This window comes from Diceros bicornis, chromosome 25 (genome assembly GCF_020826845.1).
Source record: "Diceros bicornis minor isolate mBicDic1 chromosome 25, mDicBic1.mat.cur, whole genome shotgun sequence".
NCBI lineage: Eukaryota > Metazoa > Chordata > Mammalia > Perissodactyla > Rhinocerotidae > Diceros > Diceros bicornis.
In genome coordinates, this window is record NC_080764.1 from 20,205,605 (window position 1) to 20,277,693 (window position 72,089).

The following is a 72,089-nucleotide window of genomic DNA, read 5'->3' on the forward strand; positions in this document are numbered from 1 at the left end:
AATGTATGTACATCAGATTTTATAACATGGAACAGAGGTTAGGGGAAAGTTGTAAAAGTGGGAGAAAATGAGCACGTTGTGAAGATTTAAGTGAAGGTTTTAAAGGTTATGATACAGATTCTTGGTTTTTAAGAGACGAGAATTTGTCTTTAATGATTGGGTTTCCTTTCACGTGGAATGACATTTGTCCCTTTCTCAACAGAAGGTTCTGTTTTTCTTTTTGTCATTGGAGAATACATTTCTTGGTTTCACAATTACCTATCTGAAAATAATACCAGACCTGAAAGATAAAGGATGCTGCCCTACACATCCTGAAGATGGGGTTTGCTTTGTGTAGCACCCCAGCCCTCCATCCACGATTACTGCTTCTGAGGACCCTCTTCCGTGATGAGCTTCAACCCTTCATACCTGACTGAAGCTCCATCAGGTGCTGCTCACAGTCTCAGAGGCCGTTGCTCCTGTGTGACAGACACACACAGATGTCTGAGTTCAGAAATGTATAACAAATAGCGACATATTGTGGGGGGAGGAAGAGGTGACACGTTGTTGGTTATGTGTGGAAAGCGTTTCTTACAATAGACCAGTTTGAAATTGTTGCTCCACTTTTCCTTTTTCTTTTGATCAAGTTTCAGTTCGAAGGCTTCACATCTGGAGAAAAAATTTTTACTCATTTCTGTAAAATTTGGCCCAAAGTCTTGGGCTTGTCTTAGCATTAACAATGATGAGACCATCTTACAAAATGTAAATTTCCTCCCCATTTTCTGTTCGATGTTCAAGGAAATAAATTCTCGATGAGCCTAGGTTGGGGAAGAGGTGCCTAAAACCTCCTGGGCTTATTGGAAAGTACAATACTTAGGAGTCTAAATGCTTGGAAGGAAAATATATTGTTTTTGACAGAGTGAAGGTAATTGCTTATCAATTACAAATGATGCTGGTCACATACAGTCAACTGTTTGCTTGTTAAATAAATGGAGTTATTCCTTTCCCATTTGCTGGTATACATTAATAATCCCAAATTTAAGAATGGTAGAAATATAGTAAGACTTCACCCATTGCTAGCATGGAGTAATAGAACATTCCCAAGGTGTGCTCCATGGGCACATGTGAGTTAATAAATGTTAAATGTAAAAATGTAAAGTGTTAAATGTAAAAATGTCAATGTTAAATGTAGAAAAAGGTTCTGTGGTCAAAGTTTGGGAACTTTGGCTAAGCCAGTGTACTTTGCAACTCACCAAGAAGGAAGCTGCAGTGTGTGGTGAGTGCTACACTGATTTGGCCTCATGGCCGAAGACCGCACTCTTTATTTGACATGGAGTCAGACAGATCTGAGTTTGAATCCTGTAGCACTCTGGGCAAATCACATAACCTCTTTGAGCTCCATTTCATCTGCAAAATGGGTCTAACAGCACAGACTTCATGGTTGTGTGGTGAGGATCAAATGAGATAATGCATATAAAACAAGCAAGGTGATTATATAAGAATAAACGATAATTTAAAATTTATGCCTTCATCTCTAATTTTGGAGTTAGGGGTCTAAAGTGAAATACCCGTGTGCACCAGACTAGATGTTAAGAAGCAGCTCCTGCCTCTTCCTGCCTGAGCAACCTTGGCAAACCTCTTAACCAAGAGAATTGGGTTCCCAATGTCCTCACCCTAAAACGACAACATCTGCCCTCTTTTATAGAGCATTTATGAGAATCAAGTTAGTTTTAAAATTATTATGGAAATTCTCAAACATCATGCCATTTTATCCACAAGTTCTTCAGTATGCATCATTCATTGATAAGGTTACCTATATCCATACCTAAATTTACATCTCTCAAAATCTTACATACTGACTATGCAATTGTTCTACCTAGCAAGATTAACAGTAATTCATCAACACAATTTAATGTTAGTCCACATTTCTTTTTCCCAGATTATCTCAAAAAATGTCATTTTTACATTTGGTAGGATTGAATCAAGATTAAAACAAATTGCATGTTCTGCATATGTTGTTGTAGCTCTTAAGTTCACCCTCATTTTGTGACACTCTCCCTTTCTTCTTCCCTCCAATCTGTACCACTGTTTTGTTAGAGAAGATGATGGGTCATTTCTTTGTAAAATGTTCCACATTGTAGATTTTGCTGGTAGCTTCACTGATGTGCCTTTTAACTTGTTCTTCTATCCCCTATATTTTTGCAAACAAATAGTTAGATGTAGAGGTACAATTAGACATTGCTATAGTTTTCTCGTTTTTGTGAGGAAGATCGGCCTTGAGCTAACATCTGCCAATCCTCTTTTTTTTTTTTGCTGAGGAAGACTGGCCCTGGGCTAACACCCATGCCCATCTTCCTCCACTTTATATGGGGCGCCTGCCACAGCATGGCCTGACAAATGGTAGGTCGGTGTGTGCCCGGGATCTGAACCGGCGAACCCCGGGCTGCCGCAGCTGAGCGTGTGCACTTAACAACTTGCGCCACCCGGCCGGCCCCATTGCTATAGTTTTTTGAGGGAAGATACTTCAGAGATGGTGCTATGTCCTTCTTGTTGCATCACAGCATGAGGCACGTAATATCTAGTCACCCCCTCTCTAGATATCTTAAGATTCATCAAGGAACACAGGTGGTATCAACACGATCATTTCATTGTAATTTCCCCATCAACCATTCACTAATAACTTTAGCACCCATTTTTAATCATTGACTAGATCCATTTTTGCATTAAGAGTTACAAGATGGCCATTGCCTAATTCTATCATTGCTACTGCATTTATTAGCTATAATATTTCTATAAAGAAGAACTTTCTTTCATCAGCTATTTGGTTACCCTGAAACACAGGAAAGGAAGGCTAAAGCATTTCTCATGGTTTTATCTATTTAATGAATATCTATTGTGTGCCAGGAACTGTGCTACGTGTTGGGGACAGAAGAGCAACCCCATCTACACCCTACTGTTAGGAAGCTTATGCTCTAGGTAATACACATGAGTAAATGAACAATTACCATATCGTGTGAGATATTATAAAGAAAGTACATAGTTCTATTGGAGTCCTTCTGGGCTTGGGGTTATTTGTTCCTTTATTATTGTTTTTAGTCTGTTATTGTATAGTGTTTTAATTTGCTTAGGGCTGCCATAAGAAAATGCCACAGACTGGGTGGCTTAAACAGCAGACATTTATTTTCTCACAGTTCTGGAAGGTAGAAGTCCAAGATCAAGGTGTCAGCAGGGTTGGTTTCTTCTGAGACCTCTATCCTTGGCTTGCAGATGGCCACTTGGTTGCTGTGTCCTCACTTGGTCTTCCCTCTGTGTGTGTGTGGTGTCCTCATCTCCTCTTCATATAAGGACAACAATCAGATTGGATTAGGACCCACCCATATGACCTCAGTTAACCTTAATTATCTCTTTAAAGGCTCCCCTCCACATACAGTCATATTCTGAGGTACTGGGGGTTAGGACTTCACCATGAATTTTGAGGGACACAGTTAAGCCCATAACATATAGTAAGGCTAAGTATTTACGTATTTTCTCCCTCATGAGCTGCAAGCCTCTTTAGGGAGCAGGAACTTTTTATTATACATCGTGAATTCCTAACACAGTTCTAGTAACTATCTAGTAAGAGGTTTCTAAAAAGTCAAATCATAATAGAAAACATTCTTTGAAAGCTTGTGTGAAGGAGAGAATAATACAGCTATTGTTTCTTGGGCAATTTACTATGGACCAGGTTAAGTAGTTTATATATGTTATCTTATTTCATCTTCAAAACGACTCCTAAATTTGGCTGTTATTACTGTCATTACCACATTCCCTTTTAAGGGAGAGGAACTTGAGGGGTAATAGAGGTTAACTTGTCTGCCATAACAAGGAAGTGTAGGATGCAGGGTTTGAATCCAGAGCTCATGGTCTTAATTATGCTGCCCATGATATTCAGGAAAGTGTTTTATAAATGGTAGATCTCCATAAAACGTTAGATGTTAATGTGGTTTGGTGGAAATAGCATGGACTTTGGAGTCAAAATGGCTTTTATTTAATTTTCAACTCCATCACTCCTAGCTGTGTGCTCTTGGGTTCCTCATTCCTCTGAGCCACAGTTTCTCAATCTACAAGATGGAAATAATGATATCTGACTTGATGGATTATTGTGAGCATCTGAGAGACTGAATATGGAGACCCTGGCATAATGTCTGAAGGATTAGATTCTAGATAAATGATTACTATTTCAGTCTCCTTACAGTTACTTTTCATGTTTTTATACCAAATGATGTTTCTCATTCAATGCTGTGTAGTTACCACAAAGGAATGAAGACAAAGGGGCAGTAGCAACAGATTACATTATTACAGCTGACCTCAGAGATACAGATTGAGTTTGTAGACTCATTTATTAGCTCATCCACACAATATTTATTGTGTGTCCACAGTGTGTGAACAATTGGGCGAGGCAGAGTGTGCAGGGCAAGCAGGGGTCACATGTGGAGCCCCGTCCTTAAAGGACTTCCCTTCTGTGTGGTGATTGGCGTAGATGTGGTTCTAGTAATTAAGTCGCAATGCTTTCCACCTACCCATTTGCCAAAGTGGCCTGAATGTCATACCATACATGAAATTATCACAAAAACAAACCAAACAAACCACCAGTGTCATGCACTTCCTTTTAAATCCATCTTCTGTTAATAGAGTTCAGTGAATTTTTATATTAAGAAATTTCATGATGGATATATACATATATATATATATTTCAGTAGAATATATGTATATATTTCAGTAGAATTATCCAGGAATATAATTTTCAACTTGTTATCTTTAAAGGGGATGCTGAGAGCTTTGACTTTGTTTGGAATGTTCATTTGCCATAATTCTTTTTTTGAAACTCATTAAATTTTAACTAGATGCACACTCTGCTCAACTTGGGGGAAAAACATATTTTAAATATCTGTCAAGTCCGTCATCACGGCTCCTAGAAAGGTGCCTAATTGTAAGCCTCAAGAGGCTGATCTGCTCGGAGGAACGCCACTAATGTCACCCTGCGAACGCGCAGTGGAAGCATATGTGCAAATAGTGGAGCACAAAATCTTCCCAGAAGTTTCCTGGTGCATTAATACTGGAAGGCTTGATTTGGAAATTTCACATTCAACCCTACTAAAGAGTTGGGGTGGAGGAGGGAGAGAAAACCCGGTTATCTTAAAGATTCATGATGCAGGCGCCTGATAGAATCTGCAGTTTCCATAGCACTGGGCCCTAGATTCCCCTTTAATGTAATTAAGCCTCGAGATTTATGAATACAACAGGCCAGAACTTGATCCGTGTTCATTTTCAATTACTGCAGTGAAAGAGCTCTATCCAGATGTCTCTATTTACAGCATTCAGGCAGGCCGGACCAGGGGCTGAGGGGGGAGGGCCCGCAAATTGTCACACTTGTTAATTCTTCACAGAGGATACTCAGCCGAGGTCCTGGCTTTGACCCTGTGACAAAAGGCTGGAGGCCCCCGGGGCAAGGGCATCAATGCTTCCAGGGACAACACGGTGACCCCCGGGGGTCACTCCCTCTGCTTTGTAGGTATTTGTGTAATAATGGGGTCCATTCCTGATTTTTATTTCTGTTACAGTTCTGGGAGCATCCAAGGGAAAGGACGGGTCTGATGTGAAAGACAAACATATATAATGAGAGCATCAAGTGTCCCCTGGCAACAGTAACCACGATAAAATGCTACAGGGGAAATACACAGTATGCAGTGACCCACATAATCGGGCCTATTTTGGGAGCATTGTTTTATTTTTCTTTTGAAGGGTGTTGTGTTTTTTTTTAATGTTCCCAGGTCTGCAATTTAGTTTTGTTGAGATTATCGGAACACGAATGTCTTTCTTTTGCTACAGTTACAGTTCTGCTTGTTTTAGAGCAGGTTTTTCAACCACCAAATACCCACCTGCTAGGGCAGCCTAAAATAATTCATTTTATTCCCTTTATTTTTGCTTTAAAAAATTTCTGTGCTTTCCATGACCATTCTACAGGTTTCTTAGGCGTGTGCTAAGTGTTTTCTTACACTAATGTGGACGTTTGCATTGAGGTATCATTTTAAAAGGAAAATCCCGGACAAAAGGCTTAGAAATAAGAGCCCAGCAGGAGACTCGGAACGTCTAATGAAATGTACTGCATCTAGTAAAAAGCCCCAAATCCCACCCCTCACTTTCCCTCTGTGGCGTGTGTCTAGCCCATCATTTTATTTTCTCGACTCACAGACCACAGTCGTTACCTAGTGAAAAAGAATGAATTGGGATATTGCTTTTGTTGAACAATAATTGGCTGTTATATTAACATGTGGCTCAGTAAAATGGAATTGTTGGCCAATTCTCTTCCATTTCAGAAGGTTGTTCTTGAAAGTACTGCAAATCTCCTCCTTGATTAGCCCCTTTAAATCAATTTTGGGTTTTTCTCTTTTGAGTCATGACCTTTACAGGACTCAAATTCATTTCAGTGAATTTAAAGAGATTTGAAAAGAACAAGGGATTGTTCAAAAAATAGAGCGTTCACTCAGATTTATTCCATTTTTACCCTTCAGAACAACATCTCTTTTTTCTTTATTTAAGAAATGATTTAATAATTCAATACCAAATCTAATCAGGTTCGACACTTCATTCTACGTAAATTTATCCCTCTGGCTCCAATGAATATATTTCAGATACAAATGGCATAATTGCTGACCATCTCATTCTCTTTTTTGGAAGGTGAATGTACCAGATACATAGGAGAACAGGACTCAAGCATTTTGCGGTTAGTCATTCCTTCTGGAAAGCTGTTAACTTGGCTTTTTTTTTTTTTCCACTGAGGAAGATTCACCTTGAGCTAACATCTATTGCCAATCTCCCTCTTTTTCTATGTGGGTTGCTGCCACAGCATGGCAGATGACAGACCAGTGTTGTAGGTCTGCGCCCGGGAACTGAGCCTGGGCTGCCGAAGTGGAGCGCGCTGAACTTAACCACTCGGAGCTGACCCTAACTTGGCAATTTTGGCAATTCATTTGTACCTTTCCCAGAAACGCTTGTGTAGACTTTAGGGAGTACTGCAGCCTTCCGTTATTAGAGGGAATTATAGCCCAATGGTATGTACTGGGACAGTTTTTTGGAGCAGTGTTGAGACAATGCGACTATATTGGAATATTGATTTTATCAAGTTTTATTTATTTAGTTCTTTTTCTACTTATGGTTGATATATCATGATGATATCAGTACATTTTGTTTTCTAAAGTATTTTTTTTTTAATTTTTATTCATTTATTTTTTTTTTGTGAGGAAGATCAGCCCTGAGCTAACATCCACGCTAATCCTCCTCTTTTTGCTGAGGAAGACCGGCTCTGCGCTAACATCTATTGCCAATCCTCCTCCTTTTTCTCCCCAAAGCCCCAGCAGATAGTTGTATGTCATAGCTGCACATCCTGCTATTTGCTGTATGTGGGACGCGGCCTCAGCATGGCCGGAGAAGTGGTGTGTCGGTGTGCGCCTGGGATCCGAACCCAGGCCACCAGTAGCGGAGCATGCGCACTTAACTACTAAGCCACGGGGCCGGCCTCTCTAAAGTATTTTTAAGTTTACTTTTATTTGGTCTTACTCTTCTTGTTTCCTCTTTACTTCTCTTCTACATTCCCCTCCTCCCTTCTCTCTTCTTCTCATTTCTCATTAGTCTCTGTAGATTTTTCCCCCTGTGCCTCAACATTTATGGTGATAAAAACCATGTAAAATGTGTGCATATGAAGGACAGTGCAACTTTTTCCCTTTCTAATGTTTCCTTTGGTTTTTAAAAATGCAATTTTATATGAAATATATATGTATACAATTTTGTACAATTCCTAATAATTATGGAAATTTTTGTTCCAGAAAACTCTCTGGACAAGTTCAGTTTTGTGGCAGGAAACTCTCTGAATAACACTCCTTCTCAGGGGACACTGGAGGGAATTGATATCAGATTTGGGATCTAGGAGGCAGAGCTACGGCCATGTATCCCCAGAAGGGGCCGGGAATGGATACAACCAAAGGGTGATTCTTGGCTAAGTTTCTCTGAAAATGCAAAGGTCAAGCTGGAGAAGTCAAGTTCAGTTAAAGGAGTAGACACAAACTGGTCTGAAGGACTGGCATGTGCACCGAGCAGAACGGAGAATTTGGGAGTCCATCCTGGAGGACTCTGGACAGGGGCCATTCGGAGAGTTGGGGTCACTGAGATCCTTACAGTCGTCAGTGGCATGGTCCCGTATGTCCTCACTCTGCCTCTAGTCTACTTTATCCCATACAACCGCACACTGGGGCCAAGGTGACCTTTCTAAAATATATCTTTGCTTGAAAAGTCACACCTTGGCTTAAAACCTTCTAATGCCTTCCCATTGCCTCCAGAATAAATTCCAAACTCCTCTAGAAATTTATCAAGTCCTTTGCTATCTCAACCCTGCTTCCTCTCCAGCTTTTATCTGCCATTAAACTCCCTTTCTTCTCTTTGCTGCCATCTCTCTGAACTACTCATGGTTCTCCGAATGCGCCATCATCTTTCTGTCTGTTGTATGTGTTGCCTTCCTGCTCAGCCTTCACTGGGGGGTAAGTTTGGATGGCGCTTTCTTTAGGAAGCCTTCCATGACATCCCAGGACTGGGTCAGGTGAGTCTCCTCCAGTGTAGCTTTTTGGGACTCAGCTGTTGAATTCTCTGTTTCACTGGTAGGCTCAGAGCAGCAGAAGCTCATGTGGAAAGAACTCCAGACTTTTGTCAGCAGTAGAGAGAATATAAGTAAGCTGTGTAAAATGGCTACCAAAAAAAGCCCGAAAACTTAATGAATATTGCATACAGAAATGAACTTCTTTTAAAACAGTTTTTCTGTGCCCTGCTTAGCAGTTGGCTATAAATTGTTGGTTTTTTACTGCAATAAATGCACTGGTCTGTGCCGACCCTTTTGCTGTATCCGACTCGCTACTTGAATCTGCTGCTTGTTGATCAGAGTCTCTTGGTAGCACTGTTTGTTACATAAGAGTTTACAGGCTTTAAATGAAGGCTATATGCTCCTGTCTAAGAAGGGCACATGTTTGCTGGTATCAGGTTTTTACCATTTTTTTTTTTTTGAATCTTAGAGACCTATGCCTAAATGTTGATGGTTCCAGAAACCTGAATTTTTCAGGCGTGAAGATTATTGTATTGAGAAAACAAAATATTTTCCCCATCTGTGAAAGGAGGATTTGGTTAGGTAGTACTTTAGAAATAGATCTGGGTTGAGATTCATTTAATACCCCATTCGCATGCTAGCTATAGAAATAAACAGCTATTCTAAAGAGTTCTTGCCTAGCACAGGATAGAGTAGCAAAGTTATCTTTTAAAAATGTCTTTGTGAACAAAGTTGGATTAGACCAGAATCAGAATTCAATTGATGTTCTTTACCAGAAGTTTTTTGGTGTCAACTGACTTTATTAGATGTTATTTCTCTTACTCGAATCTCATGTGATAAGATATATTTCATTAGCTCATTTTTCCAACCATTGACCCATCCATCCATTCATCCACTTATCTATTCATTCATCATCCTTCCACCCACCCATCAATCCAACCATTTCTTCTCCTATCCATCTCTGCATCCATCCATTTAGCTATCCAGTAAATCTCGTGGAAGCATCTATCCGGTATAAGGCATTCTTAGTTACTGAGGGGATTCAAAAATAAGCAAGACAGCCTCTATTCTCAAAGTGCTTAAAGGTTACTAACGGTCTCTTAGATTAAGATTGGGACCTGGATACAGATAAGGTGAGAAGAGTGTCAAGGCAGAAGAGACAGGGTATGAATGCTGCCGTGCTGGGGAAGTGTGAACATGGTGGGAACAGTGAGGTGTGTGAAAGCAGGAGCTGAGAGTGTGTCCAGGGGAGAAGGGTGGCCATTGCTGGAAAGATGGTTTGGATAAAGGGGCAGAAGGTCGTAAATGCCAAACAAAGGAGTGTGGAGAACGTTTGGTGATTTCTGAGCAGGGAAAATAACATGAAGGTTAACTATTCTTCAGGAAGATCAATCCAGGTCAATTTGTGAGATGGATTGGAGGAAAGGGATAAGAGAGAGATAAGAGGCAGAGAGACTGGTTAGTGCTTCAAGATAATTAGGTTTACCCTGATTTGGGTCACCTACAACACATGGACTGTGACACAGTTAAGTCAGGGGAATTTCCCATTAAAACTACTCAGGCATTGGTCATATTTCAGGGATAGAGAGAGAAGTTATGTTTATGTCATTCTTTTTGGTTTATATCCAACGTTGACTTTCTCCTGATTATTGAAGAAGGTGATTTGTATATTCAAAGGTACTGTTCTTGAACTGGAACATTCAGGTAGCTTTTGTTGTAGTGACATATGAAGGTTTAGGGAGAAGACACAATTATCAAAGTCCAAGTTTGAGAGTGGGGGAAGGAGAGGCCCTTTCTCTTAGTAAAATAACATTAGAAACCAATCCTTTGTCCTTGCACATACTAGTTGTGTTATCTTTTGTGTAACTACCGTGAAAACAAATATTTGACTCAGTGGTTATGTAGGTTGCTTTGAAACCCAAGGCTCAGGGTATGGAAGGCTAAAACAGAGGTGAAGAATTCTAATTCAATTCTCAAGCTCACCAATTTGAAAGAAAACAAAATCAGAATCATGCAAAGTATGCAACAGTAGATTCTCTTTACACTAGATAAAGTGTTTGCAAAGTTGTTACTTCAGGGCAAAAATATCTTTGCTCTCTCTGAAGCAAACTGTTTTAACTGTCTGTATATAGTCATAAACATAGCACATCTATGAATAAACTCACTCCTTTTTTGGGAGTGGGCTGCCTTAATGCTGTCTTCAGTCTCAAGAGAACGTCTTGCCCCCACAAATTGATCATTCCTGCATATCCTTGTTGAAAATAACCAACCTAAAACCAAATTGCAGAAATGCTCTCTGGCTACCACTGGATTTCCAACCTCCCAAGAAAATGTGCCCATTTTCCCCATATGTTGACCTCTGCCCAGTACTACATGCTGCCCACTCGTCTCCATCTCCTTTTGGTTCATAGAATGTTTTCTCAGATTTAGAGGGCCTCACCAACTCTTCAGATCAACTGAAAAACTCTGGGAGTCAAAACCCTTTTTTTCCACATTGCTTTTATATCAACTTCCAGTATTATTTTATATAAATGTGTACGCCCTTATTGAATAACATACATTTTAATTATAATAAAAACCAGCAACCAAAATGACACCCCACCACACAGAGGCACACACACTCAGTTGCAAAAAGACCAATAAGAAACACTTTGAAAGGAAGACAAAGTTACCTCAGTCATCACTGCTAAATCATGTGGACTCATCTGAGAAGAATGAGGAGACCTACAGAAGAAGGCAGAGGGGTTTTCTCTTCCTGGAAACAGGGGGAAAAAAATGAATAAAATTTGGCACTTTCTCAGTGTAGCAGCTGTGCCTGTCTCCACAAGAAAACACCATCAAGCAATTTGTGAATTCATGTTAAATAGTTGTTCTTCACGTAAGGTGACTATTGTGTTCTGTCCTTCATGATGATTATCTTGCAGGCTGATTTTCAGCATATTTAATCCTGTTCAAAACCAAATTAAACTCTGAAAGCATATGTTACTGTAAAGTATGAGTCACAGATTGTCATGATATTTCGCAGAAGATTATTCAGCAGCTGTCTTAAAAATAAAAAAGCAAAGAGCTACATCTATTAAATGCTTATTATGTGCCAGAGGCTATATTAACTGATTTATGGGCCAGCATTGGGGGAGTGATGTGGGAGAGGCATGAGCTTTGCATTCAAGGGTCCGGGATTAGAATCCATGGCATCATCTCTTACCAGATATGAGAGCTGACTGGACGGAGGACCTGCCTCATTGTAGAAAATGCAGGCAATAGTCCCTGTGGCTCTCCCCCTCCTCTGGGCGGGCCCCACGTTCCTGGGTGTTGCTGGGAGAAGGGGTCGCCATCAAGAACAGGCTGCCTAATGGCTCTGGTGTCTCAGTCCATGACTTTCTTCCAGTAGCAGGGTTGAGTGGTTTGGGCGACATGTGAATGGGTGGTTATATAATATATTAATTTCATTGACTTGACCAGAATCCATAAGAAAAGAATGGGGTCTCTGATACCCAGGAATTTTCAGACATGCATGCTTGAATTTACAATTTAAACAAATTACTCTCCTCTAGCTGTTTATTTTCTTTACTGCTTCTTTTGATTCCCACAAGGTGATTTTGCATTGGGGAGGCCTGTACCACACTCAGGGGGTCTCAGAGGCTGCCTACCTCTTTGACCAAAAAAGGTATATTCATCACCACCTTTATAACCATGTCATCCTGGTGCCCAAGGCCGTCTTCAATGCTGGCCATGCAGTCCTGTCTTGCCTGTAACCAAGTACATACAACTCTATTATGCTTCTGTGGTGGATATCATGCCACAATCGTTCGCTTAATTCCATTACATCTCATAGACCCATTTGGTGTTAAACTAACATTCATAGGTTTCCGCTGTCCTCATATATTTGGTTCTCATGCTTGGTGAAGGCTAACGTTTCCTCAGATTGTTAAAAAGGTTTATTTCTAAAATAGAACTTTAACTTGATCATATTTGTATATATCATTGTAAGTTTTACTCACCGCTTGAATTCTCTAATATCTACCTCATCAGACTGTGACTAAAAGAGCTAACCTATGTAAGATGCCTGGCACAGTGTAGGTGTTTGAAGACGGTTGCTTTTGTTATTATTTACTGGAGGTCACAGAACTAAAAGGAGGAAGAGACACGTGCAGACTGTCAGACTCCAGAGCCCATGTTTTCCTTCCTCGCACATGGCACATCCTCCGATGTGAAAAGGAATGCCAAGCTCGCTCTTGGATATGGGAGATGAGTCTCTCTCAAATTTTATTCCAATTTATCTGATAAACACCATAGCATATGTTTGTACTACCATACTATTTATTTGATTATTACTGTTTAGTTGAGGTAAGATCTTCTTAGTGTTTAGTTGAAAGGCTGTTCAATAAAAAGGGCTTGGTGTTCAATGCATGGTTCTGAAATATGACATTTCCCTTGTGCCGATTCAAAGGTTAAACACTTGGATCCAGTTAAAATGTCAGTTAGCAGAAGGGGTTCCAGAACATGTGCTTTGTGCTGGGTTATCAGATGGTGTTCTGCTGCCATGGTAACAGGTCCAGATGTGGCACCTGTGTTTATGCGTAGTCTCCTTAATTAGGGTCCACAAACTCAGAGCACTGTAGTTAGTTGCAAGCGCTCATTGCATTGGTCACTCAGCTCGTTACCAGGGGAAACAATATTGGGTTCCTATATGACTTATATTTAGAATGGGAGTGGGTACGAAATTCAAATAGTTTTATGTCTCTCTCTCTTTCTCTGCCTCTCTCTCTCTCTAATTGTCCATATCACAAATTTACTTTCTGTGATTTTACTTTTGGGTAATAACTGTATTTTATGGTACCTGATGATACTATATCAAATGGAAGAAAAATAAAGGATTCTGGAAAGAATATATTGCTACAATTTTGCATAATAAAATTGGCACTAAGTCCTCCTTTGATCATTACTTCTTTTAAAACATTTGCATATTGAGAAAGATTAATAGGGTTAAATATATAACCCTATTAGAATAGCGCTATTACTATAAAAGATTGATGGTTTTTTAGATATGTAGCAAATTAATTAGTTGTACAGTAGCTTCATATAGTGGATAAAGCTGGCAAATGAGTCTGCAGGTGTGCAATGCACTATAACGGACAGCAGAGGATGGAAACAATTGCAGCATAGTCTTTTTCTGGATTTCTGTCTTGAAGAGAATTAAAACAATAGTGGAAGTTATTGGAGTATATTTGGAGGCATTTTGGGAACCAGTCTTAATTCAAATCCCCCTTGTTTAGTAATTGAGTATTCTTGGGACTGTCATCCAATCAGTGTTCTCATCTGAATAGAGACGATAAGACCTACTCTACAGGGTGGTTGAGATGTGCTCAGTAACTACTGAACTCTCTTCCTCCTTTACCTCGTGCTTGACTTTCAAGAGAGTGAATAAACCTAAACTTAGGGTCTTCTATTGTTAACCCAATTTGCGGATCTGAGAGTACAGAGGTCAGGCTGTTCTGATCCCCAAGACTAGAAACTCTGGAAATAACCCCTATGTTCTCACCTGCCCTGATCTCCCAGCTAGCCTCGCTGGCACAAAGTTATATTCCCAAATGTCCCTCTTATAGCTCTTTTCTATGCATTACCAAGAGCAAAGGAGGTAAGTATGGGCTTATGTTTCCATCCACCTGGGACTTGCTTGTGTCCCTGATAATCATGTCAGTCAGTCATGGTGCCCTTTCCCATGAAACCTGGAAGGTCTCAATGTCCTTCTTAATGTAGCTCTTCAGGTAGCTACTATCAATTGATCTGAGTTGTTGTTCAAGTTGAAGACGATTGGCTGTCCTGACCTAATAGCCCTACAGGAAAAATTTACAGCACACAAATTTGAACACAAGAATCTTGACCCAGAGATGATCACACAAATATTTTTACCTTCTTTCTTACATAAGCAAAGAGAGGTTAAATGAGTTACTTGAGATCCTAAATTAGTTGCAAAACTAGGACTAAAATTTGGGGCTCTTGACCACAAAATTAAGGCTCTTTCTAGTCTAGTTTTCAATTTTTGCTTATGAAAGGATTGTCTCTCTGGAAATGAGTGGCTGCAGGAAACAGTGAATTTGAGGTCTTTGTAGGTTTATCCAACTACAGACTGGATGACAGTGGGGTGGGAGTGTTATGATTAGGATTCAAACATCTGCTAGGATGTTGGATTAAATAATCTTTAAAATGTCTTTTGGGCCCCAGATTCTAAGATTCTCCTTACAGGTCACTTAAGAATGCAATTTCCTAAACATGAAATGTCTCAGGAAGTAAGTTCCATGTCTGGGGCTCATTTGTAATTAGACATTCAAGACTCTAAATAACATTTGGGTTAATTAACTTTTGTCTGGTTTCATGAAACACATTTAGTGCTTCTGACCATGTCAATACATTTGCTTATTATAAGATTGTTATTAGACTTGTGAAAATTATGAAATTTGGAAAATAAGGATTGCTGCATATATACTTAATATTTTAAAGCCAAGGAGCTCCTAAATGCATGACCAGATATATCTTTTTTTTCTGTAGGGAAGAAATCTCATTCATCAAAATATCCTTTTTAAAAAGGATCTATAAGAAAGTTGACAATTTAAGATAATTCTAGAATACAAAATTTCAAAAGTGCACATCTGTCCATTTCTGACAACAATGAACGTTAAGTAGATTTTTGAGTTTTTTTTATGGGTATCAAAGTTATGTTCTTATTGAATCTTAAAAGCCATAGTGAGCCTCTCTTGTCTCCTACTTTCCCCTTGCAGCATTGTAAATCTAACTTCTGCCTGTCTTATTGTGCAGAAAAAAGCAGCCATATTGTGCTGATCGCTATTAAATTAAAGCAGAAAGGGAAAGACACAAATGTGGAAGCCCGTCTTACCAGCAGGGACACCACTATCTTTTATTTTGTATTTTGGGCGGGTCAGAAAGTCAGGACAGGCTTCTGACCTCTGATAACCTCTTTGGTGCTTCTGTGTGCAGTTTTTTGGGGAAGAACTTAATTAAATACAATTGAATTTCCCTGCTAACATTGCGGCTGAAAAGACTCCTTTTAGATGGCTTGGTGTTTGCTGGTGAGGAACAAACAAAGATGCTTCTTTTGTTCCTCAAAGAATAGACAGCATACGTTAGTTAAGGATTTGTGATTTCTTTTGACTAAGACTGGCGGGTTTCTAAAAATTCAAGGAGTCTTCTGAAATGGTAACCACAATAAAAGATGAAACCTGTGTCTAACTAAAACCCTAACTCTTCTTATTCCTGACAATTATTGTTAAGGCTAATATTTTTAAGAGTTTACTATGTTTATTTATACTCAAATAAAAATTATGATCGTAGTTTTATAATGAAGTTGTTAATCTTTGGCCACACAAAATATAACTTGTCCGTATTCTGGATTCTCCAGTTACCAGAGGAAGAGAAGAACTACCAGCAGATGTATTTTCAGTACTATATGCTAGGAAACTGTTACAACAAGGGTTGACAAAGAATATACAGGTTTGGGTTATAAACAGTTTATTATGCATATTAATTATTGAATAAGAAGCTTGTCTGTAAGTTACACTTTAGTAAAAAGCAATAATTACATAAATATGTGGATTAGAAATCCATTTTCCCATTGTTATTCTTGGACTTCTGAAATCAGTGGCTGACCATTAGAAATTGAGGAATCAGTTTTATAATCACGACATACAGAAAGAATAGATTACTTTATTCAAATTTGAGTCTTCGTGCTAATTTTAGGAGGAATTAGGTTTACCTCTTCTTAGATTCAAAGAATCTTTTAATCCTAGACAATTTTGTTTTCCTTAAAGCAGGATTAGAATTAAGGAACTGATGCTTTTGAATTTGATGTTGTCTATTGTGTGTGTTAATCTTGCTTCCTCACCTCCATACCCGCTTCCTCTGTTTCTAAACTTTCCCAGGTCTCTCTCATTATTCAGGAGGGGAAAAAAGTCAACACTTGACCCCGCTGCCCTATGTAGCTTCTGTCGCATCTCTTGTTTTCTGTTTGTGGTTAAACTCCTAAAAGTAGTGTGTACTATACCCACAGCTTTTATTTCCCTTCACTGTCTTTCCAGAATCTAGTTTCTATGTTCACTCCTGTGCCATGTACTATGTACCCCAGCTGAATTCACCAACATCAGGGCCACCATGTAAAGTGGGAAGGGTGTACCTTCAAGAGAGTTCAACAGTGGCTCCAGGCCGAGGGAATAACTGGAGGCAGAAATCTATGTGTATTTGTTGGCCAAACCAAGTCCTGTCTTGGGGCTGTATCTGTCCAGAGGGGGCAGCTATTTTTTCTTTTTTTTTTTTGTACTTTGCTTAAAGACTTCCTAGGGCTAGCTGTGGCTTTGTCAACAATTCCCTTGGTCCAATCTCCAATCTCAGCCTTTGCTGTCTGATCTTATTCTTCAAAATCTAGATCTTTTAAAAGATTGTAAGTAAGCATGTGATCAAGAGTGAAACTGTTAACTTTTTAAGAGTCCAAAATTCTTTGTAAACCGGAGTCTGCCCAAGGTTGTGAAAATCTTAAATCACCAGGAGATTGAGATGAACTATTTTTTCTGTTTATTTAGCAAAATACCAGCTGAGGGAAGGAAAAATCAAGGCTGGAATCCTCATGGGAAATGCAATGTTAATCCCTTATCAGATCATTCACTGCCTCACATCCCACAGCCCAGTCATGCTGAAGTACTCACGGGAGACCCCAGAACACAGGGAAAGCATACAGGCTTTACAAGTAGGCAGATTCATGTTGGAATCTCAACACCACCACTTACTTAGTGATATTGCTTTGGGTTGTCATTAAATTCTCTGGGCTTCAGATTTCTCATCTACAAAAGAATGATAAAAATAGTCCCCTCTCAATAGTCCTTTGGTGGAGGATTTGATGGAGAATTAATTAAGGATTGCAGTGGCACATCTACTATTTTGCCTGGAGTCAGAATGTTCTCCCAGTCTAGACGTTTTCCTAAGCTGATCCTCTGCTAACGACTCTTATTTCCTTTTCTTCAACTAGATATTTTTTGCTCAAGCTTCAAGATTCAACATGTCTTCCAGGAAGTGTTTCCTGATATTTCTAACTTGTCTAAACATTCTTCTCCTTAGCTCTGGGTTAGGAGCTCCCCTGGTACCCTTTGCCTCCTTTCATCACAGATTTTATCCTGCTGTGTTGTCATTGTACTGGAGGAGCATTAGGGGGATTACACCTCATTTATTTTTACATCTTCTGTGCTGAACCTAGCGCATGGCATGTCAGTAATTATTTGGTAAACTGAATTGTCTGGATTTCAACAACTGTGGAAGTGGCTGAAAAGCTATGGCAGCTGGGAAGCACATATTAAGGGGTGGTGGTGACTAAACCATTTCCTTGTATATTTCATTTCTAATGGGTATTCATTCCTCTGTTGCTTAATTTCTGGTCCATTAATTTCTTCTTGGGGAGGAACTGATCTATTTCCGAGGCTTCAGTAACCTCTGGTCCTGATCTTACCACCTTTCTAAAGCAACTACCTACTACAAGGATCCGTAGATCAGTACCTTGCTGAATGGAAATCGACTCGCCTGGGAGCTTGTTATAAAAGCAGAATCTCAGGGCCAACCCTAGACCTCCTGAATCAGAATCTGCATTTTAACTAGTTTCCCAAGTGATCCGAATGCACTATAAAATGGAAGAAGCAAGGGATTAGTAGCAGGTGCCTTCGAGAATGGCGTATTCCCTGAATCTCCTGTTATTTACGTATTTGTCTATGAAGACACAGGAAAAGGTATTGAGACTGTTGCAAAGAGAATGAAGTAGTACACTGGTATATTGATGAGGTCTTGGTCAAAATCAGGAAGTAATATTCTGACCAAGAAAACTTCCGATGAAGCGCTCCGTATTAAATTAGAACGAGGTAGACGATCTAAATCTTTAAAATGGTTTCAAACAAGTGAGAAATGAGTTTTTCAGCTTAATGTCTTGATCCTCTGCTTGGAAATAAAATGTTAATCTTTGTAAAGGAAGACTACATCTCTCGGAAGAAAGGCACACACCCTATCACTGCAAACACATTTTTTATCTGGTAGCAGTTAAATGACCTAAGGGAGGATTTCAAAAGCTAGCTCCTGGTTTCCGTTTTCCATTGCAATTCTCAGGCAAAGCAAGTATTTGCTTTTTAGCATAGTTGATATCCAAGCACTTTGGCAGTGTTTCCACAGAGCCAGCTGCCCTTTATAGATCCCCCTGGGAACCTTTTCTTTTGGTAACTAACTCGCGAGTGCCTACAACCCCTATTTGCAAAGGTATTTGTCATATAGGAAGGGCTCGTGAATCTTCAGATGTTTTTGAGGAGGATGCTCAAGACTCCAGTTTGGAAAACTTCGTCCCTTGGCTCAGACCTTTGGGCTCATCTGAAGATGGGCTCCTCTGGCGCAGCCACCCTCTTGTTGCCCCAGGAAAGAAAAAAGTAAGCAAAAAAGCCAAACAGCCCCTCTGTAGTATTTATTGGCTAACTATTGTAGGCTTGAAAATTCTGAGAAAATAAACCCGCCATCTTGAAAGCTTCATTGGATTTTGAACGTAGTTTTGGAGCAAAGTTTCTGTTTATGAAGGTTGTAGCCACATGAAATTTTGTGTTTACTTCCTTTGCTCCTTCGCCAGTTCAGTAACGAGTTTTTCCTGGGGGTCTCCCTCTTTTTATCTACCACCACACCACACTCTTCCTCCTTTTTGAAAAAGGAGTTCCTGAATGCGCTTAATGACAGACTTTTAATGCCATGGGCTAAATGGAATAAAAGGCTGTATAGTCAAGCACTCCTTTGGAGAGTCAAGTCACAAAATTGTCAGCGACGGAGATTTGGTAACTACTGAGATGGAGCGGCTGTCCAAGGACCTGATTGTGGATCCAGTTTTTACTCTTCACACGTCTAATAGGTAGTTCAAGTGTATACACTCCGTGTGTGCCTGTGTACATGTGCATGCCCGTGTGTGTGTGCAAACAGAACAAAAACTTGAACTCTCCAGTATATACCACCTGTTTTCACATCATTGTTGTTAACAAAGGGTTTTTTTCTTTCTTTCTTTTTAATTAGCTGAGTTGTCCCATTTTTCAGTAACTTGCCTCTTCTCTAACATATGGGCTGTAACCGTATTTCTTTTCATTAGACCTGGGCCTTATTGTCATTTATAGCATACTTTCCCTTTCTCTTTCATTTTGAAAGAAAGAGACGTTTCTCTATTATTTTAGAGCAAAGCACCTCTGGTTTATGTGGCGACTCTTGTGGCTTTCTAAATGCACTTGATTTAGCTTTCAATGTGTAATTACTGCCAAACAAGTTAATTGCTTTATAAGTGTCCAAAATTCCCTGGTTTAATTTTGCTTTCATTTACCAACCTTCATTATACATCCACTGTTCAACATAAACACAAATGATTGTTAATGAATGCCTAATGCCATATTCATTAGAAAATCAGGTTAATGACTGGCAATGAATATCTCAGCTACTTTATTCTTTCAAGCCTTTTTTTTTTTTCTTTTTTGCTTGTTGATTACAATAGCTTTTTTGTTTACAAAGAAATCCTACCTGCATTCTAGGCTTGCTTAAAAGTTCAAGATAAAACTTTTCTAAGGAATCAGATAACTCCAGTCCCTGATTCTTCTTTCCTCTTCCAGGTGACTTTACCCTTTAGAAAGAGTCTCCTATGAACATGAAACAGTCAGAATGCAAATGATTTCCTTGGACTATTGGCTACCACGAAGCCTTATTGTCTGGAGAGCAGAAATATTAGGACTGCTGTGTACAGATGTTCAAGTGGTGCACTGAACAACCTTAGGAGCCACTGTTTGCACTACTCTCTGAAACACACTATCCAGTTGTGCCATCCACAACCTGCGTAGCTTTGAGAAATCTCCACTGAAATAACAAACATGTTTGGGCAGTTTGGGCAGCAGTGTGGTCTGGGACAGCATTCTGTGCTTGGTGCTGACCACGTTGGGCAAGGGTTCTCTACTCAGAAGACATCCAAATGTGTGAGGGCACATGGTTGGAGTGATGGCAGGAAGTTCACTGAGGAGGAGGACTGGGATGCATGTGATGGAGATGAACCTGACTCTCCACTTGGTATTCTTGCTTGTAAATGAGGTCCCTTCCCTTCCCCGCAGACATGGGGTTGCCTTCCCAATCAAACCTGACAGCTGGGTGTTGAAGATTGTGTGTGCTGATGACTGTACAGAGGATGGAACATGGAGTCCAGACTCTGAAATTTGATCACTGGCTTGTCCCTACATGCTTGTGTGGTCTTGAGCAGTTTCCTTCTCTATCAAATGAGGATGTTGGTGATTTAGTATTCCTTCCTGTTCTTGTACTCTGTCAATACTTTTGGGATCATGGGAGAATCTGCCAGCATTCTTTAAAGCCATTGATTGGATGCTTACCGTGTTCCCGGCACAGAGTTGATGTCAGGGGTACTGTGTAAAAGACACATTTCCTGACTGCATGGGAAGACGCGTAAGTGTGGCCCACATGCCCCCAGCTGTACCTGCCAGGCAGCACTAGTGAGGCACATTTATACTACCACTCAGTTTCAGTGCTCTGAAATCTTTTTATGCTCCTCAATAGTTTCCTCCAGATGCCAGTAATTTTACCTTTCTTCTTCTATCTGGAATCTTCTTCTGCTTCTCTTGTCATATTCCTTCAGTCTTGATACTTTGATCTCAAGAGACATCAATGTCTCTTCCAGTTTTGTCTCTTTTTGGGGTTCTCCTATCCATCAGCCAATCTATTCTCCTTGGTTCCACCTACGGCTATACCCAACGTGTCTCTCCTTCATCACATTTAGTATCATTGAAATTTTGCTTTTATTTGTGTGGTTCTTTGGTTACTACTCTTGCTTTAGACTCTAACCGCCTTGAGGAAAGGAAGTGGTAGACTGATCATTGCTTTTCTGGTATCTAGACATCTGGTCGTATCCTGGTCATAGGCCTACTGGGGTCTCTCCTTCATGATACCAGGCTCCCCAGGCCAATAAAAGGCTGAGGCACGATTTAGCAAATATTGACCAACAAAAAGTCAAGGACTCTGAGGATTGTGACTAACCAAACAAATAAAAAGCATCAAATTGAAAAGCAGAAGTATGAAAATAAATCCTGACATTATCTTTTTGAGGTTTGATATTTTAAGTAAAATTACAAGGTTCCCTACCATTGTCACATCTCAGGGGTGTCTTTTCTGACCTCCCTGAATGGACCTATTGTATGTATTGTATATTTGTATCAGTCAGGTTCCTGTTATGATAATTCTGCATAACAAACAACTCCAAAATCAGTGGCTTTCAACGAACAGCATTTGTTTCTTATTCATATTCCCTGGTCTGTGTGTTGGCTATGGCTCAGCTGGGCTGTGGGTTAGATTCAAGTCTATTACATTTGTCTCCTTGGTCTGGGACCGTTCTGGAGCATGTTTTTTCCTTGCTAAGACAGAAACACAAGAGGCCAAGCCGTACCCTGCATGTACATTTAAGCCTCTGCTCATGTCATGTGCGCGACCATGTTATTGACGGAAGCAAGTCACGGGGCCTAGCTCAGCATCAATGGGACAAAGAAATATACTCCATCTACTCAACTGGGAGGTACTTCAAAGCCACATGGCAAAGGGTTTAAATGTTTAATTCTATTTCATCCTAAGATATCACAATCTTTTAAAAATACTTTGTCTCTCTCATTCATAATGTTTGTCAAAGTTGAAATTTCACATTTGGTTTCTTAGTTACTACCTGTGTCTTCTTCTGGACTCTTGACGGTAGGGATTGTATCTGTCTGGTCTCACCATTATTCCCCTAACACCTAAGACAGTGTTCTGGACAATATCAGGTACTCAGTGAATTAACAGACATTGTTTGAATGAATTAGCTTCTGAGCTGGCTAAAAATCATCCCAGGAATGGAAATATATCTTTTTGAGAATTATAGATGTGATACTAAATGCCTTATTTCAAATCTTTCAGAAATCCCCTTGCTATATTTCCATTGTGACAAGTGCAACCCTGTGGGAGAGAAGCGTATCTCATGCAAATGTGAGTAAGCGGAGTGTTATTGTGTAGGACTGTGTCCATAGCGTCATCTTTTTGGGTTCAGTTGCTTGAAACATAAGAAGATTTGTTCCTTTGTATTTTTTTTACTTTATAACTGGTGACAGATTTATTTTTTAAATTTCAAAATTAGAAGAATGTTAAAAGACATTTCCCATAGAACTTTGGATCTCTGCTTGAGATTCATACTACCCTTTTATCCCTTATACACAGATATGTGTACTGAGAAAAAAATGTATCATTCATTTGAAGAACAACGGAAATTACATTACATTAGGTGTCTTTGCAGTGCTTGTATGTGGCACAGCATGTAGAAAGTAGGACAATAATTTCATCTCAGTATAATCAATAAAAGTAAACAACTGAGTTCACTCAGTGAAAGGCTGACCTGTTAATAATGTTCTCCCCACATCCCACCTTCTCCTCACTGGTTGCTAATGATCTCCCCTTGCTAATGATGTCAGCCAAAGAGAATGTTTGTCGCTACAATGTACATATGCATGTTTATAAACGACTGGGATGTGAGCATGGAGATGGTCGCCATGGCTGGCTTGTCCAGTTGTCATGGAGCTGTGGTAGCTTCCCAGGTTTAGCCCCAGCAAAGCTTTGTTTACAAAAGCAGGATTGGGAGAAAAAAAGCCCTTCAGCCAACACTGAAATTTACATCCTAAGGGCTCTAATTACCTTCATTTCCTTCCTGTTTACCGTGAAGGGAACAGCAATGTCCTTTAGAGAGGACCACAGAGCTCAGAGACACTGACGATATCAGAAAGTCTCAATCACATGGGGAGGGGTGTGATTCTAGTTTTGTCTTCTATAGTCTCTACTTTCCAAAACTTGTGAGCAGGATTGCTCCAAATTACTGCTTGCTGAAAAGTAGCATATGGTGACTGGAAATAGAATTCAAGAGTGGAAATCAAGAGATGTGGAAAATCACATCCTAAGATTAAAGAAAAAGGCCAACCGTGGGAGGAAGAAAAACATGACCTAGTTGAAAAACATGACCTGATTTTCTAACTGTTCTCATACCACCAAAGCCCGGGAATATACCTAAATAAGGCATCTGCAATATGCTGCTTCTTTAGTTATTTTTCCATTTGGACTTCAAGTAATTGACCTCTTAAGAATCCTTCCAACTAAAGGACTCCATGACTCCCAGCAGGGACTGTGTTGAGGAGGAAACAGACCCAACAGAGTCCCCTTATCGCTGCCATTCCACCATTAGTACATGAAGGGCCTGAGAAGGCAAAGCTTCGTGGTAGAGGACCACAGGCCCATTCACTTGGCAAGGAGTGACACAGGGGACAGTGAGAACTGCATGTTGCTAATTAGCTCACACTTCAGCCATATAATGCCTCTCAAGATTACAGACAAGTGCCACCAGGGTGTCGGCCACTCCTTTCCTCTGGTAGCTGAAATGAGGACTGGGAAGCAGGTGCAGTCCTATGTGAGATCAGGGGCTTGGCATCAGCTGGGTCCTCTTTCAAACTGTTTCATCCTCTCCTTTTTCTCGTCTCCCCTTTCTTCATTTCTTTCTCTTTCTGTGTCTGTGTGACTTTGGAGGAATTATAGACTAGGACTAAAAATTTTAAGATGTATATTTTTAAGAGATTTTCATGTTGTCATTGTTTATAGTATATTGACTATTACATACTTTATTACATATTATATATTGTATATTATGTCTTGTCCATCATATATTATATAGAACATATTTCATATAATGTTAGACATCATAAATAATATATTACCGTGTATTATATATCAAATGACCCATATCATGTATGTGTGTATTCCAATATTATACATTATATATTGTATTTATTGGCCACCTATGGTGGTCAGGGGGCTGTTCTAAAAGCAATAGTAAAGAAAAAAATCTTTGCCTTCTAGAAGCCTATCACATAGTAAGGAACACAAATAATGGAAAATAAGCAAAAAAATAAATAAGGTAATTGCAAGTAATGAAAACTGCAGTGTATGAAAAAGGTAAATTGGGGTAACGAGGTCAAGGGTGATGTGAGGTGGCAGGGAGTTTGCTGCTTTAGCTAGACTAGGGTGGTCTGGGAAGGCCTTTCTGAAGTGGTGATATTTGAGCCTAGTCCAGAACTATGTGAAGGAGACAACCAGGTAAAGTTCTGGTTGACAGAAAGTTCTTGAAGGCAGACTGTTCCAAGCAGAAAGAACAACCTGAGACAGACTAGGCTTAGCATATTTAAGAGTGGACAGAACATCAATGCAGCTGGAAGTGGAGAGCAAAGGAGTGCATAGAGCAGTGGGAAGAGTCCAGATCACACAGGGCCTTGCGGCCAATGAAAGGACGGCAAGCCAGAAGCCGTAATGAGCGTTTATTTTATAGCATGGGATGAAATGATCTGATTTACTCTATAAGGGGTTCACTGGATGCTGTATGCAGGATGAATTTTTGGGAAATAAGGGACCTTGTGTTTCATTAGGAAGTTATTAGAATATTCCACTGAGGGGAGATGGTGGCTAGGACTAGGTACATAGCAGTTGAGTGAGTGGGAGGTGGTCAGATTTTAGATAAATTTTGGAGGTAGAGCTGATAGGACATCATAATGGATTGGATGGGGGGTGTGAAGAAAAGAGTAATTGAGAAGGACTTTTGGGTTTTTGGCCCAAAAAACCAGGGTGGATGGTGGTGGAGGTGTGGGGATCTTGAGAATAGATTTTTGGTGGAGATCATCAGTAGCTGTGTTTGGAGAATGTTAAGTTTGAGATGCTTAGTGCTTAATATCTCATTAGTCAAAACTTAGTCTCATGGTCAGACCTAGCTGCAAGAGAGACTGGAAAATGTCCATTAACTGGGCACATTGTGACCTTAGACTAGGGTTCTATTACAAAAGATGGGAAAAGAATGGATGTTGGGGTAAGTGACTAACAGTATCTGCCACAGGAATCAATAATAAAAACATTACCCAAAATATGGTTGCCAAAAAACTTACTTCAAAATGACTCGTGTGTCAAAGAAGAAATAATGATGAAAAGGAGAAAAATACTCAGAACTGAATGATGATAATAATAAAAAAAATGTGGGATGTTGCTAAAGTGGTTCTTAGAGGTGGAGTTATGCCTTAAATCTTATATTAGAGAAAAATAAAGGTTGAAAATTAAAGAACTAAAAACATTCAACTTACAGATGAGTTATTCAAACAACATAACAAATTCAAAGGAAGCAAAAAGAAAGAACTAATCAAAGTAAGAGAAGAAATCACCAAAATAGGAAACAAAAATGCAGTTAGAGATAATCAACAAAGCCAAAAATTTGTTATTGGAGAAAGTAAGTAAAATAGACAAGCTTAGCAACACTGACCAAGAAAGAAAAAAAGGAGAAACAATACTATGAATGAAAGGGGAAATGTAAGTACAAATACAACGGAGACTTAGAAGATCAAGAGTCAATACTTTGAATAACTTACATCGACAAATTAAAAACACTATTGAATCAATATTCAGAAATTTCCATTCCCTCAAAAATAGCATGCCAAGAGAGTTTTGTATCTGAGTTTTATTAAAATGTCAAACGTCAGATAATTCTTATATAAAAAGGAAAAGCCATTTAGTTATTTTTCGTAGTTAGTAAAATATTGAAAATAAAATTGGATAAACTATGGCTCAATCTCATTTATGTAAACATTAAGTACTAGCAAAATGAAACTCAGCAATGTATACAATAAATGCCTCATAACCAAGTAGGATTTATTCTAGGGATGCAAGAATAGTTTTACATCAAAAAATTGATTCATGAAATATACATTAGTAGATTAAGGGAGTAAAATCATATAATCATCCCAATGGACACCTCAACATTAATTCATGGGAGGAAAAAAATGTTTTAGAAAACTGGGAATAGAAAGAAACTTCCTTAACCTGAAAAATATGTATAAAAAGTCTACAAGAAAAGCAATTAGATTTAATAGTGAGCCTTTGGAAGCATTTCCATTAAAATAAGGAAAAATAAGAATGTTTACTATTAATACTTCTACTCAGCAATGTCCTGGAGGCCCAAAGTAATGAAATATAAGAAAAAAAAGAGATAAAGAATCGGGGAAAGGAGAACAATATTGATTATATACCTTAAAAATTATCTCCAAGTTATTAAAACTTGTCAATTATTAAAACCAAAACTATAAATTAGTTTGGAATAAATCTAACAAAATATTTGCCAGACACATATATGGAGAAAAGTAGAGAATATTACTTAAGGATATAGAGGAGGGTCTGAATAAAGGAAAAGATACTATGCTAATGAATGAGAAGACAATTGTCATAGTTTGAAGTTAAAGAGCTGATCCTACAAGTTATATGGAAGATAAAGGACTATGAGTACATAGAAGAGTTACCAAGAACAAAATGTGTGAACTTGTCCTACCCGATATCAAAACTTTCTAATAAAGCTATAGTAATAAGACAGTGAGCCCTTGGCTCAAGAATAGACCAATGGAACAGAATAGAATGTATAATTCTGATATGTGAAAGAAGGGACGCTAGCTACTGACGGGGAGAGGAAGGACTATCTAATAAACAGTGCTTGGACAATTGGCTATCCCTGCAGAGAAAAGGTGAAATTAGATGCCTCCTTCACGCCACATAGAAAAGTCAATTTGGGGTGAGTTTAAGACCTAAATGTGAAAGGAATAATTTTTAGAAGGAAATAAAAGATATTTTTATGACCTCAAACTCTTAGGAAGGATTTCTTAAACAAGGCATATAAATCACAAACTTTAAAAGCATGTTGATAAATTTTACTACATTAAAATTAAAAAGTTGTATTCACCAAGGTTTATAACAAAAGCAAAAAGACAAGTTGCAAGTTAACAATAAATATTTGGAAATCAAATAGCAACAAGGGATTGGTATCTGGAATTTACAGAGAATTTCTACCAGTTGGTAAGAGACAGATAGGTAACTGGGTAGAAAAATGAGCGAAGGAATGAGTTGACAATTCACAAAGAGGAAACCTGAACATGCAATAAATGTGTAAATAGATGTTTAGGCTTACTAGTGCTGAGGGAAGTACAGATAAAAACCACAATGAGGGACCATTTCATATTCATCAGTTGACGTAAATCAAATAGTCCGATGATACGTGTTGGCAGAGGTGTAGAGAAATGAGAAGTCTTGTACACACGACTGCAGAATCACTTTGGAGAGCGTTTTCATAATCTAACCTAGTTGTAGAATGCAAACACCTTTGACTCAACCATTTCCCCCCAAGTATGAATTAGAGACTATATGTACTCAAGGAGACACATAGAAGAATGTTTCTGTTGCATTGATTTTTCTTTAACTTTTTTTTTTTTTTTTTTGCTGAGGAAGATTAGCCCTGAGCTAACGTCTGTGCCAACCTTCCTCCGCTTTATGTGTGGGTCGCTGCCACAACATGGCTGACGGGTGGTATATGTCCGTGCCTGGGATCTGAACCCGTGAATCCAGGCCATCGAAGTGGAGCGTGCTGAAATTAACCACTACACCACGGGGCCAGCCCCCTGTTGCATTGATTTTTGATAATGGAAAGTCAAATGACATACATGTCCATTAATGAGAGAATGGATAAATACATTGTGGTATATTTATACAGTGGACTATTGCAAGTAGTTTAATGGAATGAATTAAAGCTACATATACCATAAAGGATAAATCTCAATAATCTGATGCTGAGTGGAAAAATAAAGTTACAGAATTAATTATGTGTTTAGTGTGATAGATATTGTCATTTAGGGATACATTGATATGCCTTTGCTCTCCCTTCTCAGTTTAGAGTCATTTGAGACTCAGGCACACAACTCAGACAGATGGTGGTAAAAATACATTCCAGGTCAGAGCTGGATTGAAGAGCTTAGTAATGTTTCCAAAAATATAAACAGATCATGTCATTCTTCTGCTTACAAACCTCCGATAGGCTTCGATTTCACTCCCAATAAAATCCAAAGACTTTATTATGGCTCCCAGATCCTATACTATCTGGACTCCACCACCTTCCTGGTCTCATCATTCATCACTTTCTCTCCAGCCTCTCCCTGCTCCAGCCTCCAAGCACACTTCCCTCCTAGGTCCTTTGCGCTTTCTGTTCTGTCTACCTGGAATGCACTGTGCTCCCTCCCTTCTTTCAAGTCTCAGCCTCACTTGCCTCAGAACTAGTAGAACCTGGTCTGGTGGGACATCCAGGATTGGAGCTCTCCCAAGGAAATCAATTTGCAATTAATCACCAGCTAGTCTGTGCCCAAGGCTCTAAAACAATGGTGCCCAAATTTTAATTGCAAACTCCTAGCAATGAAAAGAAAATGAGTGCCTATCTTCAATCATACTTATATTTATTTATGTATAGATACTACTCCATTCATTAGAATGCTATAAACTATATTACAATGCATTTATAAATTATAAATATGTTATGAGATACATATCCCATCAAATTTAAAAATAAATGAGACAAAGTAGGAGTGAATATTTTTTTGTGTTTAATCATGATGTTTTCATACTATTTTAATTAATATGTCAAGAAACATTATATGCAAGAGTTATTGTTATTAATAGTGGATATAAAGTCTTTATATATGTAATCTTTATAAAATCATTAGTAAGTCTTTTTACTAAATTTCAAAATCTTGGCCAACTTCCTGACAACTCATTTGAGATCATTCTTTTTTACCTTGTAATGTGGCAGGTGAAGATATTATACTAGAAAAAAGAGAAGAACCAACTCAAGCATTTGCTTCAATGGATCAATTGAACAAATATTGATTCAGGGCCTGCTATGTGCTAGAATGTAGGGCCCACAAAGGCAGGGCCTAGGCTGCTTGTCTTTTTGTTTGTATCCCCAGCTCCCTGCAGGATGTCCCAATGCATGGTAGATGCTCTCTTGGTATTTATTGAATAAATGGATGCATGAGCTGGGCACTCTGCCGGTGCTGGAGGTATCCTGGTGAGCCTCTGTTGCTGCTTTTCTATTGCTGTGTTTAGCTGTTGTTCCTAGAATGACCTTGCTCTGCTCCGGAGGCTCCCACATCTGTACCACTGCTCCCACAGGTCTTGTTTCCCAGCACGTGGCCCCACACTGGATAGGACTTGCTCGGCCATGATTAGGAGCCGGCCTCAGTAGTTGGGCCCCTCCTCGAGGCATGGGGATGGAAAGGGCATTCCATCTGTACCTTGCAATGAGCTCCACACTAACGCCATCCCTCCAGTGCGTGCTTTCCCTTTGCTCTGCTAGAGCCTTTCCTGATAGCATTGTTGGGAAACAATTGTTAGCATTTGTGGAAAAAAATACATTGCTTTCTGGAAAGTATGCTTTCAAGTGGTTCCACATTTCACATACATAGCCAAATCAGTGATTGTACATTAAACATGTATTTTAAAGTTATGTACCATTCAAGGCTTGTATACAAGCTGTGGTAATTTAACATGGGGGAAATACAAGGTGGTTAACCTTGGAATGCACCCTTTCCACAGCATGTGTTAAGATGGGCATTTGAAAGAGTGACCCAGAAGGCAGCTGTGCCGTGGATGATCTGTGGGCTGTAAGAAGTAAGGTAAGTGTAGGGCAGGTCGTGAAACTTGTGGCCTAGAAAAGAACATTGTTTTCTCGGCAGGTATAAGTGAGTTTGATTTGGGCAGGAAGGCATTTTCAGATCTCTTATGAGTGAGTCATTTGAGAAGTGGAGTGTGTTCATCTCAGCAGGCCATGGTAGCGAGATCATTCTCCATCTCCTATGTGAATCCTCAGGGGATTAATCCTGCTGAGATGGTCTGGGGACACATTTTATATTCAACTAAGTGCTTCTGCAGACGTTTAAGTATGGCGTCTGAAAGATTTTAGAAATGCTTGGCTTTTCTAATATCTACTGTGAAAGTCTAAAAGAAAAAGAGGGGAATATCCATTCACCTTGGCCTCAAGCTAATAATAATTGGCCCAGATGATAACCGGCAGGTCAGTGTCCTACAGAAATGATACAAGGGGCATATGTGCATATGTGGAGGAGGTCCCACTAGGGACTCTGCTGATCTCCAGGAAACTTGCTCTGCCTAGAATTATAAAGCATAGAGCTGGAAAGGGTTGTATTTCAGAGGTGGAATCATAGGCATAAAGCTGTGAATAAACATCACAGGTTTTGCTTTTTAACAGACCTCGGTTGTCATCAGGGTTAAATGAATTAACAAGTGTTAGATGTTTCGTTCATTCAACAAATTGTATTTAGAGACATGTATACCAAGCATTGTTTCAGGCATAGAGCAGTGAACAAAATAAAAGACCTTGACCTCAGGGAGACTACATTCCAGTGTGAGAGCCAGACAATAAGCAGATAGATCAGATAGTGGAAATTCCTGTAGAGAAAAAGTAGGATAAGAGAACGGGGGCATGTGCCATTGTTGATAGTGTATCATATAGGGTTCTTATTTGCAAACAACAGAAGCTGACTCCATTGATTGGTCAGAAAAGGGACTGAGCAAAATAAAATTGGGTGGTTCACAGGATCATCAGAAGGGCTAGGGGACCAGACCCAAGGGTAGACTTCCCGGAACAGTGACTCAAAGGACACTACAGAACTGATCTGATACCCGCCACCACCTCCACCACGGCGAGTGAGATGCCACAGCTTGCACTGCTGTCACTTTTGTGCCAGAGATTTGAACTTGCAGCTTCTTCTACTGGCAGAAAGAGCAAGAGCTTCCTGCTCTTCCCTCGCGTGTTACTAGTTCACGAGTTTGGCTGCTGATGCCAGTGTCTGGGCATTAACAGCATCCACTTCATGGATTTATTTCAAGATTAAATGAGTTAGAGCTAATAAACAAATTGAGCAAAGTTGTAGGATACAAAATCAACACACAAAAATCAGCTGTATTTCTATACACTAGCAATGAATAATCTGAAAAGGAAATGAAGAGAACAATTCTATTTACAATAGCATAAAAAAGAACAAAATACTTAGGAATAAATTTAACCAAGCAAGCAAAAGATTTGTACATTGAAAACTATAAAACAATGCTGAAAGAAGTTAAAGACCTAAATAAATGGAAAGATATTTTGTGTTCATAGATTGGAAGACTTGGCATTATTAATACGATAATACTACCAAAAGTGATCTACAAATTCAATGCGATCCCTATCAAAATCCCAAGTTTTTTTAAAGAAATAGAAACATCCATCCTAAATTCATATGAAATCTCAAGGAACCCCAAATCTTGAAAAAGAAGTACAAGTTTGGAGGGCTCATACTTCCTGGTTTCAAAACTTACTGCAAAGCTACAGTAATCTAAACAGTGTGGTACTATCATAAGGATAGGCATATAGATCAATGGAATAGAGCTGAGACCCCAGAAGTAGACCCTCGCACATATGGTCAATCGATTTTTGACAAGGGTGCTGAGACCATTCAATGGGGAAAGAACAGTCTTTTCAGTAAATTGTGCTGGGAGAACTGGATATTCACTTGTGAAAGAAGGAAATTGGACCTTACGCAATATACAAAAATTAACTCAGCGTGGATCAAAGACCTGAATGTAAGAGCTAAAACTATAAAACTCTTAGAGTTTTATCGGGAGAGTGAAAAGGCAACCCACAGAATGTGAGAACATATTTGCAAATCATATCTCATAAGAGGTTAATATTCAGAGTATATAAAGAACTCCTACAACTCAACAACAACAACAAAAATACTCCGATTAAAAAACAGGCAAAGGGCTTGAATAGACATTTGTCTGAAGAACATACACAAATGGCCAATAGCATATGAAAAGATACTCAACACCCTTAGTCATTAGGGAAATGCAAATCAAAACCACAATAAGATACTACTTCAGACCCATTAAAATTGCTATTACTAAAAAACCAGAAAATAACAAGTGTTGGCAAGGGTATGGAGAAATTGGAACCCTTATGCATTACTGGTAGAAATGTAAAATGATGTAACCACCATTTTGGTATATTCTCAAAAGAATTGAAAACAGAGACTCAAACAGATACAAGTATGCCAATATTCATAGCAGCTCTATCCACAATAGCCAAAAGGTAGAAACAACCCAGTGTCATCAATAGATGAATGGATAAATGTAATGTGGTACATATATACATACAATGGAATATTATTCAGCCATAAAAAGGAATGAAGTTTTGATACATGCTTACAACATAGATGAACTTTGAAAACATTATGTTAAGTGAAAAAAATTGTATAATTACACTTATATGCAGTATCTAGCATAGGCAAATTCATAGAGACAGAAAGTAGAATAGTAGTTGGCAGGGGCTGGAGGAAGGGGGTAATGGGGAGTCATGGGGTAATGGGTACAGATTTTCCATTTGGGATGATGAAAAAATTCCAGAAATAGGTAACCATTACCCAATATGGTGGATGTACTTAATGCCACTGAATTATATATTCAAAAATAGTACATTTTGTGTTTTGTATGTTTTACCACAATAAGAAATAAAGATTAAATACTGTAAAGCACTTAGAACAGTGCCTGGACATGGTAAGTGCTTTGTAAGTGGTAGCTACTATTGTTTTATGCCAGATATTGGGGATGCAATAGTGACTAAGAGAGCAGAGAGAAAAGACTGATCTCATGTATTATGTACAGAGGAATGAAAATCAGACCGACAGTGGAATTTTCAGCAGCAATGACGGAGGCCAGAAGACGGTGGAATAACATCTTTAATACGTTGAGAGTAAACAGCAATCTAGTATCGTGTATCTAGCAAAATGATCTTTCAAGGATGGGAATGAAATAAAGATATTTTAAGATAAGGAAAAACTGAGAGATTTCACCATCAATAGACCATAATGAAAGGAATTTCTCAAGAATGTGTTTCAAGAAGGAGCACTAGGGGCCAGCCCCGTGGCATAGCAGTTAAATTCGCGTGTTCCACTTCAGTGGCCCAGGGTTCCCCACTTCGGATCCTGGGTGTGGACCTACGCACCACTCATCAAGCCGTGGTGAGGTGGCATCCCATGTAGAAGAAATAGAAGGACCCACAACTAGGATATACAACTATGTACTAGGGGCTTTGGGGAGAAAAAAGAAAAAAAGAGGAAGACTGGTAACAGATGTTAGCTCAGGGCCAATCTTCCTCAACAAAAAAAAAAAAGAAAAAAAGAAAAAGAAGGAGGGGCAAGCCCCGTTGCATACTGGTTAAGTTTGCACACTCTGCTTCAGTAGCCCAGGGTTCGTGGGTTTGGATGCCGGGTGCAGACCTACTCACCACTCGTCAAGCCATGCTGTGGCAGTTGTCCCGTACACAAAATAGAAGAAGATGGGCACAGATGTTAGCTCAGGGCTGATCTTCCTCAGCAAAAAGAGGAGGATTGGCAATGGATGTTAGCTCACAGCTAGTCTTCCTCACAAAAAAAAAAAAAAGAAAGAAAGAGCAGTATGGTCCCGGAGAGATCTGAGAAGATAGTAAAATAGAGCAACTGGGAGTGTAGCTGAGATCGACACATGCTGCCCAACTTCAGACAGCCTCATGACGTCTCTGGGCCCCATATCTTCCTTGACAGTGGATTCCTTGGCAAATTCCCTGCCTCTATGCCCTCTTACCCTGAGTAGAACCTCTTCTATGGCCCCAAGGTCAGAAACTAATTGGATGGCTTATTGAATGAAGACATGAACATTGGGTAGAAAGAAGAAAGGCACTCAAAGGAAGTTCCATGTTTTTCATTCATTGAAAGAGAAAGGATGGAACTGGTAAATAGGTCCTTGGACAGTCAAGTTAAGAAAGTCATGAGATATAGAGGAAGTGTGTTTCAGGCAGAGAGAACAGCAAGTGCAAAGGTCCTGAGACAACAACAGGCTGAGATATTGAAGGAATAGCAAAGGGGCTGTGGTAGAGTGAGCAAAGGGCAGAGTAGTAAATGAAGTAAGAGAGGTAATAGGGACACCTCTATTTGCCTGAGACAGTCCAGGTTTATACTTGTTGTTTCAGAATACTTAATTAAGAGGCTTCCTTTTCACACTTAAAAATATCCCGAATTGGTCAAAGCAGTGGTGGGGGTTCCAGATCCTGTTCAGTCTAGTAGGAAGCCAATGGGGATTGTTCTCGGAGTGAGATGAGGGGCCACTGGAGGGCTGTGAGTGCAGGATGTGGCTTAGGTTTAACAGGTTTGGGCTGACTCCCCGGAGGTGGCAGAAGAGCTGGCAGGTGTGGATTCCCCCAGGAGATCGGAGTTCTGCAGGAAGGGTGCCCGGGCAGCTGGCCTGATTCTCAAGATGCCCTCCCAGGTCTAACACCTGGAACCTCAGTCAACACTCCAGGGTGCCTGTGGGTGTTCAGCCCGCTTCAAAGCTGCTTCACTTCATGACGCCTGCAGCAAAAACAGCTGGGGAGAGGGAGTGTGACTTTGGCTTGCTCTGCGTCTTTTAAACAACACCACGAAGCAGGAGCATTGCTGTATCTTGGATCGTGTTAACCCTCTTCTGTAATAAACTTTATGCCTGTGGACCAAAGGCTCACATTAACAACGAGTTCAGGAAGACTGTGAGCGGCAGAGGACTTGGAGCACTTAACCAGGGTTCCAGTAGCCTGCTTTACTCATGGTGGATGTGACATTGATCAGATGAATTTGAGGGCTTAGAGTGTCGAAAAAGGAGGAACAAGTCCACACAATAAGCCACAGATAAGCTGGGGTCAGGATAAGATGGATTTCCAAAAGGCCAGTTCAAGAGCAGAGTTTGGAATTACCACCGAGCTCCTGACTGTACTCCAGCTTACTCAGAAATGTGATGCTGAGGTTGCTGGTACCTGCTTTCAGATGGCTATCGCTTGAGTGGGTGGCAAACTGGATAAATGGTTAAGGATAGTGATTATGCAGCCAAACCCTGGGCTCAGATGGACTGAGTTCAAATCCTGGCTTTGCTGCTTTCTGCCCTGTGACTTTGGGAGATATGGCTCATCTTTCTATGCCTCAGGTTCCCCATCTGCAAGATGGGATAATAATAGCACCAATCTCAGAAGGCTGTTATGGGAATTAAGTGAGTTCAATGTAAAATGCTAGAACTGTGCCTGGCACACGAGGAAAACCTGCCATGTGTGTTAGCTTTTACTATCTCTTCTAAACCAAGAGACACAAATATAAAGTGCATTATATTTGTGTCTCTTGTTTTCACGAGGCTCGTCCTTTTTTTTTTATGAAACTGTCATCCATCTGACTCATATACGTGAACTAATATTGAATCTTATAGACTAATACATTGAAGGCTGTTTTTTTGAGGCTGTTCCTTTTTGATCACAATGATTGGCATGCTGTTGACTTTGTGTTTAGGGAAGTAGGTGAATTATTTCCTCTGAGGTTCTCTCTAAATCCATCAGCAAATGTTGTTGGTTTTAAATAAAGTCAAGCTTAGCATTTATCTCAAGTCTTCATTTTCATTTCAAATATGAGTCAAACTAAACTTGGTCAAATTTCAAAGTGAAACTTCTTTTTGATTTAAATCTGATTAGGCAAGTGAAATTTAGATCTTGGTAAACAAAAACGATGAAATCAATCATCGTTGGAAAAATAAGGTGAGAATTCTCTAATAAAGAAGATGACATCATTGCAGTTTATTATGATCATTTAAAAACTTTATTGAGTATTATATGGATGTATTTATGAGTCCTGTTTTACCTGAGTAGCTTTCACATTCTATTAATGGGTTACTTATAACACAAGAATGAGTACATCTCAAGGAAGAATATATTTGTATTCATTACTCATCAGAAATGTAATTATTGTTTAACAATATTATGAAGGGCTGATGATGACATGCAGGTGTTTAAACATGCAGTGCCAATAGATTGGACACGGTATTCAGTTCTAGGTGTATGCATTTTTAAAGGCTTCTATTCACTAGGGGGGACAATAAAACCCCAGACAATGGTAAGTGTGTTTGCTAAAAACATAAAGTCACTGGTTAATTTTTAGTCTTCAGATTTTAAAATGGATTTTTTTTTGCATTGATATGTTTCTTAACTAGCTAGTCTCTACATTATACTTTAGAGTAAAAAATCAAACAGAGCTATATTGATGAAGTCCACCCATCTGGGTCTTTAAATCATCTCTGGAAGGTGATGGAAGATTGAAGGAAACTCTATGCAGGTCGATTTCAGACTGGGAAAATGAACTATGAAGTGGTGGCCTGAGCTTTGACAAGTATTTTTACCTGGAATTATTGGTACCTTAGGAAGCTCAACCTTCCAGCTTCCCAGATGAAGAGACTGGGACTGGATAAAATTATAATTTGTCTAAGAAAACATGGCTGGGGGACCAGAATTTCTAGACTCGAGCCTGAGTCGCCTAATTTTTGTGACTGAACTCTTCCCAGTGTGCTATATTGCCTTCTATCAAATGTGAGACTCTAATTATTTAAAATCTTGATTAATATGTTCAGTCAATAGACATTTTTGAGTATCTACTATGTGTCTGTTCTAGGCCTCAAGGTCTCTGAAATTCCCTGACTTAACTTTGACATAACTATTCTGCTCTTTCTTCTCCTCTGGGTTAATGCTTTCTTCGTTAAGTTCTATGAGTGTGTTAATATGTTTTTAGCTTGTCTTAAATCTTATCCATTAGTCAGGAGGAGTGGGAAGAAACCACCGTTTACTGAATATTGCCGTGCACGTTACATGTTACCTTCATGAAAAGTTTATGAAGTTGGCATTGTACCCTAGACAAAGAGAAGCTAAACCATTTGCTAAGGTTTTTTAAGTATCTTTTAAGTGACAATGCGGGCAATTTGTGCACCCACAGCTTAACGTAGTGCCTGGCATTCAGACCACTTAAGTTGTGCTGAATAAATAAATGAATGAATGAATGAATGAATGCTGGGCTTTAAACTCAGGTCTATGTGGCTCCAAAGATCTTTCCACTATATTTAGTTGCTTTTTTTGTATCTCCTAGGGTCAGGAACGCACTGGCTTTCTTTGAATATTACCTAGCATGTAAACGATTGTTTAGTAAATACTTTTTGCTTATGATGGTGTAAAAATTCCCCAAGGTTTAGCACGCTTATGTAGCTATCATGGTAGATTTTCTTAAGAACAAGAAAGTATGTACCTGCAAAATTAATTTTTGAAGTTGTCATTGGAAGATCAAGGCAAATAACAATGCCCACAATCGTGCTATGAATATTGTCCAAAATAGTGGAGGCATGAAGATGCCCTCCAGGGTTTGAGATAGCTCTTTCTGCGTTGTGGCTTTCCAACACTGCTGGGGATTTTCCTTGTCCACAAAACATTCACAGCACCCAGACTCCGCTTATTTAAACGATTGACACGGATGCATGATTTTAGTTCAATAAAAGCTCATATCGCCCTGGGTCAGGCAATTTTTGATATTATCTCATCTAATCCTTCAATGGTTTTTGGAAATATTTCCCCATGTTGCAGGTGAGGAAAGTTGAATTCAACAGTGGCTAAGTAGAGGTTAAATCCTGTAACACAGGCCCAACTGTTACATCATTTACCTTGGTTATGGTTTATCATCACACTCTCAGTTATTTGCTAACTTATTCATTCATTCACTGATTTAAAGAACAACAAAGAATTAGTTGTTATTATATTATATGAAGCTAAGCCAGAAAGACACAAACCAATGGTTGCCAAGAGCACATCTATCCTTCCTCATTTATAATAAGATACGTATACAAGGTTTATTCATTGCAGCATTCCTTGCGAGAGCAAAAAACCGGAAACAATCTATATATTTATCAGCAGAAACTGGTTAAATGCATTCTTAATATTATGGAATACTATGTCCTTTTAAAAAGAATGAATCAGAATGCTATGTGCTGATGAGCAAATATGCCCGTGATGAATTTACAAGTAGAAGAAGCAAATCGTAGACAGCGAGTAGCATCTTGTGGCAAGGACAAGATGCATGTGTGTCTTCATAATTGACCTCTCCACTGGCCTTGGAAGAGGAAAAGGCCTTTGTTTCTTTGGCCTGCCGGCCATTTCTGACCTTTTGTTGGGTTAATGCAGTGATGGGTACAGAGAACTGAAAGACTCCTAGGAAGACTAATCATTTTGGAATGGAAAGAAGCTATTAAGGGATAAAGGATTACACAGGCGAGGCAGGAGGAAGGGGGAAGACTAGAGCTAGCATGGATTGAATTTTGAGATGTTTCTTTGGTAGGGAGGAGAAAGGGAGTGAGAGGACGGGAACGGAGAGAGGGAGAGGGAGAGAGAGAGAGAAAGAGAAAGCTATCATGCCGTGAAGAGCAGGACTTTCAGGAGAAAGGCGAAGAGGTAGAAGGAATTTCAGAACACACTGGTGTTTGCAATGCAAGGCAATACTTCATCTATTTTTTTTGAATGACTGACATAAAGATCTTGGTTACTTTCCAACTAGCTTTTGGATGTAGGGCTTGGGCTGGCTTTCTCTTGCATGTGGCACTCATACTGAAGTGGACCAGGAGGAAACAGCTCTCTCTGGGTTACCCTGTGAACTTGTTTGGACAAAAAAATGTGTATGTGTATAATGGCACTATATATGCATCAAAACTTTCTGAAAGCAACCCAAGAACATTTTTGTAACGTTAATTACCTCTTGAAAGCGGTGAAATCAGCGTACTCTTCTATACTGTTTAAGATTTTTAGAGTGAGCATTTATTACTTTTCTAATTTAAAAAATAGATATATTTTAGTGATATAGTTTGTATTTCTCATAAATGGAATGGCAATATTTCTCTTAAGTGAAAGAGCTGTTCCAGGAAGCAGTTATGTTTCTTGCCTCAAAAGGCTTTCAAAATGTAAGATTGTGGAGAAAACTACTTCTAATGCCTAACTTAAGTTTAAATAATCCCACTAAGACTCTTGGAAGGGGAATGGCGCACAGACGAAAGGGAAGATTCAGCTAGATCACTGAGTGGTTAATTCCTCACAATAGCTCTAGGGAGTGTACTTGGGAGGACATTTCCATTTTTGAACTGCAGGAAGGATACCAGGGTTTCATAGCATCTGTGTGAGTCAAGAGGGCTGAGCTTGGAAAACAGCATCTAAGGCACCTCTATAGGTTAAGAAACAAAGACATTTGCCTGATGACAAGGGTTAAGATGATGGAGGGTCTGCCCCTTCAATTTCTGCTGGGTGCTGCCTCCCAATGGAGAATTTCCTTCTCTCATAGAAAAGAATTGATTTGATGTTGAATAGGCCAGAAATCAAAACAAACAAAAAAACCCAGACAAATGTTCATATCAAGTAAGTCACTCCACACCCAGATGTTGACGAGAAGGCAGGAGTGATTTGGAGGCAAGGTTTTGTCTCCAGAACAAAACTAGAGAGTATTTTTACTAAAGAAAGTGAGAGTTTCTAGGAGGAGGACCAGGACTCTTAGTATAGGAATTGGTGCCTTACAATGAAGCCCTCTCATTCCGGCATTTGGAAGAGCCCCAGCCAGCCCACTCACACCTGAAGCGAATCCAGACAGTTCACATGCCTTGACCACCTCTACCAAGCTCATGGTCATGAAGAGAAGCCCTGAATTCTCTAATAAGAGAATCACATCTGGGGGCCAGCCCGGTGGTGCAAGCGGTTAAGTGCGCGCACTCTGCTGTGGCGGCCTGGGGTTCAGGGGTTCGGCGGTTCGGATCCCGGGCATGCACCGATGCACCGCTTGTCAAGCCATGTTGTGGCAGCGTCCCATATAAAGTGGAGGAAGATGGGCATGGATGTTAGCCCAGGGCCAGTCTTCCTCAGCAAAAAGAGGAGGATTGGCAGATGTTAGCTCAGGGCCGGTCTTCCTCACACACAAAAAAAAGAGAATCACATCTGCACAAAGAGAGAGGAAACTCATCAACTAGGCTTTTGTTCATAATACCAAGGACTGGCAGAATTTAAGGAAAATCGATTCCACAAAAAAGAAGAACCAAGAAGATCCAATAGAAAAACTGGCATGAGAAGAAACAGACATAATTCTGAAACCAGAAGAAAATATTTACTCTAAAAAGACGTTTAATTAGTGTCCTCTGGGGAATTCTGAGAAAATCCATAAAATAAGAACCACTGTGTCCTCGAAAAAGAAAAATCAGCAAACAAAAAGAGATCATGGAATCAAATATATACTTGCTAAAGGTAGATAATTTAATAGAAGATTGCAAGAAAAAAGTTGTGGAAAATCTCCCAGAACGTAAAGCAAAAAGATAGAAATAAGAAAAATGCAAGAGGGAAGTTAAGTTATGGAGAATCAATCAAAAAGTAATCAAGGCAAACATAGAAGATAGGAAGAGAACTACAGGGTGAATTTGGTCCGGAGCCCTGATGCCTCCTTACTGGGGGTGCATGAGAGAAGCCTCAAGCAGGAGTGTGTCAGGGCTGCCATGCCCAGGCACAGATCGTGGCCCTCTGCTTCTTCCATCATCAAATTCTGTGTCACTCTCTCTTCTATTTATCTATCCCACACATACCCATGGGATCTGTTTTGGACAGTTCACTTTTTCCCTCCTGTAGTAGCTTTTATTTATTCATTTTTAAATTGTTAGTTGTGGTAAAACATACATAACACACAATTTACCATCTTAACCATTTTTGAGAGTACTTGTGTACCAGATTTGGAGAAGTTATTCATCTTGCAAAAGTGAAACTCTGTATTCATTAAACAACAACTCCCCACTTCACCTTCTCCCCAGCTCCTGGTAACCACCATTCCACTTTCTCTTTCTATGAATTTGACTACTTTATAGACCCCATGTAAGTGGAATCATACAGTATTTTGTCTTTTTGTGACTGGTTTATTTCACTTAGCATAATATTTTCAAGATTCATCCATGTTGTAGCATGTGACAAGATTTCCTTCTTTTTAAAGGCTGAATAATATTCCATTGTATATATATTCTGCATTTTGTTTATCAATTCACCTGTTGATGGACATTTGGGTTGCTTCCACCTCTTAGCTATTATGAATAGTGCTGCTATGAACATGGGTGTGCAAATATCTCTTTAAGACCTTGCTTTCAATTCTTTTGGACATATATCCAGAAGTGGGATTGCTGGATCATAGGGTAGTTCTATTTTTAATTTTTTTGAGGAACTTTGTAGTGTTTTCCATAGCAGTTGCACCATTTTACAATCCCACCAACAGTGCACAGGGTTCCAATCTCTCCACATCCTCACCAACACTTGTTTTCTGTTTTTTTAGTTAGTAGCCATCCTAATGGGTGCGATGTGATATTTCTTTGTGGTTTTGATTTACATTTCTCTAATGATTAATGATGTTGAGCATCTACTAATATGCATGTTGGCCATTTGCATATCCCCTTTAAAGAAATGTCTATACAAGTTTTTTGCCCATTGTTAAAATTGGGGTTTTTTTTGTTTTACTGTTGAGTTGTAAGAGTTCTTTATATATTCTGGATATTAACCTCTTATCAGATATATGATTTGCAAATATTTTCTACCATTTTGTAGGGTTCCTTTTCATTCTGTTGATTATGTCCTTTGATGCACAGAAGTTTTTAAGTTTAATGTAGTCCCATTTGTCTATTTTTGCTTTTGTTGCCTGTGCTTTTGGTGTCATACCTAAGAAATCATTTTCAAATCCAATGTCATGAAGTTTTCCCCCTATGTTTTCTTCTAGGTGTGTTATAGTTTTGGGTCTTATATTTAGTTTTTTAATCCATTTTGAGTTAATTTTTGTATATGGTATAAGATAAGAATCCAGCTTCATTCTTTTGCATGTGAATATCTAGTTTCCCAATACCCTTCGCTGATGAGACTGTCCTTTCCCCATCGAGTGGTCTTGGGACCCTTGTTAAAGTTCATTTGACCATATATGTAAGCGTTTATTTCTGGGCTCTCTATTCGATTCCATTGGCCTACTTGTCTGTCTTTATACCAGTACCACACTGTTTTGATTACTGCAGCTTTGTAATATGTTTTAAAATCGGGAAGTGTTAGACTTGCAACTTTGTTCTTTTTCAAGATTGCTTTGACTATTCGAGGGCCCTTGAGAATCCATAATGAATTTTAGGATGGACTTTTCTATTGCTTAAAAAGATGCCATTGGGATTTTGATAGGGATTGTGTTAAATCTGTGGATTGCTTTGGGTGGTATTGACATCTTAGCTATGCTGAGTCTTCCAATCCATGAACATGACATGTCTAACCATTTAGTTGTGTCTTAATTTCTTTTAGCAATGTTTTGTGGTTTTCAGTGTACAAGTCTTTCACCTCCTTGGTTAGGTTTATTCCTAAGTATTTTATTCTTTTTGATGCTATTTTAAATGAAATTGTTTTCTTAGTATCCTTTTTTCAGATTTTTCATTGTTAGTGTGTAGAAATGCAACTGACTTTTGTCTGTTGATTTTGTATTCTGCAACTTTTGTGAATTTATTTAGTAGTTCTAACAGTTTTTTTGTGGAATCTTTAGGATTTTCTACACATAAGACTATGTCATCTATGAACAGAGATAATTTTAGTTCTTCCTTTCTAATTTAGATGACTTTTATTTATTTTTTCTTGCCTAGTTGCTCTGGCCAGGACTTCCAATACTGTGTTCAATGGTTGTGGTGAAAGCAAACATCCTTGTTTTTGTTCTTTAGCTTAGAGAAAAAGCTTTCAATCTTTCATCATTGAGTATGATGTTAGCTGTGGGCTTTTCATATATGACCTTTACTATGTTGAAGCAGTTTCTTTCTATTCCTAGTTTGTTGAGTGTTTTTATCACGAAAAGTTCTTGAATCTTGTCAAATGCTTTCTCTGCATCAGTTGAGATGGTCACGCGGATTTTGTCTTTCATTCTGTTAATGTGGTATTACACTTATTAATTGTCATATGTTGAATCATCCTTGTATTCAAGGAATAAATCCCACTTGGTTATGTTGTGTAATGCTTTTAATGTGCCGTTGAATTTAGTTAGCTGGTATTTTTTGAGTTTTTTTTGCATCAATATTCATCAGGGATATTGGTCTGTAGTTTCTTGTGGTGCTTGGCTTTGGTATTAGGCTAATGCTGATAGCTCATTTTGTTTTAATTGAAATTGACATTCTATTAGCAGAAAATATTTAGTTTGAGTCTTCAGTCGCTCAATATTGTCTTAAAAATACAGGAGAACACTACAAAAAGTGTTAAAGGTTTCTGATCCACTTGCTACTCAATCATTATGTGCAAGGCTGAACCACCAGTGGTATAGAACTCTGGGCTCCTTCTTCAAATGTAGGAGGTTTCTCCCTGTGGTTCCCATTCCTTCATTGTTGTCTGACCTTTGGCAAGTTTAGTCAACAACTCTCAGCCATGATTTCTGCACCTGTAAAATGGGCACAATGTACTTTATTTCATAGTATTGTAGGGCGCATATTTGTTCTTCCTTCTTAGTATATCTCATTAGGGTCAAAGCAAGAGCAGAGGGGCTATGGCCAGGGATTTTGGGGAAGGAGATCCACTGAGTGTCTCCTCCCTTTTTCCTGCTGTTTTGTGCCTGCTGCTAACTTGACTATTTTGTCTTCTGTTATTTCTGCCTTAGGATCCCCCTAAACATAGTCCCCATGAAACTGCAGTCTCAATAGTCTAAGATGGTTCCACAATGCTCAAGAGGTCATTTTGTTACTAAAATATAAAAACAGTCAGAAGTAGATAGAATCAGACACATAAATTGTGAAACACAGTTCCTGTTCTAGTTGTTTGGCCAAAGTGGAAAAAAAGTCACTAATTTTTCATCAAGATAAAAAATAGAAACAAAGAAAAGCCATGATTCCATCTTTTAACTTGCTAGTATAACAACCAATGAGTCAGTGGCACATTTCACTGAACAATTAGTTACATTACTACTTGCAACTCTCAAATGTATATATATATAGTGGTGACTCTCCACCAGGCTGTTCTAAATTCCCTATATATATCGTCACTGAATTGTTATAAATATCTTATCAGATAGAAGCTATTATTATTCTCATTTTACAGATGAGGAAACCAAGGCAAAGAAAGGTAGAGCAATTTGCCCAAGTGGTAGATCCAGGATCCAATTTGGGCAGCCTGGCTCCAGGGTCTGTGCTGTGATTCACTGCACATATTCCTTCTCTGTACTGATGAGCACATCTATTTATTATTGTTGTTTTTGTTGTCATTGTCATCATTGCTATTGTCCCGACTCTTCTGCCTCCCTCAAATAAACCTGTGTTGTAAGTGAGAGCTCAAGAGAAGAGTGGGGGAATGAGGGGAGCGTGCCGGATACAGACTCTGAGAGCTTTGCCTTTGACCCTTTCACGCTCTGCTTCCAACCTTCGCCAATGGCTTTGTCCTGTCAATATGCTCACCTCTATACAGCACTTCACACTTCTCAAAATTCTTTCAGACTCCCCATGCTGCCTTAAGGACCATGTGAAATGGGCAGGGAAGGGAACATCATTGCCTTTTGACTTTTGTCCAACAGAGACTTTGGTGATTTGCCCACAGTTGGAGAGCTGATTGTTAGTGCCCAAGCCAGCAGTGGAACTACTCTGATGAGTCCTAAAATGCCATTTCCTTTTGCTTCAGGAAGTGTCAGAGTGAGCGTTGCTGTAATACAAGCAGCCTAAGTATAGATCACACAGAACAAATTTTGGGAACCCGGAGGGGAAAAATTATTTGAACTAGAGGTTAGAAATTTGATATATAAAACCAAATCAAATTATAAGGATGAATAAAATTAAGTACTTTCTATATAAAGTTCGGAGTAGTGGGAGCCAGTTTGGCAAGTTGTTGAACCTCTCTGTGACTCATTTTCCTCCTCTGTAAAAAGGAGAGAATAAAGTAATGATTTCATGGGGTTACTATGAGGATTTGATGAGTTAACATGTCTAACCTGTTTAGCACAATACCTGGACTGTGGTACGTCCCCAGTGAAGTGTTAGTTGCTGCTGGTACACAATGAGTAGTAGATAAACAAAATTTATTCCTAAAAAAGAGTCTATAGTTAAGGACAATCATGCTTCTTTCTCTTCCAATAGTAGTTGCTTCTTTCTGTTTTCGAGGATCTCAGCATTCTTATTTTGCATATTTTACAACTAGACTTTTTTTCATCCTTGTTATTAGATCTGGTTTTATATATCAAACTTCTAACCCCTAGTTCAAATACTTTTCCCCTGTGGGTTGCCAGAATTTATATATTCTTGTGATATAACTCGTGATATATACTCAAGTCGCTATATTATAGCAACGCTCCCTCTGACACCATCATCTTTGCCAAGAAGTGCTTTTCAGTTTTCAGATTTTTGGTGTTGTTTGGTAGGAAGCATTGCATTTATTATCAACAGCACAGGATGAAGAAATAACACTTTCTGAAAGAAAAAATATCTCACTGCAGAAGCTTAACATCTATTTGTACAATGAGCTCAATAGGTGACTCTGACTCCCCTTTGGTAAATTTCCTATTAAAATTCCGGCTAGTCTACTTCTTATTCGTTAGAAATAACTTTTACCAGAAGAAATTGGGCAGAAAACCTTGCCAGCATATTTAACTTCTTGTCCTTTAAGAAATTATACTTTGATTTTAGAGATTTGACTTTGCTAGATAATGAAATTATCATGGTGGGACAAGCCATAGAAATAATAAATACAGTAATTCTTCTTTGCCTATTATGTGCCTTCGCTATTCATAAATTTTAGGGCCCTAGATATTAGATACACTTACGTAAGGCCTCACGAACGGTAATTATCTTTTGGCTAAAGAAAAAGCCCCAACGAATGCTAAGCTGCATTATCGCTTGGCTTCTGACATGAGCTGATAATCAGATTTTCTTGCTTAAATCCATGGTGCTCGAACAATGCTACCCACTGTCTGTGCTTCCCGATATTACCCTTAATTAGAAAGAACAGAAACACAAATCTGAATTATTTCAAAATCTGGTTTCCATGGTCAGTGGTTTGAAGGGCTTAACTTTATTATAAATAAACCTGGCTTTATTGGCTAATGAAATCTGAAATGCGAAGCCTGGGATAGAAGGAGTGTAATACTCTGATGTTTACACATCAAAATATCCAGTGTGGGCAAAGTGTTTTGTAATAAATCATTGGCTAATTGAATTATGATTCCTTTGTCCAAGTACGATCTAAGCCCCAATACTAGGGAGAACCTGGAAGGAACTTAAGTTTATGTTTTCTTGAGAAACAACATCTTTCGCTTCAATAACATATATACTCATAGCTGTCAAGGAGGTGTTAACCTTTTATTTATTTTCTCCCACTTTAACAATTTCTTTTCCTTTGGCACATAGTTTTAAGTGCGTGATGGTCTGGCCCCGCACATATAGACATCCCTCCACGTATTAGTCTTAAATAGTCACATTGGGCTCTTTTTCCACAGAGAATAATGTGTGGGCTGGCATCTGAGTGAGACAGATGATAAGATGGAAGGTCAGTTGTATTTTCATTTATGGTCTTGTAAAAAGAGGGCTAAAAATAGGCCAGGATGCCTGACCCCATTTGAAGAGCTAATTAATAACTAAATGGAGATAGTAACTTTGTTCTTTTCCTGGAAAACAACATCAGGAAGCTAATTCCTAGAACTACTATCACATATAAGGACTATATATATATATATACACCCTGTTTTATATATATTTTATATGTTAATACATATATCCTATTTTATATATTCTGTATCTGTATCTATACCTTCTGTTTCTCTGTGGATGGTGGGGCCTAAGTGTCTGTGTGTTTGTAAACTGTGGCCCTGATCCCTTTTATTCTCCATTTAATGCTTTTTTCTAAGACTCTATCTCTTTTTTTTTTGGGAATATTATCTTGTTCCTTTCAACCTTTCATCAGTATTTTATTCCCACTTCTTACCCCACCACCTCTGTACTAGGCACTTTGCAGTTGCTTTCTCATTTAAATATTCATAGCAACAGGAATTGCTGTTAAATCCTGTTTTCCAGATGAGGATGTTGAAACTTAGAGAGAGAGAATAATTTTCCTAGGATCACATATTCAGTAAATGGTGGAGACAGGACTCCAACTCAGGTATTATTAATTTCAAATCCCACGGTCTTGAGTGCCATGTTACACTGTCTCGCCAGACTAAATGTTAGCTTCTTTTAGATTATCCCCTTTGTCTTAATGACAGTTCTATTTCATTGGCTGAGGTAGATGCTCCTCTTTTTCCAGTCACCAAGGACAAGGCTGGATGTGTCTGGGGTTCAGGCTCCTGTGACTTAAGCGACTCATCATGGAGCCAGGTATTTGCTTTTAGTGAGGGTATTAGGGTAAGCAGCATTACTACTTCCAAGGGAGAGCAATTATAGAGAAGCAATTGGTGACTGTAGTTTTCCTGGATAAAACGTATCGGAAAGATGGAACAGTTGGATGGATACTTCAGGAACATGAGATGCATATCCACAGGGAAAAAAAAAATCATCTAACCTGGACAATATGGAAGAGTGAGCAGTGAGGTGTGGCTGATTAAACATGGAGACTGAGATTCCTATTTATCTCCTCTGCCTTTCCCCAAACCCCTCAAAATCAACAATAGAACAGAGCCTTCCAAATGGTATGCTGCAAAAGGGTTGCAGTAGGCGGAGATATTAATCTGTTTAGTCTTCTTGGTGGCCTTGTAGGGGCTGGGATAGTAGGTAAGGTCAGACCAGTCGCCCTGGGCCTTGAATGGTCTCATCCATTTATCTCAGTGTTCCCTACAAATGCTATATATTTTTTTTCTCACATGATTTTGAAAACAACTGGGAAGCACTGCTTTGAAACAAAATGCATTTACCTGCAAGGATAAAAAACAAAGACAGAGAGGAGACAACATCAAGCGAGCAATTTCAACGATCTTTTAGAAAGCTATAAAGTTGGTTAAAAAGTGGTCACTGACTTAACAGAATGGAGTGACTCCCAACGCAAGTCTACACAGGAATCCTACAAGTAGAAGTGAGTCAGTTTGCTCTACCCTCAAGAAACCTGCACCTTGAAGGTTTCGCGTATCCTCTAAAGCAGGGAACGGGCACAGGGCTTAAAACAGGGGCCTGGTGGCAGTCTGGATACAGAGCTCCATTTTTCCTTGGCTCACTCTGTAGAGTCAGGACAAGGGTTTATTCTCTGGCAAAACTGAGTTAGAGAGGCTCCCAACCCAGAAACACTGGGCTCAGAGATGAGGTGGGATCTTCAAACAGGAGTTTCTTGAAGTTTTAGATAGTGGCCTGTGGAACCTTCACGTCCTTCCTCCTGTTCTGTTCCCAGAATGCAATCAGCCAGGCAAGTATTTCTCCGGCTGGTATTTGGAGGATTCTTCTCTGGAGAAACCAGAGAAAAGCCCTTCACATTCTGACGTTGAGGGATCTGTCATGGGAAAGACGGGCTCACTGCCTCATGCTACAGTGAAGCCCAGTAGTCAGCAAGCCCTGCTCAAGGGAACCCAGAGTTTGCAGTCAGCCTTTTAGTGCCTTACTATTAAATGTGAATGGATAGCCAAGATTGCAATAATTTTTGATAATTTTTCATTTTCAGAAGAATCTTTTCTGCTGATGCAACTGTTACTAAAGTTGTTGAGTATTTTCTGGACGATGGTGACATTGGGATACATTTATGATAAATTATTTTGTTTATTTATTTATTTACTTATTTTTTTCCCCCAAAGCCCCAGTAGATAGTTGTACGTCATAGCTGCACATCCTTCTAGTTGCCGTATGTGGGACGCGGCCTCAGCATGGCCAGAGAAGCGGTGCGTCGGTGCGCGCCCGGGATCCCAACCCGGGCCGCCAGCAGTGGAGCGCGCACACTTAACCGCTAAGCCACGGGGCAGGCCCTATGATAAATTATTTTGAAATATAAATTTTAGTGCATCTAGAGTTGATGATTCTTGCGGAACAATTTTTCTAAAAATAAATATTTAACTCTTCATACAAATGTGTTATGTGTAAATCTGAATTTAATTTTAAATTTAAATTTATACAACAGTATTTTCATGTTTCCTCTGACATTTCCTGTAATTTGTGGAGATCTTACAAGAAACTGAAGGTGGCTCAATAATTTTCATATAATTCCAAACACTTGTTATGCAATTCTCTGGAAATCTTTCTAATCCAGTGTAAACAGGGAGGCTGGTTTTAGCTCCTTACTCTATGGCTCACGACATACATTGACAAAACCAAAATGCCTCTTTAAGTGTTTGTAGCAAGTATCATCTCTTGTATTTTTGGGATAAGTAAACTACTTAGGACATTTTCGCTCACCTGATTGGAGAATGATGCCAACTAAGGCAAAATGAGCATCATCCTTATCAGTGTCATCCTTATCAGAACTCATCAGTTTTATCCAGAGGGACATAAACCGTTCCATGACCATAGACTGCATTTTGAGCCCTCATATCACAAATGCAGGTCTCTGGGCAACAGGCAGAATAGGCATGAGAGTACAGCTCACCAAACTCAAGCTGTCCTACCAGAAAAGTAACTCAAAGCCAACAGGCACTTGCCTCATGTTGGTAAGACAGCTGCAGCAGCCCCAGAGTCTACAATCTCTCATAGTCAGACCTTGATTCCAGAAGTCTCAACAAAATCTCATTATATCTCATTGATACTGAACTTCAGTCTTTGTAGCCAACAGAATGCAATGTGTTGATGTGCTCAGTTCTGGACATTTACTTCATCCCTGAAGTTTGGGGGGACGTGCTCACTGAAACCATATGGATCAAGATTTGGAGTCATTTGGATCCTTAAATACATGTTCCTGAAAGTAGAATAAATGTAGCAAATGAAAATAACAAATACCATCCTCAGTAGTGGTGGTAAGAGAGGCTGTAACACCCTTTTTGAATGAAAAGTCAACTTTGGTACAAGAAAGGGCTAAAGATTTACACATAGACCATTTGTCCCTACACCCAGTTTGTCATCTACATTGACCGGATCACAATGACTGGCTGCAGTTTATTGTACTCCAATGCTCTATTGACACATAGCTCTGAGGGAAGAGATTAAGAGAAGTGATCAAGGTTACACAGGGCATAATCCTACTCCATCAAATGGTGGGTAAGGCTTCATGTAGAAGAGATAATAGTTTTATTCAATATTCATATTTAGACCCTTGGGGGTAACATTCTCAGTGGCCAGTCTCAATCACAATTCAAATTTCCACTTGCTGAGATCTAGTTCTTATTTCTTATTGCAGGTCTTCATGTTCAGTTAAAGAATGGTTCTGGATTTCAGCAAAACCAGGCTTAAAAACTTTCTGCCAAATAAGAAGGCTCTTGAAGAAATCCAAACCTTTCTTATTAGTCTGTAGCGGTGGTCCATTTTTCATTCTCATATGGGGACAAGTCCCCAGATAGAGGAGCTCCAATTTCTGTTCCTCTCTTTCTATGTCTTCTGGTTACGGTTGCTGCTGGTGTCCTGAAGCTGATACTTCCCCTGCAGATTGCCAAGAGAGAAAGAAAATACACCTTCATTGGCTACTGGACTTATAATGGTTCCTAAAACCAAGCAAGAAAACCACAGCGATCTTGGCAAGCAAACAATTGAAAAGTACAGGTGCTGGCAGTATGCACAGTCCCAAAATCAACATGACTTGGGAGGAGAGGGGGTTGGAGAACAAAGAAAGGTGCTTTTCATTCAGAGAAATTTATTGCTTTTAAATATTTGCGATCTGCAGCCGATAGCACAGGAGGCCACTTGGCATTATTTCCCCACAAAGGGGAGGGCTGGGTGGTAATGAGCAGATGCTTGAGTAGCCTGTGGCGTGAGGTGCACCATCCGTCAAGAAGATCAATATTTACTGTTCTTGTATCTTTGTGGTGAAAGTTTGCTCTTCTTAAACAAAAAAAAAAGGTGGAGTTGTGCTTTAATATATAGAGCATGAGTTTAACTTCAGGCAGTAAATCAACTGAGAACAGCAAGGACTTCACAGACAGGACTAAGTACCCTTTTCCCCTGCCCAATGACGACATGTTCAGTGTTTTAAGGAGTAGAATGCATCTAGCTCATGACATTGACAGTCTTTTCTCTGTTCATTCTTTTTCATTCCAGTTAAATCATACCTTGATGAAAGATGCAATATGAAAGTAATACTGTGCTTTGAAATGTGTTTTAAAACATACATTAATTCCGTTCCGTTTGACTCAACATGTACCAAGAATGCTTTATGTAGTAGAGACTGTGGGAGGCACTCAGGGGACCAAGATGGAGAAGATGGGGGTCGCTGCTTTAGCATTTTGGTGCCTCAGTTTCTCCAATTTGTCAAACTTAGATCACAGAGAGATTCCTATGAGATAGGGGGGAAGAGACAAATAGACGATGTGTCATGACCAGCCTCCTATACCATGGAAAAGATTTTATATTTTATTCTTTAGATCAAAGTGTGATCTATGTCTTTAATGTGCATACAAATTAGCTGGGAACCTTGTTAAAATTCAGGTCCTGATTCAGTAGGTCTGGGGCTGGGCCACAGAATCTCCGTATCTAACAAGCTCCCAGATGATGTTAACGATGCTGGTCCATGGACACACTTTGAGTAACAAGAATCTACATATTACTTGTATCAATCACCTGTACTGTTTGTTAACCATGTACATTCATGGGACCCGTCTCAACTTTTTGAATCAAAATTTGCATTTAGCATGTTCTCCAGCTGATTTTTATGGACAGTAAATTTCGAGGACTATCAATTAAATGATGGGAAACAATTGAACACTATTAAGAAGGCGAGTGCCGTATTTATTATTATATTTATTATATTGGATTTTAGAAAGAGAATGGGAAAAGAGAATTCCATTGAGGAGAATTGCAAGCAGGAAATGGATGGAGAGGCTAAGGCAGAAGGACTGTAGAGGAGGGAATGGGTCTGGAGGACATTGAGAGGATGGGGTTGACAGGATTTGGTTATGAGTGGATCTGGGGTGAAGGGGGTACGAGGAGGCCAGAGCGACCTTCCAGGTTCTGGTTTGGATATCTGGATTGCTGGTTGCACCAACACTAAGATGGGAAAGCAATATGGTGTGGGGTTAAGAACGTGGGCTTTAGAGTAGGAAAGAGTGGATTTGAGACCTACCTTCGATGCTGACTGCTTATACAGCCTTGGTAAGTTAATTTTTCATCAGTAAAATGTGGATAATGGTTGTTGTGAGGTAGCATTAGCCCCATTTTGCAGAGGTGGAAACTGAGGCATAGGGAGGGTAAATTGTTCCAGCTCCTACAGATAGAGCAGTGGAGATTAGATTTCGACACGGGCTTTCATGATTTGACAGCCCCTGCTCTGAACCATTACCCCCAAGGTTTGTCCATGGACAGATCCTCTTCAGGGGGGCAGTGGCACTAACCCAGCCACACAAATAGTTTTCCCCTCATTTCACTTTCTCTCAAGGCCTGTCACTCTTACTGTTACTACTGTTTCCGAAGTCCCCCCTCCCCTTAAAACTGTAGAAAGCCATTTCATTTCATTTCTCTCAGCTCATCTATGATGGATTCCAAAAAGACTTCGCTTAAGACAAAACAAATATAGAAATAAAGAAAATGCTGGCAGCAGAAAAGACATAAAGTACAGGTTTCTGACCCTTCCTCAGTTAATTTCCCACACCCTGTCACTGGTGCAGCTGGCCTGGGTCACTCAGTTCCCAGATCTCTTCCTGCATTTTAACAGATATATGTCCTCTTATGCCTCATCCCTGCAGGTCTGTCCTGCCTCCTTGGTCTGTAGTCATGGCAAAGGGAGAGTCCTTACTCTGCTCCCTCCTAAGACCCTCCTACTCAGTTTAAAGGTTCTGGCTGGAGATATAAGCCTTTTCCTCAAGGAATGGGTGAGGCAGGGTGAATGACATGGCTGTGGGGAAGGAGGAGATGAAAACCTCACCCTTCAGGGAAGATCCTATTCCTTGTGCGGGAGTGGTTTGGTCCTATATAGACCCAGCAGCTTAACACCACCCTAAACACATAATATCCAAACAACACTATATATACAATAATGTCCAATATCTAAACAATAATATCCAATCATGTCCAAGCAATACAAGTTACACACAAACAACTGATGGGCAGTTAGTACTGACCACATGTTTGCTGAATTGTTTTGGATTAAAATCTAATCAGATTGTCCTTATTTATGACCTTATTCATATTAATAATCCAATATCTTTGAGTCTCTTTCTCTTCTTTATTTTTGAGTTTGGTTATTTCAAGGTGACAAAGCCCTACTTGAGAGCCCCTTCTCCCCAATGTTCTGACCCACATCCCTATTCCCCATGTCTCCACCCTCTGACCCAATGGCCTTGCTTGAAATGACTCAAGAAATCACATGGCTACACTCTCTTTGCTTTGAGTCTTTGCTTTGATGTCACCCTGTCCAAGAAGGCACCTCTTATTTCTGTATATAAATTAGTACACTGGCCTCAACATTTTTCCATTCCCCTTACCTTGTCTTGTTTTTCTTCTTAGCATTAGAAAAAGCACAATCTGATATATTATAGATGTATTTATTTATTTTTATGTCACCTCCACTAGAATGTCAATTCCATGAGGACAGAGACTCCTTCTATTATATCCCCAGTTTCTAGAACAATGTCTGGCATGTAGTGTAACGCAATAAAAATTTGTTGAATGAATAGATAAATAAGTTAATTTGCCACTTTAATGAAATATATGGGAAGGATGTGCATGTATAGGTAATTGGAATCAATTGTAGCTGTTTTTAGGATTATTTTGTTTAGAGAATAAGGAAGCAAAAAAACTTTTAAAATATTCTCATTTAGGGAAGTAAGAATGGCAGGTGGCATGGATTATTTTTGGAGCCAGAGACCTAATTTTATTTTGTGTATTTTCTCCTCGATATTATAGCCCAGCCCTGATCATGAAAGAACCGCCTTGCCCTGCTCCAGATTCACTGCTCACATGAAGAATTTCTCTGACTCTCTTAAACTTAGCCGTCTACATTTTTTGCGTTTTCCAGGTAAATTAAGACCAGAGTTTCTAAAGAACGCTTGAATTGTGTTTCAAAATAGCAACAAAAGAGAGAATTCATTGGCTTGTGAAGTTGGTAAATTTCAAGGAGGGACTGGCTCAAAGCATGGCTGGATCCAGTGTTCACTGATATTATCATGATTTTCTTTCTTTTTTTAAATCTCCATGTTGACTTAATTTTCTTTTGGGGTTTATTTTCAGAATGGGTAGCAATAATGGGTCCTGGCAGCTACGGGCTTATATGATTCTTAAAGCTTGTAATTTCAAAAGTAAAGAAACTCTCTTTTGCATTGCCTCTAAAACAGTCCCCACTTCCTGTCCAGTGACTCTGATTGGCCAAACTTGAGTTTCATGTTCATTCCTGGAACAGAGTGTCTGGGGGAACAGAGCACACAGTGAACTTTTGCTGCCTCTGAATTTAACCCTGACAGGTGCATTTAAATTACACAAAATATTTGTGTGTGTGTGTGTGTGTGTGAGAGAGAGAGAGAGAGAGAGAGAGAGGAGCGGGGGGTGGGGGTGGAGAGGGAGAATGGAAGGGATCATTTTCCAAAACAAATTGGTATGAGACAAGCAAAAGGTATCCTTTTCTGTCAAGCCAAAATGATGTGTGATTGCATTAGTTATATTTATTTATTTATTTATTTATTTATTTATTTATTTATTTATTTTTTTGGTGAGGGAGATCAGCCCTGAGCTAACATCCATGCTGATTCTCCTCTTTTTGCTGAGGAAGACCGGCTCTAAGCTAACATCTATTGCCAATCCTCCTCCTTTTTTTCCCCAAAGCCCCAGTAGATAGTTGTATGTCATAGTTGCACATCCTTCTAGTTGCTGTATGTGGGTCGCGGCCTCAGCATGACTGGAGAAACGGTGTGTCGGTGCGCACCCGGGATCTGAACCCGGGCCGCCAGGAGTGGAGCAAGCACACTTAACCGCTAAGCCACGGGGCTCGCCCACATTAGTTATATTCTATGCAATGCTGGCACCACAGACTATTACGACAACCTTGGACCATTTCCTTGACCTCAAAGGGTAAATGAATTTACATGTCCAATTTCCTAGCTAAGAGAAAATAAGTTTTTAGGACAATTGATGAAGCGGATAACTGCTACACTTCTGTTCGGATGATGTATTATTTTAGAATGTATTTATTTACTTGTACTTATATATTAATAAAGTTTGTTGCATATGTGTAGATATTAGGGCTGTTGAAAGGTCTTGCTGATTTTATGATAGTTTCAAAGTCCTGGAGTAATGCAATTTGAAGGGGTCTTTTGAGAATCACATTGTGGTACCCACTCACACTCTTCTTTCTTTACAAAAATTAGGCAACTGAGAGGGGGTAATACTTCACATGATTCAAAAACCAAAAATATAAAGAGATATACAATGGGAAGGTCTTGTTCCCACTTCTGCGTCAATCTGCCTCATTCACTTTCCCCCACAGGAAGCCACTCTTTCCGGTTTCTTGGGAATCCTCCCACATTTTCTCTAAGCAAATAAAAGTGTGTACATGAGCAAATATAAGTGTGCAAGTGAGTAGCAGCTTTCTGCACTGCTGTCTTCACTTAACACTATAACTTGGAGCTCTGTCCACAGTAGTACCTTGACAGCTTCCTCATTCATTTTTGTTACAACTTCAGAGTAATATAATTTATGGATATACCTCAATTTATTTAGCCAATTTCCTTTGTTCGACACTAGTGATTTCCCAAGAAGAACCAATGAAATAATTAGGATTTCCTATTTTAGAGCTTTGATGGCATGGATTAAAAATTATTATTACAAATTTTGAGTAAGTCTACTTTTGTTAGTTTATAGAAAGAGGCATTTAGGCTTAGTTCCAGCCAAGTGATATAATTCAGTAAAAGTAAAGGCCAGCCTCTTGATTCTTTTCAAAATGCAATGGAAGCACAGAAAATAATTGCCAAGATCAGTATCTGAAAAATGTGTGGCTTTAAAATTCAGTATACCGGGATCTTGAGAGTTGAAAGCATGGGTGTAAGTTTGAGAAATGTCATGGTTTGTATTTACATGGATTGCTCCGATAGCTCTAAGTTCCTTGCTATGCTGATATTAGTCTTAAATTGGGGGACCTGAAGCCTGTAGACATACTGGGATTGAGGGGGCGCTGATGAGTGGGGGTGTGAGGACAGCAGGGACTCTCCAGAGATGAGGGGCTCACTTCAGAGATGATGGTAGGCCAGATGAGCAGCAGCATTTGGTTTCTGGGAGTCACATCTGGGTAGGAGCAGAGCCCTGTCAGTGGCAAGAAGGATGGTGGTTAGCGTTAGGCACTCGGGAGCGGAGAAGAGCCAAGCTAGTTTGGTTTGGTTGCTAGGCAATGGGAAACAATTACCTTTTTTTTTTTTAAGCAAGGGAGTGAGGTAATTCAATTGCACCTAGCAGCAGTTAGAGACAGGGATTGAGGGGGCAAGATTGCAGACAGGAAAACCACTTGTAAGGTTATTAAAAATCATCTAAGTGAAAAGTAATATGAGCAGGAACATGAGAGTGAGGTTACAGGAAAGAGGATAACTAGAGATATTTAAGAGGTAGCATCCATAGGATGTGGTCATGGATTAAAGATGAGAACTGAGGGAGAGGACCGAGTTGGGGAGAGTTTATGTGTCCATTAAGTCATTCAACGAAGGATGATTGAGCACCTATTTACTGACTGGCACCATGCTTCTGGAGACACGGAAGTGAACAAGACGTACAAGGTTCCTGCCCTCTTGGAACGTACCTTCTGAGGAAGGCAATAATTAATAAGTAAATGAATAAGATTATTACAGATTATAAGTAAAAACTGTGAAGAAAAGAGGAGGATGCCTTGTGGCCCTTCATAGTCGGCTCCTACCCCACTCCAGCGCCTGAAAACCACTGATCTGTTGTATGCCCCTATAATTTTGCCTTTTCTAGAATGTCATAATCTTAACTGTGATAGTGCTTACAAATCTGTATGTGTTTGACGAAACTCATATAACTGGACAAAAAGAGTGAATTTTACTCCATACAAATTATACCTCAATAACTATGACATTAAAAAAGGTTACATACTAGGGCTGGCCCGGTGGCGTAGTGGTTAAGTTCCCGCACTCCACCTTGGTGGCCCCAGGTTTGAGGGTTCCGATCCTGGGCGTGGATGGATGCACTGCTCATCAAGCCATGCTGTGGGGCATCCCATATACAGAGTGGAGAAGGATGGGCACAGATATTGGCTTGGGGCCAGTCTTCCTCAGCAAAATAAAAAGAGGAAGACTGGCAACGGATGTTAGCTCAGGGCCAATCTTCCTCACCAAAAAAAAAAAAAAAGCTTACATACCAAAATTTAAAAAAAAAAGAAAAAAGAGAGACAAGAAAAAAAGTGGATTCATGAATGAGAATAATCCAGGGGATGGCAGAGGGTTGGGGGCTATTTAAGATAAGCAAGTCAGGAAAGATATCTTTGAGGTGTTTACATTCAGCCTGAGACGTGTATTTCGTGTGTTTCGAAAAGAAAAATGAGACCAGTTTGGCCAAAATACACTTAATAAAGAAAAGAGTGGTAGCAATTGAAATTGAGGCAAGCAGGGTCTAGATTATGAAGAGCCTTCTAGGTCACAATGAAGAGTTTTGGATTTTATTCTAAATGCAATGGGAGGCCATTGAAAATTTTAGATAGAGTTGTACCATCTTCTGATTTGCTTTTTTAAAGAATCACAATGCTATTGTTTGGACACTTAACTGTAGAGGGAACGTGTGAGGAAGCAGGGAGACCAATTAGGAGACTACAGTACAAGGCCAAGTGAAAGCTGAAGGGGAACCAGGTGATGGTAATGACAGTGAAAATGGAAATGAGTGCATGGAAGTTAGAAATAAGATTTAGATGGATAGAACCAACAATCCTTGCTAATGGTTAGGATGTGGGGATAAGTGAAAGAGAAGAATCCAGAATGATTCTCAGTTTTTGGGTTGAACCCACTGGATAATGGTACTGCCATTTACTGGGTTGGAGAATTATTGAGTGAGGACCGGTTTTAGAGAGGAAAGTAAAGAGTAGAATAAGGCCCTATTTCACCCATAGACTCAGTGACAAAGTTTGGGAGCTTTTGGAGATTGCCATCTTGATCAGTCTAGATCAATTACCGTCACCCTTGAAATGGCTTCTCCCAGATTCTGCCTTTTGAACCACTGTTTCTTAAATAAGTACAATAATCTCACATCCCTGGGATCCTTCTAGTTTTTATTCTTATGACTTGACTGAGAGAAACATCACAGAATTGTAAAAATGGCCACAATGATTCATTGCACCCTGAAATGTATCCCCTCTGTAATGTGTTTTTTCAGTCCTCCCATGAAGAAGCAGTTTATTTCTCCCCTCGTTGAATCTGTTCTTGGCCACATGACTTGTTTTGGCCAATGGGACATTAGAAAATATGACATAAATAGAAAATTGAAAAGTGCTTGTACATTGGGGTTTACCCTCTCTCACTATAGGAAACTCTTCCATCATTCTGTGAATGAGTACAGGCTATCCTACCAGATGATGAGAAACATGACGTTGCCACCCCAGCTGACAGCAGACTTGTGAGTGAGGCCTCCTAAAGCGTCATCCTAAAGTATCCAGCTCAAGCTGAGCTGGCTCAGACCGGAAGTGCCCAGATGACTCACAGAACCATGGGAAATAATTTTTTTTGTAAGCCAGTAAGTTTTGGAATTGTTCTTATGCAGCAAAAGCTAACTGATAAACCACCCAAAGTTTCAGTGGTGGTAATCAATCTCAGACTTAACTTCTGCCTAAGTTTGGTCCCTGAATAACTTTATCACCTGATCTTATTCGCAAACAAATTGCAGAGTAAATATAGCACCTAGTCAAACTGGCCAATGAAAGGTGTTAAAACCGATCCACAAAAGAACCTTGTTGGAGTTTTTGGTCCAGGTTGACTCTATGTTGCTTCATTATTGGTGCAGACAAGAGTGTGTGCATGTACACATGCACACACACACATACACACACAAACACAAATCATGCTGTCCAGAGACCCGTATGACAAGACTGCACATAAGCAGAGTGTGCCATAGACCACAGATTCAACCACCACTTACTAATACCCTGTCATGTTCTGGGTGCTCTACTAGGTGCTGGGGAGCCCAAAGATAAATCCATCAAGGTGATTGTCCTTAAAGATTGTTTTTTTGTGTATGTGTGAGGAAGATTAGCCTTGAGCTAACATCTATTGCCAATCCTCGTCTTTTATGCTGAGCAAGATTGGCCCTGGGCTAACATCCGTGCCCATCTTCTTCCATTTTATATGTGGGACGCTGCCACAGCATGGCTTGATAAGTGGTGGGTAGGTCTACGCCCGGGATCCGAACCTGCGAACCCCGGGCCGCTGAAATGGAGCACGTGAACTTAACCACTATGCCACCAGGCTGGTCTCAAGGTTTTATAATTTAATATGGAGATTTGGAATTTATCTAAAGGACAAGGTAGCTGGCTGGTAATGAGTTGTACTATACAGTTCAACAAATATTTATTAAATGCTGACTCTGCACCAAGCAAAGTGCTGAGTACTGAGGACAGCCATAAGAAAAGGGGAGTGTAAAATTATTTTTAACAGGGAAGCCTCATAAAATTTCAGCTTTTTATGAATGACATTGATTGACAGCAACCAGGTGATCTCAGCATGTCACCTGGGAGGTCTTCCACTACTGGCCTCAGTCTTTGCAGTAGGATGAGGGATCATGGCTTAGAGAACTATAGAGAGATGGAGGGCAGAAGGTGAGAGGGAGAGCTGGGATCTTGTTCTCCTGCACTCGCTCATTTTCAGTTGGAAGCCACAATTCTCTCTTTCCAGAACTGAGAGTCAAGCATTTCCCATGTCCCTAAATGTGCTTTGGGAAGGTTTCTGGCAACCATTCTGTTGGCCCTGACAGCAGCCTCAGCACAATCCATTGTCTGGAAGAGTGTCACCAAGGTGTGAGACCCCTGTATTATAGACTACAGTGGCTTCCTGGAGAAGACTCCTTTCTGCTCCTCCCAGGTAGAATAAGAAGAGTTGAAATGGCTTCAAAATATCTTAATTCCATCAGACTATACCTCACTGCAGTTTTAAGAATCACATTACAGCCTACTGAAGGCAGATGAAGCCCATTAGGCCTTGCCCGGATAATTCCCTCTTCACTTCCCTGTAGCTTTCTTGCTCTTTCTTTGCCACCTCCAAAGGCTCTCGTTCCTCTCATACTAAAACTTGTGGGAAAACTCTTGGATTCTGACAGGACTATTTCAGGTTATTTACCCTCGTGAAGAAATGATGGTTCCCACTGGAACCTTGAATACTTTTCTACCATTGTCATCACTTTCTTACAAAGAGCTTGGAGTGGGATTTGCCATCCACCCATCCCTTGGTGAAAACCAGTTTTTGTGGGTTGACAGAAATCTGTACTTGGCGGGGGCAATTTTTGGTTGTTTGGCTTTTGGGGGGAAATAATGCAAATACAAGCCCAGGGCTTAGTTCTACGGAAATTCAGGAAGCGTCTCACAGAAGGGGAGAGGGAGAAGGACGTTTGTCAAAGTGCCTGTGCTGCTAGTCCTCACATAAATGCTCTTTCTCCTTTGTTCCTACTGGCCTCTGAAGAATACAACTCAAGCACAAAGCAGAGGAGGCCCTGGCAAGTGAATGCAGCAGTGTTTTCTAATCCGTGTGGATCAAAACCACGCAAGTTTCGATTCTGTAAAGAATCTTCCTTAGCATGCTGGATTAATCACATGGATTAATAAAACACAGTCGCCTTCACTCGCTGGTGCCTCCTAGTCTTTGTACTTGCCTCCTCCCTCCTCGCTTTTTAAAAAATTCTATGGAACTCGGAGGGAACAAAAGGAGTGGCATTTTCTATGAGTACTGCGGCCATTGGTCCATTGGTCCAACCCGTCTGGAAGGTAGGCTCCTTGAATTTCTCAGTGTGCAAAACTCCTGTTTGTGCCTGTATGGTAACCTCTGTGCCTTGGGGAAAACTCGAGTTGTCTTTTGGACCCCACATTCCACATAGCTGGCATGAAAAGTAGCACATTGCAGTTCTTTACAGGTAAACAAAAGCAAAGACTAAATTAAAGGCATTTAGTACACGGTGAGGGATATTCAATAAGGGCCTTAGTTAGATTCGTGTCTGTTGTTCCTAACTTTATTTAGCTTGTTTAACTTTCATAGACCCATGCCTCCCTGTTTTCTGGGATAAGACTGATTGGCCTATGTCTAATTAAACAACAGCAGCAGCTAACATTTGTTGAACTTGACTGTGTGCCAGGTGTTGATTAACACTTGACGTGAAGTATCCATTTAATCCTCATAGAGACCCATAGGGCAGTCATATTATTATTTCCATTTTCTGACAAAGTAACTGGAATCAGGGATATTCAGTATCCGACTGGAGTTGATGCCACCGCTAAGTGGTGGCATGGAGACAACTCAGATCCAGCACTCTCCAAAGTCTGTGATCCTAACCTTTGCTGCCATCCTTCCTTGCCTAAAGCAGGTTCTTTTAAGTCTTGTCTAATCATACCTTCAACAATTAGATATACGTATACTTCCAAGCTATGTTTTAAGTTTCTTAATGAATTGTGCCTTCTTCAAGGCTAAAATAGAATGACAGACAATGTCCTATTTTGGCCCACAGCTCACAATTGTTATCATTCATAAGCTGGAAAATCCTGATTGAAACCTCATAGTAAAACACAACCTGGAGGGAGAAATGGACAGAGAATAAGGGAGCACCCAGTGACGGGGGAGAAAAAGCAGTCTTGAAACACACCAACACGTACAGATGCTCTGGTATCTTGTCCTCATTTGTCTGAGTGCCATTATGATGGGGTGAGGGACGTATTTTTATTTTATTTTTTTCATAATCTCTCTCCTGCACACCCCCTTCCCCCCTCCCCTTCCGTCCAGAGTGAGAATTCTTTCTTTTGCCTCAGCCCTCTTGGTCTCTTCTTGAAATTTACCAGCAAAGAGTTCTACCCTCACCAATTAGCTCCTTGGCCTTTAATATCAGATCACGGGAATGGGTGAGCAAAGAACCAGAAAAACTGAAGAACCAGAAAAGGACCAAAAGCAAGAGAAGCAGAAAAATCACAGTGTTGAGTGGGGCAAAGTAGAAAGGGCGAGGGAGCCTGTGGTGGCGGCTGGTGCAGGAGGGCTATGAGGGGCGTGGTGAGAGGGAGTGTGAGGGAGGAGAGGGAACAGCTGCTATTATATGGGAGAGAGAGTGAGGGGGAGATAGAGGAAGAAGGGGAGAGGGAGAGAGAGAGAGGAAGGAAATGAAGAGAATTGGGGAAAAAGGCTTTCGAGGAATTTATTGTGCCTTATGAATCTAAATGTTCTTCAGTATTTCCTCATTAGACTGAAATTAAGATTTAAATTGATCTTCAATAAGTTTTAGATGCCAGTTAAGTTTTATTTTATTGAGACCTCTAGGCACATCTAGGCAAGAAGGGGCCACAAGTAGGATCCCCTCCTGAGGGGTTACTTAAATCTTAAAATTAAGTCTTAAATATCCCCAGGTTGGGCCAGCCCTGATGGTCTAGTGATTAAAGTTTGGTGCCCTCTGCTTCAATGGCCTGGGTTCAGTTCCCGGGAGCGGAACCACATGACGGGTCTGTCAGTAGCTATGCTGTGGTGGTGGCTCACACGGAAGAACTAGAAGGACTCATAACTAGGATATACAACTATGTCCTGGGGCTTTGGGGAGGGAGAAAAAAAAAGACAGGAAGATTGGCAACAGATGTTAGCTCAGGGCAAATCTTTCCCAGCAAACAAACAAAAAAACCAAAAAGCTTTAAAAAAAAAAATCCCAGGTTGTATGCATATGTGCTACCCTTTTCCTTGGTCCAAATCAGCCCCATCACTAAAATGTGTGGGAAGTACCAGTTGTTTCTCTTTGGACATATATTAGTAGCTGATCTATTTATTCACTTTTTGTTCAAAATAATATTTGCTGGGTGCCTACTCTGTGCAAACCAGTAGTGAACAAGGCCTGGTCTTTGCCATTTAGAGCTGACTTTCTAGGGGAGGAAGCAGAAAGTAAACCACTAAAATATATAACCAACATTCTGACACCCATAGCATATTGCTAGTAAGCTGCTTTCTATTTTCCCAGCCAATTCTACCACTAACTGAGGAGCATGTTTGCCAAGAATCACTTGTCTATTCCCTAACCTGTTTATGCCAGTTGTGTATATTATTATGATTATGTAAGCTAAACATTACATGAATGTAAGAGAATTGTTTCTTTAAAAATTAATTCAAATACTTCAGAAATATTTTTTAATTAGGCTTAAAATTATTAAGATAGCTGTAAGCATTTAGAAGTAAATTACTAACATCTAGACAGAATTTGCATTTACATCATTCTCTGGAAGCATCTTATTTTACTTTAGGAAATGAAAATCAGAAATTGTCGATGGGCAATTGTAGATATGTATTATGAATGCAATATATACAAGAAAGGAAGACCATCAGCAGGCCATGCTCAAAGAAAAGGGAAAGTTTGGTAAAAAATGTGCATGCAAATGTTCTAAATTAAATAAAATATTTAAGATATATATGTAAAATATTTTGATTCCTTGCTTTACTAATTTTTTGATTAACTGACCATTTATTGGACATAATCAATTTGCAGAAGAGGGCTTATACTATTCTTGATCTTTAGCATGTTTTTCTTCTACAAAAATTAACCAGAGCTAAGCTTACTTCATAACCTACTAAAAACAACATCTTATGTATTAAGACTCTATAGGATGTTAAATAGTTATTACTTCTGAGTCTGGACCAGTACGTTACGTTAAACCTAAACCATTTTCTTTGACACTGATGCATTATGTCTTAAGACTGTGACTCTTGCTTACTCAAGAAATGCTGGCTGGCCTTCAGCTACAAGTTTCGTATTACTCAAAAACCTACAAAAAGGAATGACATTTGCCGTTGAGTGACTTGCTGTTATCGCTCGAGTGTTGAAATTCCACAGCTTCTTCTACAGACATATGCTTTTAAAATAAACTCGTCTTGAGGAATAGTCCTTAATTTTTTTCATCATGTATGAGAACTGAAGTCTTTTGCTTGGTATCTGGCTGCTCCTTTGGAGAGATATCATTGCTTTGTCATGCAATTTGTCACTTCTGTCAAATATACTCTGCTGTCTCCCTTGGGAGTTAGGTGTTAATAGACAGTTAAGACCTGTCTCTTTACCATGGTGTACAACCTGAGACAGGTTGATGTAAAGCTGGGTTTGATGGGGAATTGGAAGGGAGAGGCGAAGGAAGGAGAAGGACTGTGACTAGTTCAGAAATTACAATAATTTCTGCTATTGTACTATTTATGCTTTTCTGAGAAACCTTGTGTTCTACAAAACCATGTACAAAAATGGGAAAAATAAGGTTGGGGCTGATCCCTCATAACATATACAATTTTGAAATGTTACAAAAATAATAACAATCTTAACCAAAATACTGGCATTGTTCAAAAGAAGTGTTGAATTCCTAATAAAAAACCTAGTACAGTAAATATAGTTTTCTTTTTTCTTTTTTTTTAAATCTTAGGGTAGTTTAATGCAAGGAAATATAAGGAAGGTTGAGGCTGCTAAGTTTTGTAGGCAAGGTCAAATGGATAAAGATTTGGGAGATTTGCACCATTAGCTTTTTGCAGGACGGGGCCCTTGGTCAAACTGAGTCAAGGAGAATATGATGGTGAGTGGGCATGTTGTACTGTTTTATTCCTCTGCAGCTTGCTGTGTTCAGCTGTATTAGGGCAAGTTGTAATCAGCTGTTCTTACTGGTGGTTCACACATTAACACACTGGGAAAAATTAGATACGAAACAGTGTGATTTTCAAACTACTGCATTATATTGACATCATCCCTTATTCTCCAAAGACATATAAGCTAATTTGCTTTACAGAAACACACATTGTAACAGGCTGTATTTGAAGAAATTGAGTGATATTTAAATGTTTACCATGATTCATCTGTTTTATAGATTGTGCTTTTCAGGGAGAAATTAATTTGTTATTCCATGAGGTATTAATAGCAGAATGCTCTTATTACATTATTTGTTCAACCTGCATATTTGAGAATTGTTCACACAAAAACAGTGGCTCTAAGCTATATCTGATGAGCTGCAGTTTATTCCAATATTGGAAAGATTAGATAGAAACAATAATAACTGTAGGTAACATTTATTGAACATTTAATGGTGTCATTAACTCTGCTCAGTTCTTTCACATGTTATCTCATTTAATCAATGTATATTTGGTCCACTGCTGAACTAATGTTTCAAACCTTGAGTATGACTTCAGAATCTCCTCTCAACCAACCATTACACTACCACCTTCAGTAAATGTGGCATATAATGTGATAGACCACTCTGTATAACCCCCAGAGACACTTCTCAGAGAGATGTGACCAAGAAGACTTTATCCAAAATCCACAGTGATTTTATTTTCATGCGTGGCAAGTCCTCCATTTTGAGATCAGTGATATATTTACCTATCCTTTCTTCTAAGGGTAGATACTAATCTCTCTGTAACTTTTCCTCCGACTGGTACATGGGGATAATAATAGGGTCATTGTCTTAATGGCTACCTTTAGTATTTTCCAAAATATTCTTTAATCTATATTTCTATGATTGGAAAATTTATTAAAAAAATGTATTTTGACTCTTTCCTTTGTAAACAAGGAATTTAGCAAACTATGCTTACTCCCAATGCCCCTTAACTTCCCAGTCTTTATGTAATTGAGAATTTGCAATACTATTTTTAGTAAATCATTAATTTAATTGATCATACATAAATTGATTTTAGTTTAATTTGCTATATAGCTTCTTTCATGTATTGAATCACGTTATTTACAACAATCATTTAAAACAAATCTATGTTTAAATTTTTTTCTGTGTTCCCCATCAGCTTTCTGTACAGCTTTTTCATTCTTAATTTTTAAATCTTGATTAATATTTCAGTTTATTAGTATCATTTTCAAGTAAAATTTTAAAGAAGCACATTTACTTGGTATATTTTCTGATCCCTTGCATATCTTAAGAAAACATTTTTTTATTGTCTTCCCACGTGAATGAATACTTAACTAGAAGTGAAATTATATGGTGTTCGTAGATGTTAGTTCACTGTCTTTGGCACTTAAAATTGCATACAAAAAGCATTATGCCATCTTAATTTTTGTACAGAGGTAGATGTTTTTTCTTTTTCTACCTAAATACTTACACTGTTTTTCTTTATCCTTGAAGTGAAAACTAAAATTTGCTGCTGTAACCTATATATGACCCTTTTAAATTAATTTTACTTAAAACACAGTGAGCATTTTGGTTTGAATTATCAGGATATTTTCATCCCTGGATCATTTTTCTTAAATTATATCTTTGCTTATTGCTTAGTTTTCAGTTGTTCTCTCTATATTTTTATCTGGGAACTCCTATGTTTCATATGTTTAATTTTTGTTATTTGCCTTCATCCTCCCTATTTACCATTCTCTCACAGTTTTCATTTCTTTGTTCTTTTTTCCTTCAGAAAGAGTGAGCTTCTCAAATTTGTCCTGCATATCAGGATTCTTTCAAATACAGCTAACAGAAGCTTGTCACTCCCAGTGTGGAGGCCTGGCCCTCAGTTTCGTTTCTCTCAAGTTAGTAGAATAGCCTTACATTCTAGAAGAAGAGCAGTATTCCTGTGTGTTGTCATCCTCATGAGCAAACTCTTCTCAGAAGCTCCAGCGGACTCCCCTCAGGTCTCATTGACTTTAACTAAGACATGTGCCCTCCCCTAAACCAATCACTGTAGAACGAACGAGATTACCATTCACAGGGATTTTTCCCTGACCTGGGAATAGGGCTACTTGTCTGCCCTGTGTGTACTTGAACAAAAAGTGGCTTCCGTTTGCAGAGAACATGGTTTCTATTTGCACCAGCAGTGGCCGCTGCATCTTCCTTACCATTGATTTGGTTTTTTTGTAGTGTTGCTTATTCCATTTACTCATCCAACAAAGATCTTGATTTTGCTACTGGACGTTTAATTTCTTTGGAATTGTTCCTTATCTTACCCCGCTCTGTTTTGTCTCTGCTTACTGGCCTTTGCTGATCATCCTGTCTTTTTTTTTTGCTTGAGGAAGATTGTGCCTGAGCTAACATCTGTGCCAGTTTGCCTTTACTCTGTATGCTGGACACCTCTCCACAGCGTGGCTTGATGAGCAGTGTGTAGATCTGCGCCTGGGATCCAAACCTGCAAACCTCAGGCCGTGGAAGCGAAGTGCGCGAACTTAACCACTATGCCACCGGGCTGGCCCCATCCTGTTGTTTTTTTAATCATCTAATGCTCTTGTCCTTTCATCTTATCCTGTCCTTTTGCAGGTTTCTGTTCCTGTTCTGTAAGGCTATGTCTTGTGTCCCATTAAGGATGTCACGCTCTGTTTTCAAAAATCCCCCAAATGATTGGTTGCAGGATGTATGTGTGAGCCTTCGGGATGATGGATTCCCTCCCTCATTTTGCTATATGTAACATATTCATTTATGTATAGCATTATATAAATTCATACTTTTTCATCTTTGAGTGAGCAGCAGTCTCTCTGGTCCTTGGTGTTTTCTAGAAGATGATGTGCAGGGATCATTTGCCTCTGTTCATTTTCCACTTGGAAGTTATTAGAATCCTTTTCAGGCCCACTGCTGGAAAGTAGGTTGATGAGTACAGGGCCAGGCCTGTTCCCAGGGTTTAGCCTACACCCTGACTCTAACCCTGTCTGGTGTTGCGCTCCCGTGACAAGGTGGGACCTCCCTCCCGCTGCCTGATTCTCTGGTACTCATGGATTATAAGAGGAGTTACAACTCCAGCAAGCATTGTTTCCGTGAAGCTTTTCTCTGACCTAACACTTTACATGTAGGGTCTATATCTTCTGAGATATTCTGTACAACTGCCACTCTCCTCTCTCCCTTACATCCAGGCAGGGTTCTAGGGCAGGGAGTGGGGAAGCACATGGCCTGCCTTGAAAATCAGCATGCAAAATACATAGAGATGGTTATGTTTTTTTATTTTTACTTTTGGCTACAGACGTTGCTCTTTGGGCTGGGGTAGAGGTAGACACCTGGGTGGAGCAAAATGTCTTCTTCCTTTTTCTCCATCAGATGGGAAACCTTTGTTAATCATCCAAAGTTTGAACATGGCCTTGACAGGTGTTCTCATTCCATCTCATTCTTCATATAAATGCCTCTTAGAATGCAGCAGAGGGTGTCTCTCAGGCTTAGATTTTAGTAAAAATTGAGGAAAGGCTGCACCTGGGAATGATGGCTAGAAGTTCACACTGTTCTTCTAATAATGGATTTTCAGTTGGTGTTATTGAGGTTATAGAATTTTTGCCATGTAACCTTATTTGCATTTCACAGCATCCATAAAAGTGGTAATTACAAAAGATGGTGCAGACTGTCAGTGATGCTGTGATATCAACACTGGGAGGAACTGATCAACGAGCTGTTACATATTTCTCATCAAATCACTTCTGTTTTTATTTTTTTATTTTTTTGGTGAGGAAGATTGGCCCTGAGTGTACATCTGTTGTCAATCTTCCTCTTTTTGCTTGAGGAAGATTGTCACTGGGCTAACATCTGTGCTAGTCTTCCTCTATTTTGTATGTGGGACAGCGCCACAGCATAGCTTGATAAATGGTGTGTAGGTCCCCACCTGGGATTGGAACCCATGAACCCTGGGCAGCCAAAGCAGAGTGCACAAGCTCAACCGCTGTGCCACTGGGCCGGCCCTAAATCACTTATTTTTTTAACAATGAGCCGATTGCCCCTTTCCTTCACCATTAATACTTAGAATAAGACTACATAGATCAGCAAGAAGGCATTTCTGATGTTAAGTAGTTTGAAATGTGTCTTTGCCTATAAATACCTCATGAACTAGTCTTTGCTTCAACCTGAAGTTCTGTCAAGATGGTTTCTGATTTTATAACAGAATTCACAGGACCTTTGTCACACTAGGATCTGAACATAGGAGGTCTACTGTAATGAAACTATGTCAATCAACGGCTACGGGATTCTGTCCAGGATGGCCAAACCACTGGAAACAGATGCAGTTGTGTAGGAGTGCCTCCTGAAGTCACACCGGGGCTTACAGAGAGGAAGAAAACTCTTCTTTGCTCACTACATCTGCTGGAGCCTCACTTTATTTCAACACTCTCTAGCATGACGCAGAGATGATTTAGAAAAAGAATGGTCTGTTATATATGGTTACCTGCTAGCATTGCTAGTGTTTATTCATTCATATACCACAGCTGTATGCTGCAGTGAATTAGGGTAGGTTAGCCCATAGTTATGACAGCAATAACATATTATTTATTTAAGGACTTAACCTTTGACCGATTCTAATTTAATATTTGATGGCATGTAATTAAGGAAGGTGATCATGATCAAAACTGTGGAGGATTGTCATCTGCTTTCTCTATGTTTGAAAACAACAGGACCCGTTTTCCATGACTTTTCTTGTCACTTAACATTGGAGCTATCTAATTAATAGGGCATTATGCAATTGTTTCTAATTTCTATGAAAAATTCATTACAGACTGTGGCCAATGGAGTGAGAGTCCTCAGATCCTCATAACCTGACAAAACTTAACATTGCTTCCAAGACTTATCTAGACTTTGCCCACATGCATGGGTATTATCAGAGAGTTTCAATCATAGGGTATGTATAATTTTATATTCTGCTTTAACTTACTATAACATCATTTTTCTATGTTGCTTCATAGTTCAACAAACCTTTTTACATATTCTTTTAAGGACGCAACAGTATCATACCCAATTGATTTGCTATCATTGAATTAAGCATTTCTCCTTTGTGGGACATTTACGTGGCTTAGCTTTTACTTATTTTTTTTTCTTTCATGAATAACTTTGAAACACTTGCCTGTATAGAATTCAAGAACCACATTAAAACAAACTATTGTTCTTGCCATATATTTAATAGGAGCGTCAACAAAAATAGCCCTAATGAAGCATCCAATATTTACAAAGTTCTGTGCAGAGGCAAATATAGTCTGTAATTTTTTGGTTAACTAGCTTAATCTCCAAAAGTGGTGGTGTTAAAAGTGCTGTCTGGTCCTGCAAGACACTAAAATAGTCATAATAATAATATCATCAACAATAATAATAGTGGTAATAATGACAACTACAATTTATTGAGTCCTTACTATGTGTCAGGTGCTCTTCTAAATGCTTTGTGTGTATTAACACATTTGATCCTCACAACAACCCTATGAGTAAGATGCTATTATTATCTCCATTTGATTGAAGAGGAAACATACATAGAGAGGTTAATCCTTATTATTGTTGAACTAATGTTTCTTAGATGCCTTATGTCAATGACTGTACTAACTGCTTTACTGCTTTTACTTCATTCTCCCAAAATCCTTGTGAAGGGTAAAATTATTACTCCGATTTTACATGTGAAGTATTTGAAGCTAAAGAGGACAAGTCTGGTGACCGAAGTCACAGTGCTTAGAAAGATCAGGGCACAGACTCAAATCCAAGTCAGCCGGACCCCAAAGTTGCTAAAGTCTTAGCAATAAGCCAGTCTGTCATGGAACCCAAATCGGGTGAAGTTAAATGATTTACCCAGCGCTGCCTCAAGAGCACTAGCAAATCCTGGACAGGAACCCATCTCCTTTCTCCTACTCCAGTTCCCTTTCCAACACACTGTTGTGACTTTGATTACTTTTTTTCATCCTCCTTTTCCAAGGCTGCTCTCCCTCTCTCTCTGCCTCTGGGGTCCCTGGTCTCCTTACTCTGTGTACATCTGCCTCACGCTTCTCTTTCTGTCGACCAGCTTCCTCTGCTCCGCCTGCGCTTGGACTATCATGGACAGCCCCCAAATGTGCCTTCATCCTCTAGGTCCACCAGACTTTCCATTTGATTTAGCCCCTGTGTCTAGATTTCAGATTTCTGAAAATAGAGACTCCTATTGGTCCAATTTGGCTCAGGGTTTATTCAATCACCAGTGTTGGGTGTGCCCGTGTCATACAGTACAAGGCTGTGGATGGGTCTGTTTCTCTAAGAGGGAGATATGGGCAGCAAAGCAGAGATTGACATATTTATTATTGATTGGAATCAGATAGACAAAACCCTGAGCCTTCCAAGGAGAGGAAAGGGGTGTGTGGTCCTTGCCACCTACTGCTGCCTTCGCTGATGGGCGCATGCACGGAGTTCTCACATACGATTCTGCATGGAGGGGTTCAGTGTCCGTTGGCTACCCTCTGGCGTCATCATCGCCATTTCAGCAGCTGCCTCCTTTGTGCCCTGAGAACACAGCTTCGGAAAGTTTGAATTAGATTAATTTTCATCTTTGTGGATGAGGTCGGGAGGTCTTCTTTATCTTGACCCAAGATCCAGCTGCCTTGCCTTCCCTCTTTATTTGTATAATGAAGATGAAAATGGCTGAAAACGACTTAATTTTATACAAATATAGAAGGGCCTTCAGAGGAATGGCCTTCCCCTTTCCCTCTATTGGTCACATCAGCTGGCATCTGGTAA

The 72,089-nt window shown here is 39.5% G+C and overlaps 1 protein-coding gene across 1 annotated transcript; it reads left to right on the forward strand.

Moving 5' to 3' along the window:
* Positions 1-18,327: 18,327 nt before the first annotated feature.
* LOC131421889 (uncharacterized protein C12orf42-like) lies at positions 18,328-54,577 on the forward strand. Its single transcript, XM_058568795.1, has 3 exons — positions 18,328-18,387; positions 22,538-22,672; positions 54,413-54,577. The coding sequence occupies exons 1-3, from the start codon at positions 18,328-18,330 to the stop codon at positions 54,557-54,559; spliced, it is 342 nt and encodes a 113-aa protein (XP_058424778.1). The 3' UTR covers positions 54,560-54,577.
* Positions 54,578-72,089: the final 17,512 nt, after the last annotated feature.

Bases quoted from the DNA above. Each gene is read 5' to 3' on its own strand.
- LOC131421889 (XM_058568795.1), top strand. From the start codon at position 18,328: ATGGCGTATTCCCTGAATCTCCTGTTATTTACGTATTTGTCTATGAAG. The intron at 18,388-22,537 runs GTATTGAGACTG...AAATCATCCCAG, and splicing joins CTATGAAGACACAGGAAAAG to GAATGGAAATATATCTTTTT. The intron at 22,673-54,412 runs GTGAGTAAGCGG...TCGATATTATAG, and splicing joins GAAGCGTATCTCATGCAAAT to CCCAGCCCTGATCATGAAAG.